The sequence below is a fragment of the Falco punctatus genome, assembly GCF_963210335.1.
Source record: "Falco punctatus genome assembly, contig: scaffold_99, whole genome shotgun sequence".
Classification (NCBI taxonomy): Eukaryota; Metazoa; Chordata; class Aves; order Falconiformes; family Falconidae; genus Falco; species Falco punctatus.
This window is the reverse complement of record NW_027660322.1, coordinates 1-72,089: the sequence shown is the minus strand read 5'-3', so window position 1 is coordinate 72,089 and position 72,089 is coordinate 1. Positions and strand designations below refer to the sequence as shown.

The window sequence follows — 72,089 nt, the reverse complement described above, 5'->3', positions numbered from 1 at the left end:
CAGAGGGTTCACTCCCCCGGCCCAATACGCTGCCCTCTGCGTTAATGACCATGGGGCCTGATGGTTGCCAGCAGTTAAAAACACACCTGGGCCCCAGGATCCTTCTGCTTCCTTCTCTGACAACAAAATCCCATCCCCTCCTGACAAGGACACTTCCCAAACATATTCTGTTTCAGATTCTTTTGGAGTCTTTGCAAAATCCTTCCTTAATTTTACTAACTCAGTTGCTGTAAACGGAGCCTCTTTAATAACCATTTGGGCACAATTTGGGCACAAGTGTCGTTGTCTGTCTCATATAAACACTCAGTCTTAACTAGGGGATACATGTGAGGAGGGTTTTCTGCTGCCTCTTTTTCCCCCTGGGCATGTATTTGTCTAATCCCTTTCTCTGTTAACTTCAACTCCACCTCCCTAAACGAGTCACTTTGTTTCCACAATTCTTCTCTTAATGTGTCTTTTAACAAAGCATTCTGGTTTCTCTCCTGCTCTAATAGCTGTTTGGTCTTTTCTAACTGCTCTGGCAGTGTTTTAACTGCCATTTTCAAGGAATCTACCGCGGCATCATCTTGACACAATCTTTGGCTCCTATCTTCTATGGCTGCTGCAAACTTGCCCCTAAAACTGCACAAATTATGGATTTTTCCCTTGCCAGGCCTAACTTTAGCTTCCTTCTGCAATATCGTGATCCTATCCACTATACTCTGCGGTTGGAACCACTGATTTTTTGCCCATTCTCGCCCTCAGGCAGCTGGGCGAGCATGATAGCTTCCCAAAAGTCATCCAGTTTATAGAAATCTTTGCCCCATACTTCAGTGGGGGAAACATCATGAATGTTATAAATTGAGACCGCAACGGATCATAATCCGATTAAAATTTTATTAATTATAGCAAGTAGAATATGAGCAAAACAGCGCTGGACGACAGGGGAGTCTGCGCTCCGCCAACTGCCGCCCTGAGCAGTTCAAACAGTCCCTTTTTATACATCTTTACTTCCGTGTTCATGAGGTAGTGGAGTCATGCTTCAGTTGTTGTTAGGGGGTCGTTTTCTGCCTCCTGGTGGTCGTTGAGGCCGAAGTAAGAAGTCTTCCTCCTTCATCCCATAGTTGACCCCTCACTCATATGTCCTTATATGGGGTTGTTTGCCCTGTTTCTGTCGGTTCCTGGACACCTGGTGGTTATCTTATCTTGCATCAGCGGTGTCTGGTTTAGTTTGTGTATTGCGGTTATCTTATCTTACACAAGCGCTGTCTGGTAGCTGTTTGCATAAGCGTTTTCATATCTTTTGTTGCCTAACCTTTACATTGAGCTTAACATAAATCTTAATAAACGATACCCTAGTCCATAGTTTCTCACAATCCCCCCTTTTTCTTTTTATCCTATTATTGTTTATTAGACGCTACTTTCATTCTCAGCACTGCAAGCAAACCTTTTTCCACAATCCCAACATTTATCATAACACTCACAAGGTAATACCTCACAATTACAATAGGCATAGTTCTCACGTGGCATAACGCATTCACAACAATCTTCATCCTCATTAATAGATACACTCTTATATTTTGCCCCAGACCTCGTAGTTAAAATAAGCAATTTAGCTATGTCAAACCGTTCTTTAATAAAATGTAAAATATAGCGTAATATACAAGGCCCAAATATAAGTCCCCAAATCAACATGATAAGCGGTCCTGCTAAAGCGGATAACAAAGTGGTTAGCCAAGGTGAAACATTAAACCAGTTTTCATACCATGACCTGCCCGCCTCACGATCCTTCTTACGTTCATCTAACCCTTTTCCGGAGTTCAGACATGGTGTCCTGGACTAATCCCGTATGGTCAGCAAAAGAACAACATTCTTCATTAAGAGCTACACATAACCCTCCTTCCTTTAAAAACAATAGATCTAATCCTCTTCTATTTTGCAGCACTACTTCTGATAAAGACTTTACTGAAGTGGCTAAATTTTGGATAGATTGTTCTATTTTTGCTAAATCCTCATCTACAGCCATCTGCAAACTTTGTAATTCCTGACCTTTTACTAGGGAGGCTATGCCTGTACCTGCTCCAACTCCGCCCGCTATCAGCAGTGTAGCTAGGGTTACCACTGTAATTGGCTCTCGTTTTTGTCTATTCAGGACTCCTTCAAAGTGGCGTAACACCTCCTCAGAGGTGTGATAGATCAGACGAGGAACAATAATCACCTGTACACAAAACTGAGATTGATTAAACACGTTTAGGGATAGGCAAGGCGTTACTCCGATGTCTGAACAAACCCATTTAGCTCCTGGTGTTGGGATAGCCCATTTGTCATTTTGATTCTTATGTTTCTTTATGTTAACTTTAGTGATTGTTTGATTACACAAAGACTGATATTTTTCGGGCACTGTACCTATACATTTTCCTTGACCTGTTACTAATTGAATAGTAATTCCTTGCGTATGGTTCTTCTGGTCATCCCATGGACATTCTTGTGGGTTTGAACCACTAGACCATTGAATCCTATCTGGTATTCCGATTGCCTCAAAATATGGTGGTCTAACATTGTAACATAACCAGCATTCCTTAGTTAAATTTGGTTTGCTTTCATTAAGGGTACGATAAGAGGCTTGCATTAAATCCCATAAGGGGTCTTTGGATTCTGACACTCCTGAATCCCTAACTAAAGAGGACTCAGTCACTGTGTCATTAGTTGTTCTATCTGTTACTGATAGGGAATTTGGACGAGTGGTTGTAACACTTGTGGGGACAATCTTTTTCTTAGGAAAAGTGGGTGAATTCAATACTTTATTCGGCCCAACAGGGAGTGAATCATGTGGTATTTTAATTTTTCTTATGAGAAAATGCCCTCCCCAATCTTTAGGAATTCCTGCATAGACACGTATTCCCCATGTTCGTCCTACCAACCATTCGTCTTCTAGGGGATGCAATACTTGAAATTTGATGTGAGTACAGACTTTCTTGTTACGTGGAGCTACATAATCCACGTCACGCAGACCTGTAAGATCTACACCTGTTTGTTCAGGTACACATCCGTTAGGAGTCCAGGTTGCTTTTATATATTTATCAGGAGCCTTTACTGTCCAGCCCGAGGCTATTGTCTCACATCCCCAATAACCACAATAATAGTGTCCGGGATAATGACAGTAAGGCTGTCCAGAGGCCGGGCATAAATAAAATGGAGGTCCTTTTTCACAAGGTATTGGTACTAAATCACAAAGTTTCACTACGAATTCAGGTGGCCCTGGGTTGCTAAAAGTGGCTATTGTTTTCGTTCCTTCCCAAGATATTAGTTCCCACTTAAATGGTTCATGTGGGTTTCCCCCTTTTGCTTTGGTTATTATCAATAACAAAACTAACAGTATACCAGGAAAAAAGGTGTCTATCAATTTTGCCAATTTAAGTATATTTTTACCAGTCCTGGGGAAGTTCGGCCATTGTTGCTTTAGTGTCCCATTGTTCTGGTTCTTTTCTCCACAGTTTGTTCCTCCTCTGCCTTGCCCGTCGACTCGGTTGCTTCGAGCCACGGGGTGTATCATCTTCACGGCAGCAAGGGAATTCTTCAGGAGAACAGCTGCTTCAGGCTGTCTGCCTGTTTATATAGGCTTCCCACTTTGCAGCTTTTAACTAATGGGGCAAAGCAAAACACGGTTTGTACTTCCCTTCTGCATTTTATAGCCAAGATTTCAGCTATAAAGGGGAACTGGTTGGAGTGGTAACAATAATATTGAGGGTTTATTCCTTTAGCAAAAATTTCCCACCACTCTTGGGATTCCCGAATAATTTTTTTTTTTTTTTTTTTTTTTTTAGACTCTAATTGTTTTAGTCTCCACTTAGTGAGAGCTCTTTGAATTTTTTCCAACACTGTGTGCAAACTCCTGCCGGAGAGTATCCGAATTCACAGTGTGTCCACCATTTACCCTGGCATACCTTACATTTAAAATAAGCAAATGGATAACAATTGCAGTTCAAATTATTACACCTAATTCGTATATCCAAAATGCATATATCATGTGGCTCCATGAGCTTAGCAATTACACTTCTTACATTTCCATATATAATAGATAAAAAGCGAGATAACTATAGCAAATATAAACAACAATACACACTTTATACCAAAAGGTAATGCGTCAAAATAATCAAGTAAAATCTCTATCATAACTTTATCTTCTCAATGTTATCTTGGTGTCACCTGGTGTACTAATTACTTTCCAGTGGGGTCTCGTCACTGGGCCTTTAATGCGACTGGCATGAGTCCATCCACGCTCAGCAGTCCGGACAGCTGTTTCTGTTGTAAGTAAAACAAGATAAGGTCCCTCCCAATTGGGTTTTAGGGTTTCTTCTTTCCACGTTTTAACCAATACCCAGTCCCCAGGTTTAAGATTATGAATTTTTAAGTCCAACGGGGGTCGTTGCACAATCAGTCCATGTTCCCAAAGCTTGTTACGATGTTCTGCTAATTGTGAAACATATTCATTAATCACACGGTCTCGAATTAAAACATTTGTTTGTGGACTTTCAATTCTATACGACATTCCATACACCATTTCTAACGCTGATATTCCTACATCTGCTCGGGGTCTGGTTCTGAGAATTAATAGTGCCATGGGTAGGCACTTAATCCATGATAATTTGGTTTCTATCATTAATTTAGTCAAAATAGTTTTGATTTCTCCATTCATCCTTTCAACTTTTCCCGAACTTTGTGGATGCCATGGCGTATGGTATTCCCACTTAATACCCAAGCTTTCTGTTAGATCTCTAACAATTTTTGACACAAAGTGTGTTCCTCTGTCCGAGTCGATTACTTCAGGTACTCCATATCGAGGTATAATGTGTTCAAGTAACACTTTAGTAACTTGGTTAGCAGTTGCCTTGGAGGTAGGAAAAGCCTCAACATAATGTGTTAAAAGATCCACCATTACTAATAAATATTTGTAACGCCCTACCCTGGGTAGTTCAGTAAAATCCACTTGTATGTGTGAGAAAGGTCTGTATGCTGGGGAACGTCCTCCAAGAGGTTTTTGTCTCATGTTGTTTCGATTAACCTTTTGACAGGTCTTGCAGGCTGCCGTGACTGTCTTTGCTATGTTATATACGCCTATACAGGCAAACTGTTGATTGAAATGATCAACTAACGCCTGGGTTCCCCAGTGTGTTTTACTGTGTATTTTTGAAAATATTTCGAGTGCTATGCCCTTTGGCAAGACTTCTCTCCCATCTGGCAATATGTACTTACCATCCTGTTCCTTAGCTCCCATTTCTTCTAGTTTTTCCTTTTCTGCAGATTCTAAACTCAAATTTTTACTAACAGATATTTGTTGCATAGTCAAAATCGTACTATAATTGCCTGCCACTTGTTTTGCTTCTGTATCAGCTGCATTATTTCCCCTAACTTGATAACTTGTACCTCGCTGGTGTCCCTTTATATGTACAACTGCTATTTTATTCGGCATTTTCAATGCCCCCAGAACTCGCCGAATTAATTCCGGGTGTATCAGTTCTTTTCCCTGTGAGTTAACAAATCCTCTTTCCTCCCATATTTTTCCAAAGGTATGTACCACTCCGAACGCATAGCGTGAGTCTGTATATATAGTTCCATCCTTTCCCTTCAGTGACACTAATGCTTTCCACAATGCATACAGCTCACAGGCTTGAGCCGACCAGCTGGCACTTAGGGGGCCGGATTCTATTGTCTTAAATTCTCCTTTCTCTAACTTAACGATGGCATATCCAGACAATTGTTTACCTTCCACTATTCGTGATGACCCATCTATAAATAGTACTTCTCCACATTGTAGTTCTTCTTCTTCTAAGTCTGGTCTAATGCGTGTCTGTTGTTCAATTGTTTGAAGACAATCATGTACTAACTCAGTACTTTCCCCTGGGTATAAAAATTCTGCAGGGTTAACCACTCCAATAGTCCTTAGGGATAGTTTTGGAGATTCTATGAGTATTCCCTCATACTTTAGCAGTCGGCTATCTGTAAGCCATTTTTCTGCTTTTTGTTGAAGCACCCCCCTTATATTATGAGGTGCATATAGGACAACTTCTCCATTAAAGGTAATACGATTCGTTTCTTCAAGTAATAAGGCAGCAGCAACAATAATTTGTAAACAACTCGGCCAACCCCTGCTCACAGGGTCCAACAGCTTTGATAAGTATGCCACCGGTTTCTTTTGTCCGGCCCATTCCTGAGTTAATACTCCGAATGCCGTTCCTTCATGTATGTTAACGAATAAATGGAATGGCCGCTTTAAATCTGGGAGGCTTAAAACCGGTGCTTGACTTAGCTCCCTTTTGAGACTGGCAAACTGCTCTTGATCCTGAGGGGTCCACTTGGGTATTTTGTCTTTAGACAGTTGTTCATATAAGAATTTAACTTTAAAGCTGTAGTTCTCTATCCATTGCCTACAATACCCAAATAGCCCTAATGCCTGCCGAATTTGCCTCTTAGTGACAGGCATAGGTAATTCCAGAATTCCTTTAATGCGCTCTGGATCCAATATCTTCTTGCCGTTAAACAAATAATGCCCCAAATATTTCACTTTTTCCTCCACAAATTGTAACTTTTCTTGTGATACCCGTAGGCCCTTTTGTGCAAGAAAGTTTAGAAGTCAAATGCTTTCTTTTCTTACATCCTCATTATTCCCTGCTATGAGCAGATCATCTACATACTGTAACAGCACGTTTCCCGTTTGTACCTGGTATTCTTTTAAGAGCTCTTCCAGGGCCTGTCCAAACAGATTAGGGGACTCAGTGAACCCTTGGGGAAGCACGGTCCATCTCAATTGCTGTCTACGGCCTGTCTCTATGTCTTCCCATTCAAAGGCAAAATAATCACGGCATTCTTCTGCCAGTGGACAGGCCCAAAAGGCATCCTTTAAATCAGCCACACTATACCAGGAGTTATGGGGTCCTAGCTTGCTTAGCAGGGTGTATGGATTTGCTACTACAGGGAACTGGGTGATAGTTCTTTTGTTTATTTCCCTTAAATCATGTACGAGCCGATATTTCCCATTGGGTTTCTTTACAGGCAGAATGGGAGTGTTAAAGGGTGACATACAAGGCTCTAAGATTCCGTGTGCTAACAATCGATCAATTTCTGGTTTTAATCCCCTCCGTCCTTCTAGGGATATGGGATATTGCCTTACCCTCACAGGTATGTGGGGTTCGGAAATTTGGATTTTAATCGGTGGGATTTCCAGTCTACTAATTGTGTCCGGAGAGTACCAGACATCGGGGTTAATTTGTTTTTGATCATCCACGGTCAAAGGATAAGCAGACACTGTAAGCTCTTGATTTTTCACTTTAATTTCTAATTGCAATTCAACAATTAAATCTCGTCCTAACAGATTAAATTCTGCTTCAGGGACGAGCAAGAGTTCACCCATTCCAAATTTATTTTCAGTTTCGAATACCACATTTTTGATTTTGCTTACTTTAAAGAGTTCTCCTTTTGCCCCAATTACTTGTACTTTTTCAGGGGAAACTTTACATCCCTCAGGTATTTGCTTAATAGTTGATTTCTCAGCCCCAGTGTCTACTAAAAAGGTGAACTCTTGTTTATGGGGACCTATTTTTAATTTTATCAAGGGCTCATGATGACTCCGGTCCCCTAAAATATAAAGCCCCTGACTCTCCTATTCCGTTTTCAATATTTCCTCATCCCTGATCCTTTCTCTGCAATTCTTTTTTATATGTCCCTTCTTTCCACAGTAAAAACAACATCTCTGTTCCTTCTTTACTACTACGTTCCCTTGTTTCGTTCCAGCAGATCTGTGTTCACCAGTCCGCCCTTTGCGATCCTCTCTGACCGCTGCTACCATCATTTTTACTTGTCGCTTGCTGCTCTCTTCTTCCCGCCTTACGTAGACTTTCTGAGCTTCCCTCAATAATTCATCCAACCCTCTATTCTGCCAGTCTTCTAACTTTTCAATCTTCTTTCTGATATCTTCCCATGATTTTGCCACAAACTGAGTTTTGAGGAGCGCTTGCCCTAAAGGGTTGTCTGGATTTACCCCAGAGTACAGCTGAAGGGCTTTCCTCAGTCGTTCCAGCCACTCAGTGGGGCTCTCATCTTTCCTTTGCATTTCATTAAATGCTTTATTGATATTCTGGCCACAGGGTACTGCTTCTCTAATTCCCTGAATTACTATAGTTCTCAGGTCCTGCATATGAGTTCTATGCGCCGGATCCTGATTATCCCAATTAGGTCTTTGGAGTGGCCATTTAATATCTGCTTGGGGTCCCTGGGCATGTTGAGCATCCCACAGTCTCATTCCTGCTCGTCTAATCATATCTCTTTCCTCGGTAGTAAATAATTGACAAAGAATAGATTGCATCTCATCCCAAGTATAAAGGTTTGGTCCCAGAAATTGATCTAATCTTTCTGCCACTCCGAGTGGGTCCTCAATTAAGTTTCCCATCTCGGTCCTTTTAAAATCTCGTAGGTCAGCCGAATTTAGAGGCACAGAAAGATCACAGGTTGAGGTCCCCCCATGGGTATTTCCCTTAGGGGGTACATCTGAGCTGCCCCTTTTGACTTCTAGTTACGCGTCTAGGAAGAGGGGGAGACCCTTGTTCCGACTCTGGTGGGGGAGTGGGCGCTCTGGGGACCTCTGCGGGAGCAGGAGGAGGAATGTAAGGAGGGGGGGTTAGAAGGGTTTCGTCTAACTCTTCCTTCTTTTTCTTTTGTTTAGTTTTTATTTCATTCAGCAGGTAAAGTCTAGCTCCCGGTCTTTCTAGCCACACTTCCGCATATTGACTCTCCTCCAGGTTAAGGGGTTTTTTATTATTAACCCAGAGGTTTAATTGCTGTCTTACCCAATCTTCTTCTGACCCATAGACTGGCCAAAAGACATTTTTAGAAATCTTCTTCCCTCCTCATATCTTAGTACAATAGTCTATCATTTTCTGCTTATCTTTCCCTAGGGTTCCAGGGAAATATCTCCAATTGTCTAAGATATATGCCAGAGGGGTATTCTTAGGTACAGTGGGTACCCTTCCCATGGGAGTCGAAGGCTTGCTGCCCTTCGCCCCCATCTTCTGGAATATCCACAAACATACACTCACTCGCTCCCCTTGTTCCTGGCCCAGTCCCTCGCGGGAGATGGGAGACGCAGTACTTAAGAGTCCGCACTCGCTTGGTTCAGTATATCGAACCTCTCACTCGTTATATTCCAGGAAACCCAATCCCGCCCGAACGGCAAACCCGCGAACAAATTCGCAATATACTTACGCGTCCTGCGTCTTCGTCCGGACTCCCGTGCACAGAACTTTATGGGATTTTACCGGTCCTTTTTTGCTCAATATCCTAGATTTTAGGTTCGTTGGTAAGGTTGGAGTAAGCTGTTGGTCGCGGGGCCGTGAAATGTCGCGGGGCGCCTCCCCGGAGGACCAAAGCCCACCGTTCCTTATCCGAGTCACGGCACCAGAAATTGTTATAAATTGAGACCGCAACGGATCATAATCCGATTAAAATTTTATTAATTATAGCAAGTAGAATATGAGCAAAAACAGCGCTGGACGGCAGGGGAGTCTGCGCTCCACCAACTGCCGCCCTGAGCAGTTCAAACAGTCCCTTTTTATACATCTTTACTTCCGTGCTCATGAGGTAGTGGAGTCATGCTTCAGTTGTTGTTAGGGGGTCGTTTTCTGCCTCCTGGTGGTCGTTGAGGCCGAAGTAAGAAGTCTTCCTCCTTCATCCCATAGTTGACCCCTCACTCATATGTCCTTATATGGGGTTGTTTGCCCTGTTTCTGTCGGTTCCTGGACATCTGGTGGTTATCTTATCTTGCATCAGCGGTGTCTGGTTTAGTTTGTGTATTGCGGTTATCTTATCTTACACAGGTGTCTGGTAGCTGTTTGCATAAGCGTTTTCATATCTTTTGTTGCCTAAACTTTACATTGAGCTTAACATAAATCTTAATAAACAATACCCTAGTCCATAGTTTCTCACATGAACATCTGTAGAATGTGGGCACACACTTCACTAAAGAGGGGTTATTTCATCCTGAGAGGGCCTCACTGTAAATTCTCTTACCACTTCCCACCCCTGCCGCCACCCTTCACTCTCAGGAGGTCACACTTGTAAACTTCTGTAGAGACTCATCTCTTGTTCAATTCTATCACTTTGTCCTTCGGCTGTTTTCCTCACAGACAAACAGAACCACGGATCCAGACTCCGCACTCACTTCGCACCAAGGCACATCTCAGGCGCGCACACACACACACACACACACACAGACACACACAGAGATACACAGACACAGACACACACACAGACACACACAGAGATACACAGACACAGACACACACACAGATACACAGACACACACACACACAGATACACACAGACACACACAGAGATACAGACACAGACACACACACACAGATACGCACACACAGACACACAGACACACACGCGTGCGCACACACACACAGACACACACAGAGATACACAGACACATACACACACACAGATACACACACACAGACACACACACACACAGACACACAGACACACACACAGATACGCACAGACACACAGAGACACAGACACACACACGCGTGCGCACGCACACGCACACACACACAGACACAGAGTCAGGGGCCAAGGAACTTTATTTGCCTAACAATAAATCTGCAAATGCAAAGGGAGAGAGCGCGAGAGCTAAAGTGAGAGAAAGGAAGGAAAGAAATAAGGGAAGAAAAAGAAAGAGTTCAAGGCAATAGCCACCACCCCGGAGCTGCAGCGTCCCAACGGTCTGATTCGTTCCCCAGTCCGGTGGGGGAACGTTCTGTCCCATGTTAGCTGGTTCCATTTTTTATGGAGTTGCTACAAGCTGTTCTGCTACACCACACCTTCCACCCGGCAATGGTGTACGTGCCCAACACTCCTCAGAGGCCTCTGGGCACCCTGACCCCCTGACCCCAAGTCTGGGCACGTGCACAGGGGTTTGGTTGGGTTGTGCAGGATCAGCCTCCCCCGTTGCTCCATGGCGTCCGTCGGTTTCCTCCTTTAACAATGTATAGACCGATCTCTGCGGTGGCAGCGGTGTTACCCTCCTGCCTTAAATCCCTTCTGTGCCGGTGGTGTTATCTTCCTGCCTTAACAATGTACAGATCGTTCCCCGTGGGGATGGCATGAGTCTCCTGCCATAGCAATGCTGAGACAACACATCTGCTGTGGTGATGGCGGGTCTCAGCAGCACAGTCTCTTACACCCAGTCAGAAGGGGTATCTTGAAATTTAATCTACGGCCCAATATGCTTTTAAAAATTATGAAATTAAATTATAGTCTTGTGAATTTACAGTAACTTTTAATCCATAGTGGATAGCTAGATCCCTGTATGTATGTGGTGGAAAGAAAGCACTCAGGAAAAGTATTTGATGCATTATTGAATTATAACCACCCTGAAACTATTTTCATTGAATCAAACCTGTAGTGCAGTCCAGCTAAAAAATAGGTCATCCCTGAAAGTTTATATTTTTTATGTCATTAATTTACTTTGATTCATTTCAATAAAGCAGGAAAAATAAATGGGATTGAAACCAGAATGTGGACATAGAGTGATGGCCTTGTATTAGTGATACTAAAACAGAAAGCTAGAGGATGTCAGTCCCCGGAGGAGGAAGAGCCTAGGGTGGAAGCTCAGCAGGTGTGAAGGCTGCGGATGTATCTTGACTCCAGGTGAACCCACACTGCAGCCAGCGTAGCAAAAGTGTTGAAAGTGGTGAAAAGGTAAAACAGAGAGGAAATGAAGTAGAGCTGAATTTTGGGGAGGAAAAGTTATTTCTGATGCTGAGGAGGTACGAAAGAGGACTGGAATGGAAAAAGAGCACCACAGATTACCGTTGTGTGCTGAGCGGGGGAATGCCAGTCAGTGGGTGTCAGCTGGCTGGGGCAAAGGATCTCTGCCGATTCCCACTGGTTGTAGAGACGTAGCAAAGCAAATGTCTCCTGGGAGATGAGGAGTAGTATTGTCTACAAAAAGCCTGTGCTTTACTCTTTCTGACGGAAAAGTACCCTCAACAAAAAAAAAAAGTAACTCCCTTTTCAGACTTGAAGGCATTTACAGTGGTTCTGCCCACTGTGGCTGGATGGCTGAGCTGGTTCCTTGCGGCACGTGAAGAGCCCTGCTGAGATAGGAAAAGGGTCATCATAGTCCATAGTGCTCTTGGAAACTGTCTTTTCCTGCAAAAAGCCTAGATTAAAGATTCAATAAATAACAGGCGATGTTCCCTAAAATCCAGTGAGTCCTTGCAGAGTAATAAACCAATTTTCCCAAAATGAGTAGGGCAGAGAAAGGTGATGCTAAGGACAAGAAGAAGTAATGCTGAATTGGAGGTAATTGTCATATTCCATTAAGTTTCCTGCATTGCCCTAGGTTGGTCACTTCCTCCTTTTGTTTGTTTAATAGAGATCATGGAGTGAAAGGACAAGTCTTGATGAGTACTGGAAAAGGATGCCTCCAGTGAAATGACTGACTTGTCTTATAAAAAGATGAGTTACATTCATTTGTTGTGCATGAAGCGATGCAGGAGCCATCTTCTGTGGTCCAAGGGCAACGTCCCTAGTTGCAGTCCATGTGAAGTGCCTCCATGTCCACGTATTTGCAACCAAAGTTCTTCAAATACTGCATGGCCTATTGGATTGAAAGAACATGGATTCTGTTCTGAGGACTTACTCCAACAGTGGAGAATTTCTGTATGACTCAACCTTTGCTATCAACTATAGCCTGTCATCCCATCCTTAGTTCCTGGAGCATTTATTCTTCAATCCGTTTTATAAGTAAAGCAGCTGAGAGACACATTAAACACACTGTGCTAGAGCTGAAGGTACAGTACAGGTGGTTCGTATGATTTCTCATGGCCACTGCTGTACTACTTTCATAGCAAATGTGGTAACATAATTCCACCTCTCAGTCTCTCCTGCAGGAATCTGCGCTCTGCTAAGAATTTTATTCTGCAGATTCATACAGAAATGATCCTAAATGCCAGGGTTGAGTTCTCTGTGCATTGTTAAGAAAGAATTTAATTAATTCCACAGTTAATATGACAAATACCAAGCCATGAGCTGTTGTTCCTTTAGGAATTAAATGGCAACAACGATGAAGGCACTTCTGAAGAAGGTAGAAGCCTTGATTGAAGAGACTTGGAAACTACGAATGTGAGTCACGCCAGTGAAACGTCAGGACGGTTTGTGCTCGCCAGTTATATTTGGTCTGTGGTGCATTTTGGCACCTGTGCATGCAACTCTACTAATTTTTACTAATTGTGTCCTTATTTCTGCTTTCTAGCTGGGGAAACGGCAGTTCCTTGATTAGAATCACAAAAGTAAATCTGTGGATTGTTCTTATTTTAAGTGGAAGAGAGTTCTTCAGTCACGGTAAAGATCCAGTAAAGCTGTGTCACGTAAATCAGTCTTTGCTTCCCTGTTGCTTAAATAATAAGACATACTTCATATATCGGGTGTGCACAGACAAACCGCAAAACCTAGATGTGCCAGAAGGTGCTATCTGTGTGGGCCAAGCCTTGAGGGAGGGAGGGAAAACTTGTACCAGACTTAGGTTAAAAACAGATGACAGAAGAGAGCAAAGAGCCGGGCATTTGTCCTGGAAGTCCTGTTCTAACAGCCTCTTCCAGTGTGCTATATTCTGTCTTGGGGACCTTTTCTGGGGCCTTTTTTTTTAGTAGTGTTTAGTTATGGCAGAAATGCTGACATTTCTTCCGGTAGCAATGTTGTCCCTGAAGAAAATAAAAGCTTCACTGACAAAGGTGGAAATCAAAGCTGAAAACACAATAGCATTCAGACTTTTGCCAAGAATTACTTGCCAGCACTAAGGGCCTGACCTCACCCAGGCGGTAATACCTTCCTTCCTGGAGCCTTGCAGAACGTTCCAGAAACTCTGGAACTTGAGTGGAACAACGTGCTGCTGCCGTTCAGCTTTACATCAGGCACGGTGCTGCTGAACGCCGAGAAATTTCACTCAGTGCTGAACTCCTTGTCTGCTACTTGCACTCTTTGATAAAAGGTGTTCATTACTCAAGGGAGCACAAGGGCACGTGCATACGCTGGGTTTGTCCACCAAAACAGCTTTACTGGTTGTCCCACCATCATCTTTTTGTTTTGTACTTTAGTTTTATCTTTAGTGCCAGTTTTCTCAGCAGTGATTACAGTGCTTTGCATAGAAACAAGCAGAGATTATACAGGCGGAGAAATGAAAGAAGCTGGATTTGAAGTAGTGAAATCCACAAAAAGCAGAAGCAAGCAGAACACAAACCTGTTGAATGTGGACAAAGTCAGGTTTTAGAGCAGTGCCCATTATAGGGAAGTTTTCTCTAACACAGATACAATTCTTGTGCATGTCATTCATATTACAAGAAATACTGAGTAATTGGGAGAAAACATTCCCTACCAAGAAATATTTTAGGGCACTAGAATTTCATATGGAAGCTTTCTATCATAAAATGTTATTTTAAAATGTTGGTTCTTGCTTTGGATTTTTGCGCTTAAGTCTTTCGGAACTCTCACTTGTATAATTTTAGACTTCAGCTCTGCTTATGATGCAGATGGAAACCTACCTGTGTGCAGATGAATGCTGTGACGTTTCTGTGAAGCGGCCAGAGTTGCAGGTGGCATATGGCAAGAATCTGCAGTATTTGCACTGATGGAACATGCAGGTGACGTAGTGCCCTCAGATACAGGGGACAGATTGTCAAAATTGCATTTAAAGCAACGTGCATGCAGAAGACCAGGAAAAAACATGCAACAGTGAAAACCTATTTACAACCATTTCAAACCCATTCACAGCATTTCCAATGAATATCACCGGTTCTTGCCAAGTGCCACTTAAATACCACTTCATCTATACCATTTCATGCACACAGACCAGGTCTGGGGGGGTTCTGTTCTGCAGCAAGTTGCAGTGCCGAGCAGAAGCCAGGGCAGGAAGCGATTATGGCTAAAGAGCTGATGCTGATTGAAAGTGTGTGATGCTGCAGAGGAAATGTAACACCTAGAACCTCAGCTAGTCTGGACATCGATTTCAAAACCAGGGCACATTAAGATGTAAACAGTCAATAGGACTGGGGCCCACCTTTCTCCTAACAATCAGGTCATTAGCAGTAGGAGTGTGCAGAATGATTTCCATGATTAAACTGCAAGTGCAAAATGCATGGAAGTGCGTGCTCATCAACGCTGAGCGGAAACGGCCTTGCTTTTTGCCATGTTTCTTCTCCTGCTTGTTCTAATTCATCCTGGATACAAGAGTCAGGCGTAAGGGCAGCTTACGTCTAACAAGTGCAAAGAGGCCTTTGAAAAGGCTTAAGATTCTTCCGTGTAACTATACTGGGGAAGCATTGTGAAGAATTGTGCTTCTGATTTTCAAGGTCGCTTCCCCGAAAAGTCATCAGCTCGCATTCAATTAAAATTGCCAGGATCTGAGTGGAAAGTGTCTCTGATGAGAAATGGAAGAGAATTCAAATATTTGGTAGAGTTAGCTATTGTTATAATGTAAGTGATGATTGTTATATGGGTGAAGGGGACAGCTTCCTTTTTATCTAGAGGTTAACATCTGGCGTAGTTTATAGTATCCATTCAGTAATTTTGAGTGTTATCTAACTTCTGATTCCACCATTTTTTAGAAGTCTGGTCAGTGTAGAAAGCAGTAAGAAAGACAAACTTCAACCTGGGAGCCCTTACTTTTTTTTTTTTTTTTTTGTAAGATGTGTATGATGCTCTACAATCACATTGTGTATGTCAGCAGTTTTGCTTTTCTGCAAAGTGCACGTGCCAGCAGAATTACTCATAGCTGAAAGGGAATCGCCAGGCTACCCTACTGCTAATGCCATGCTTCAACACACAGATGTACCCAGGGCAATGCCCTTCATCACCCTGGGCCTTTAAGCAGCTGAGCGTTATTTATGAAAGCACTGAAGTTTCCCTGCACTCTTCCATGTACCATCTGAGCCATAGTAACTTATTAAAGTGAAAAACTTCTAGAATGACAAAGGTTCTACTACAGCACCAAGAAAGGCTTAATCAGTGAAGATAATCTAGACATAAGGACGTTTAGGTAAATTGCAAAAGCCAGTGATCCATCATTTTCCCCCTGCACTTCTGGTACATAGTTTTCTCTTGTTTGCTCCTGTCTGTGTGCCCGTAACATCGACACATCTTGTCTTCCATGTCCAAAATGAAAGCTGGTCTTTCTCACAGTGGCTCGGGCCCCTCATAGGACAGATGGCAAAATACAGGTGCAGGATTTTGTTGCAGGGATGAAGCTGGAATGTAAAACAGCCAGTCATTTATAAGGCGAAGATTAAATTCAGCCCATGTTCAAAGTAATTTTTTCCTTGCCCCCAAATAGATCAGTCAAAAAGTCCCCCAAGTATGTCCTTTTCTTGATGGGAGAAAGCTCAGCGCCATTGTGGATGCCAAGAAACAAACCAGGTTTTAAATCCCAGCTTCTCTGAGATATTGATGTATTTCTGGGAAGCAGCCCTGCAACTCCTGAAAATTAGAGGGCAGCACAAAACAGAGTTTATGAACAGTAAATACAAAGACACATTGTTGATGAGATTGCTCTGAAGAATTATGTGGAAAAGGGAGCTGGAATGGGCCTGTGTGATTTAGGATTCCTTGGTAAATAATTTCTACTGTGGCTACCTGGTTGCTGTGAAAGGACTGTTAGCTTTGTACAGGGTTATTTTTGCCTTGATGCTCCAGAAATAGGTAAGCATGATGCTGTTTCATGAAGAGCCATTAAAGAGGAGCATTTGAGCTGGGTAAGAACTGTCTATTCATTCCTGCAACAGGGAACGCAGTTTTATGCACAGGATTTTGATAATACAGCCGGAGGTTAAAAGTGAACTTTCTCTAAGGCTATGGCCAATCGGCACTTCACCAGCAAGAAGGTGACTGGCAGTAGTATTTGTGTAGATGCCACGGGTGTTTATAGATGTGAAGGAAGCTTGCTTGTTTGTTTGTTTGTAAAGGTGCCTGGAGCTCCATTCTACATGAAGGTATTGCTGTAGACATCTGGGGGTGGGCCTGTGAGGTGGGAGCAGAACTTGTACTCAGTTTCTACAAATAGAACAGAATTTGCAAGGAAGATAAAAGTGAATATTGTCCTTGTTGTTTGTGATACACAGCTGTGCTCAAAAGGCCCAACTAGTGTGTGGTCCAGATTATCCTGAATAAAACATGGGCTGTGCTGCTTTCTTCCTAACAGTCACTGTCCTTGTTGTGCTTATAGCAGTGATTAATAGTAATAACTAATCATTAATAATTCATCATAGTTAATAGGTAGTACAATGATCAGCTATCACAGTAACCTCAGTTAAAGCAGCACTTATGCTTAGGGAGAGGCGGTACTACCAATGAAAAGCAATTTGCAAATTCAAGGTTGACTGTGTCAAGAAAGACAATTATAAAATCAACTTCATTTGCAGGTGCAAAGAGCCAACACCATCTGCTACTGGCAATATGTAACCGGCGGGTGAGAGGAGAGATAAATCAAACCGATGGTACAGTAAAAGCTGAAAAACTGGTTGTCCACCCCTTGTCCTAGGGGCCTTCTCTAGGTACCTCCCAGCACCTGCACCTTGTGCTGCCATGCTGCTGGCTGTCATGTAGAGGAGCTCTGTTCGATGGTGGTTTCCATAGTCTTCTCAAACTAGCTGTGCTAGGAAAAGGCATGCAAAGACGTTATAATTATAAGCAGATCAAGAAGTTGTCTTTCACACTGCTATTTCTTTAAGCATTCTGTGATGTTAACCTGTTTTAGAAGTGAAAAGAAATCAGTTAGCCAACAGCAATGTTAAGTTAACAGACACTGGTATGAGGAGAGATTGGGACAGCCAAAGGTTGTCTTGCCGATTTCTTGGGGGTTTATGGGTAAATAACGGGTACAAGTGACACAGTGTGAGAAATCTGACCCACATGCATGCTGGAAGGTGTTGAGGCACTGAGGAGTTAAGTCTTGTGTTACGTGAGAAAAGCTGTTCTGCTTGCCTTCACAAAAGAGACAGGGAGACCGTGGTGCAGGTGGGGTGGGACACGGAATAATACCCTGCTCCAGCTGACCCAGGCCCATCAGAGGAGCTGCCAGCTCTTCAGAAGCCCATCTGCACCAGCTCAGGGGAGCAGAGAGGCCCAAGGGTGGGCGGGAACCCAAACTAAGGACTCAGAGGAAGGGGCTTGCCAAATCCAGTAGGCTGCTAGAGAGATCCACGCTGTGTGTGCCTGTATCTAGCTAGGTATCTCCGTCTGCAGACACATCTGCATGCACGTATCTTTGTATATAGGGCTATACATGTTTCTGCACTGTCACATCCTCAACAGCCTGCTGGATTTAGCAATAGAATGCCTGACACTGTGGTCTGGAGCTGAAGGTGTGATGGATAGGAAAGAAACCAAAGCTCATGTTAGAGAAAAAGCTCCACTAATAGGCATAGTTGAAGAGATGTGGTTTGGTAGTGGGAAACATCTCTTGGCATGCTGGTTGTTCAAAGTCTCATACATTTCTGCCTTGCTTAAGAAAGGCATCCTTTGTCTGAACCCCTTGCTCTGGAGTGCAAGGAACACTGGCAGTGGGGTGCAGGAAGAAGCTGAAATTCCCTTGGTCACATGCGATTTGCCTGCACTGTTTGCATTGTACAGACAAAATGAAAAAAAAACCCAACCAACCCTCAGCATGCCCTCGCTGTGTGCGAATAGCGCGTGGTCGGGTACTACGACGCTAGGTAACTGGTCCAGACGCTTAGACAGAAATTGTGCAAGATAGACACCTGCACAGAAGATCAGTTTCCTGTTTTATGGAACAGGATACAGCTCTGCTTCAGCATAGTGAGCTCGGGTATCGCCAGATGTGTTAGCAGCACGTCCTGGTTTCAGCTGGGATGGCGTTAATTACCTTCTTAGGGGCTAGCGCAGTGCTGTCTTTTGGCTTTGGTGTGAGGCACTGCAGTTCCTCAGGCCTCGCTAGCAAAAAGGCTGGAGGGGCGCAAGGGCTGGGGAGGGGAGACTGCCAGGTCCGCTGACCCGAACCAACCGCAGAGGTGTTCCATGCCATGGGACGGCACGCCTGCTCTCTGTGTACCTGGGGGCTGGCTGGGCAGGGGGCTTGTTGCCTGGGGACTGGCTGGGCATCAGCCGGTGGGCGGCCAGCAGTTGCGTTGTGCACCACGTGCTCCTTTCTTCCTTTCCCTCTCCCTTTTCATTATAACTATTATTGTCATTGTTGTTGCTATTCTTCCATTTTTATTCTGTTTCAATTATTAAATTGTTCTTACCTCAGCCTTTGAGTTTTGCGTTCCTTTCCAGCTCTCCCCATCCCTCTGGCTGAGGGGGGAGCGAGCGAGCGGCTGCGTGGCACTGGGTTACCAGCCGGGGTTAAACCACGACACCGCACCACTTGCAGGGTAGTGGGGGCTGTTTCCAACAAGCAGCAAGGAGCAGCCACCCACATTTGAGAGCAGGTTTCTCACTGGCAACCAGAAAACAGACACGTCATCGCTGCAGTGAATGACTGGACTGGGCTTTCCCTCGCTGCTGTGCTCGATGTTAACGCTGCTTTGCCCAGCAGCCAGTAACCTCCGCTTCTCGCTGGGAGCCAGCAGTAAAGCAGCATTTACCACTGGCTTCTCTAGGCACACAGAACGTGCAGCTGCTTTGTTTTCAGTCACAAGTGCTTTATCTCTATACCCAGGGAAGTGTGGCGAGGGGTACCTCTGAGGTAAAGGCAGGATGAAAACAGGACACAGGCGGTCAGCGTGCTTATAGGGTACCAGAGTTATGTTCCCTCTGCAGAGCATCAGTGGAGCGGAGTGGCAGCGATCAGCAATGAATTATAAGCAAAAGCCTGGATGTTTCAGAGGTCAGGACTCACTGGGTAGACATACTAGTGCTGCAGCAACACTACTCAACCACTACTCTGCCAATGAGTAACTGAAAAACTAATGTTTTGTAGCAACAATTCAACATGGTATTTTGAAGACAGCAAAACCTGGGAAACTCCTGACACATTTGCTCATGAGGAAAAAGCAACTGGCATAATAAGATTTTCTGAAACAGAGTTGTTTATTCCATACTACTGATTGCAAAGATCTGCAACCTGCTTGTAGCTACTGACCCCAAAGGGTTTCTAATGTACCTGAGCAAAGAAATCAAGAAACACACTTGCTTTCTTCTTTGGAAAGAGATCAGGAAGTTCCTGAACCTGAACTTGACTGTTCGGGCACAAGCCAGAGAAAGCCTTGCTAAAGTCAAGGTAAGCAACACGCACTGCTCTTCCTCTGTCCACTCAGTTACTCACACATCGCTAGAAAGGTACCAGGTCAGTGCGGCATGATTTCACCCTTTGCAAACCCATGCTGACTCCTCCCTCCCAACTTCTTGTCCCCAGCATCTTTGGAAACGGCTCCCAGAGTACGTGCTCCGCCACCTTCCCAGGCAGCACGGTGAGGCTGCAGTTCCCAGCTCCTCGGTCTTGCCCTTCTTGAAGATGGGACAGACATTCCCTGTCTTCCAGGCCTCAGAGCCTCCCCCAAGTGCCATGCCCTCTCCTGCTTCATCAGGAGTGTCCCCACAGTGACACTGGGGATGGACTTTCGAGTGCAGGAATTGCCTGGACTTCTCTGTACCCCCTCACGCCTCATCATAACTGCTATCAATGCCGGTTATGGCAGATGCCAACACCGAATTTCTGTTCTGCTGCTCCACCAGCCAAGAGCTCTCCCCTCTCACTAAGAGCTGGCAGCAGAGAGCAGTGAGGAAACTTGAGCACAGGTCACGTCTGAGTTTATCACAGTGACTGACAACACAACGTGAATGTTCAAGATGTTCTGTCCCTGCTTCTTCTGTGGAGAGACACTAGAAAGTAGCAAAAGCTGAACTTCTCTTTGACCACTCCGGTGCAGGCTGGAGAAATTTCGTTACACCTTTTTCCTTTGCAGGGGATCAAAACCTGTGGGATTTCCCAGCGTTTCACGGCCACCAGAAGCTCACCTGCTACCTTCTGCCCAAACCACAAGGAGGATTGCTCTAAAATACAGGGAAAGTCTGGGAACTGATCATGAGTACCGCAACACCAGTCTGCGGTCTTAACACAATTGTGGAGAAGGACATACACACATGCTGGCCTTTTGCCTGGCCTCCAGGACAGGCTGAAGGTGCAGCGGTGAACAGAGCTGAAAGGAGCAGAGCGCTCTGGAGAGCTGTACGGTTAGGGAAAGGGGTAGAAAGCGATGTCAAGAAGGGAAACGATAAAACAAAGACATGTATTAGATGACAAAGTTTATTAAATTTCAAGCTGAAACAGAATATCTGGAATTAAATACAGTATATTAACTTCACAAATATGTATTCATATAAAAAGGAACAGCGTCACAGCAACATTCATTGCTTTCCTCACTGCCTGTTAACTCAAGTCCTTGAATTAGTGGGTAAACCCCCAGATTTTTCCAGTCTTAATTGATCTCGGGACAACCATTCTTCCTTTCCCAGAACTGGGACTTTGTTCTATCATCTCCTGACCACTACTGACTTCTGTGGACAGGAAATGACAATGTAGATCTTCAGTAACAGGTAACTCCCTGAAATAAATAAACCTGCTTCTTTTATTGACACAAATGTCCCAGAACACTGGCTACCATCTGGGCTACAGCCACCACATCATCAGCTGCTAGCAGCAACAAACAGATTGGCTGTCCTATCATACAAGGTTTGGAAAGTACTGAGGAGACTGGAAGTTAATATTTTAACATTCATTTTTCCCGCACATGAAGTGTTTCAGGTACAGCACAGCTGCTGATGTAGTAACTGGGAATGTCTACAGCTGCAGCGACCTTTAATACGAACCCCAAGATGAATACCGTGAGGGGCCATGGGCACAAACTGAAACACAGAGGGTCGGGGCTGAACATCAGGAAATGCTTCTTTCCGATCAGGGTGACTGGGCACTGGCACAGGCTGCCCATGGAGGCTCCATCCTGGGAGATACTCAAAAGCCAGCATGGTCCTGGGCAACCAGCTCTGGGTGGTCTTCCCTGAGCAGGGGAGCTAGAACGGATGACCTCCAGAGGTCCCTTCCAACCTCACCCATTCTGTGGTTCTGTGATCCAAAACAAACATACCAAACCCACCACATAACTCTCTTGGCACTGCTACACACTCACAGTAATGTTAAACCTAAGGCGCATAAGGTGACAGCAACGTAAAGTGCCCTGTCCTCCAGCATGACCACTGGTAAAGATTTCACTTTCTCGGCAGAAACAGTCACGGCATCTGGACTGAAGCAGCAGGCTCAAATCACATCAAACGATGTCCTAAGCATTAAAGTAACACTGGAAACATGAACAACACATAGGGTGAAAGGATTAAGCAGAACAAAGGGAATGCTTTTGTTAAAACACAGAACATCAGTGGAGAAAAAATAATGCTTCTACCTTAATAAGAATCATTCTGACAATTCCGTCACGCTCAAGAATCAAGGTGAATCATTCTGCTAGTCAGAAAAAAACAGGTGTGCTTCTTATGGTGAGTGCAAAATAAAACACCTATGCATCAATAAACCAACAGGCAAGTGCAATGTGCTTGACATCCATTTAATAGAATTCACATTCGGACTGCAATAAACACATTTTCACATCTGAACTGTGGGATGAGAAACTATAGACGCGCTATGTAAACAAAGTCCTTTCCGGAGCTTTTTTCCCAGCATTTTGTTCAAATCAGGTAATTTTTGGTTAAAACATCACGGTACTCCTGTACTGCCCTGCAAAGGGGATCCTGGTCAACGTGGATACTTCTTGAAGATCCATCGGAAAATACCATGGGAAAAGCTCCAGCAGATCCAGCCTCAAGTTCAGCAGTGGCTAGGGAGAAGAGAAACAAGATTCCAGTGTTGCTTTTACACTAGACAGGGCCAAATCAGTCACTATGAAAACATCATGGATAACTGGAGAGACTATAATCCAGAAACAGATTTGAAAACTTCCAAGGGATCGTAACAATCAAAGGGCTAGGCACAAAGGAAGAAACAATCTTTTTCCACATTTGCTTACCAGTCAACAGTATTTCTAAAGCCAGTGAAAGAAATTCTATAGGCTACACAGCGAACATCTTCAGGGAATCCACAAATGACTCCTGCTTACATCAGTGCTAAACTGAGCCCCCCTGCAGATCTCTCGAACCTCCAGTATCTGTTTTCCTTGAATGTTCAAAGCAGTGATTTATTGGAACTCTACTCCTAAAAACCAGCTTCTGCCTTCTCTGTGACAAACTTAAAAAGAATCCGCCGGTGAAAACGCAAACACCTTTGCAGTGCAGTCAGGCCAGCAAAAGTCTCATAGCCTGGCACTTTCTTTGAGGGGCGTCTTTGTAACTCACCCTGGCAAAACCCTCTTTCCTCCACAAAAACACATACTCAGTGACAGCAAGCCCACCTTTCCTGTTCTTCTCCAGCCACATTTTTCAGACAAGGTCCTGAAAACAAACACACTCTATGACACCTAGCAGATGCACAATCAGGTTCAAAATGCACACGGATGAAATGCAACGGCTTTGTGTCCATTCAGACATATGGAACGAGCTGTGAAGCTACAGCTGAACACTCTCTGTATTACCAAAAGCATGCAGGAACAGAAGGAAATTCTCGCAGGGGCCACCTGCTTTGAAATAGCACCAGTCACTGCAAAGCAAAGCAGTGACTCTGGAGGAACGACTACCCTGAAACAGGTGGAATTCCTCTTTCGACACCTGGCCTCATATTATAGAGCATGTTTCATGCTATGTGTTAAAAGCATTCAACTCATCTTATGTTTGCCTAAGTGCTTTTCCTAAAGAAAGGGTATCTTTCATCACTGATTATATTTTTCTTGCTTATTCAAAAAAGACTGCAACATAAGCTACATATACAAGCAATGAATAAGAAACAGCAAAAAACCAAGGTCCAACAGCAGAGAATGTGCAGGGTATGATTTAGTGCGGAATGCAACTGATGCACATGGAAGAAGCAGTGATGGCTGAAGTCTATAAACATCTTCTCTCAGGGCTTCTTTTACGTTTGACGTTTGTGCTCAAGGATTCACTCTAGAAAAACGTGACTTCAGCTTACGCCAAGTGCACCCGTGTAGAGGAAGTGGGTTAGTTTTCTCTGCACTTGTCTTTTTCAGGCAACTGCATAACATTCTACACAATCTTTTGGTAAGCTGGAAGTTTTCACATTCAAGTCTAAACTGGAAAGCTAGCAGAAAAACCTCCCTGTGCTTAGCACAGGAACTTCACAGCTTTCAAGCCATTATGTTCAAGAGTAGGAACACTCCTCTTTTTCCTTAAAAATGCCCCTAACATAGTGACACATTACCTTGTTTAAGTTCTTTAGCGATTTTTTCATCTAGTTCCTGCCGTACCTAGAATTATACAGAAAATACAGTTAATATTTTAACAGTTACGTTTTTCTAATATTAAACTTCTAAAACATTCTTAAAATCCACACATAATGAGAGAAAACCTAAAAATATAATTCCAAATAGACACATCTTGGTTTGGGGTTTGATTTCTACTGAAGAGAAACTTTTGGTCAGTCGGGCTGCAGCTGCCTCATTGCTCAGCAACGTTAACAAAACAATTTGTAACTCACCAGCTGGATTATTACTGGGCGTTTAACAAAATACACAGGAAGAAAGCAAGAAAGCCTAGCGCAGTTATTGCAGTGAAGGTATGGCTGAAGTTTATCATCAAACACACGAACAGAATGTCAGCTACATGCCGAGATATGTACAAAAGCCACCCACAGGGACAAATCAGCCAGTTGAGGCTGGCTTCTGCAACTTCACAGAGAGAAGAGCTGCACCAGCAGCTGCTGCAGGATTGACATACACCATTTGTATAGAAAAAAGCGTGTGCCAATATTCTTCTTTTCTCCACCTTAAGATGGGAAATTGAAAGAGCTCCTACAGATGATGCCAAAACTTCTTTATTGTTATTGCAAATACCACGACACACATTTATAAAAACATAAAAGCACACACAATTTTTTCTTGCAAACTGTGTACTAAGAAAAGATAACCACAGCTACAGCTTCTATGCAGCGAGTGCTGTGGGGTTTATTATGTAGCTGGAATCAGCCTGGATCACTACAAAGGAGCACTTACGCCTCTTCTCCCCTAGAAAGTGGGTATTGTTACCAATTAAGTTATTCTCACTTATGATTCTGCCTTCAGAAGCCTTCACAAGAAGGAATCACATCTCTTAATTTAAGAGTCACAGTCCAAGCGCTATATGCTGCTGTTTACATTTGATGATACCTGCTACTCCTACATTTTTTCCATCAAATTTGTGACACACAGAAGTGAATTTCAAAACACGTATCATACAGCTTCCAGGGCTACGATGGCCATGAAGATGCTGCAGGGCTTGGACCTCGTGAGCTATATGGAGAGGCTGAGAGCTGCAACTGTTTCTTTACTGGAGAACAGGAAAACTCAGAGGGATCTTATCTATGTGTATAAATACCTGGTGGGGGGAGTACAGAAGATGGAGCCAGACTCTTCTCAGCGGTGCCAAGCAAAAGAACAAGAGGAATAGGCACAAATCCAGATAGAGGAAATTTTAACACAAGGATTTTTACAATTATTATTTTTAAAAAAATTGTAAGCATGGACAGACACTGGAACGAGTTGCCAGAAAAGGTTGTGGAGTGTCCATCCTTGGAGATGTATAACACCTGGCTGACAGAACAGTGAGAAACCTGCTACGGCTGACCCTGCTTTGAGCAGGGGTGACGTTGGACTAGATCATCTCTAGAGGCCCCTTCCCCTCACTCATTCTGCGACTCTCTTGATTTTAGTACTGAATTCCTGGGGGAAGGAGCATTTATTTTATGAAATGAGCAGACCCAGCTAGCAGCATAACAACAACAAGAAGAACGGAAACACTGCACAGGGTACTCAACAGGACAGAGAGAGCAAGAGCCTCAGGAAGGAAACCAATCCGCTTACCCTCACAAGAGGAGCAGTAACAGGCAGTAACTGCAAGGGTCAAAGGAGCGGGGCTGTAAACCAGCGAAGTGGAGGGAAGGGCTCTCTCTCCAGGAACACAGGGATAGCTGGGACCACATTCACTAGATCCTGCAGGAGAAGCACCACTCTGTGATACTTCATTGAAATACTCTGTGCCAACAGAGCTGCATGAACAATGGAAAAGGACCCCCCAAATCTCTAATTGTTTTCAAGCAGGTACAAGCAGAAGCAAAATTCTGGGGAGAAAGGACCCCCTAACTCCTGAGACGAGACACAGGTAACAGAAAAAAGCAGGAAAACTAATGCCTAGACCAAAATACGGCCCAAACCCAGGACCAAGCCCAAGCAAAGTCGTAGTAGTTAGTGGTGTTAGAAGAAACCACCTTCCCTGGTTTCCTGAGTCTTCACAATGACTAGAAGGTCCACAGGACCCTCCGCAACATGTACAAATCAATCAAGAGAAGAAAAAGGTCTTCTTTTCCTCTTATTCATTCCATCAATGTCTTTGTGATTCTCATCCATGTCTGAGGGAAGAGAAATAGGTGGAAATAAAGCCAACACACTGATTTCTGAAAAGGGAATGAATGAAGAGCCAGGCAAAATACACCTCCGAGGACCTTAACTTGCCTCCACTTTTCTCCTTCCCCCCAAACCCCTAGGAAAGGCATCACAGCTGAGTGTCCCAAACCTCCTGAGCAGGTACTTCTCACCTCACTGCACATCTCTTCAGGCGGTAACACACCAGGTGTTCATTTGCAGCAGGCACCTTCTCAACAGTTCTTTTTCACAAAGTGGTGTTGACTTACTACTTATCCACACAGGCTGCTTTAGCACAGAGTAAGCTGGATCCTGTAAGACTCCGTGAAATGATGCTCCGAGTCTGGAGTACCAGTACTGTTCTGAAGTTGAGTTCCTAGACACAACTGCTGCGACCACCAAGAACTTTTTGTATATCAGAAGTGGCAAGGAGGGTAAACCAGCCTACTCCTAGAGCTCAAAGTTCCATTATAACAGATTAAATCCATAGACTATCATCTCACAGATGGTTAACTACCACAGAAGCCATTGCATTACATCTCACAGATGGTTAACTACCACAGAAGCCATTGCATTACAAATACATAAAGCAGAGAAGTCCCCTGCAGCAGTCATTCTTTCACTTGGACAAACTAAAGTTCAAAATATGCGCAGTGTTAGGAAAATGTGAATACATCAGTAAGTTTTAATCAAAACCTAACAGCATAAACAAGACAACATTTCCAGTATAAAATACCATCCCAACATTAAACAATGCTGGCTGCAAACCTTGCCATGTATCTGGCTGCAGAGAAGAGAGACGGACAGATTTTTGATTAAGGAGCTGAAGAAGAAAGAAAAACGGCCTTAAGTTCACAGGTCTTCAGTGAGAAACAAGAACGTGGCCTACATGTAAATGAAGCAAGTAAAAAAGCTAACAACAAAGACTGCTACAAGAGTGCAGAAAGCCAAATCAGAAATGGAACAGAAATTGGAAGATGAAGTAGGAAGCAGACATTTCCCTTCCCACATTAAACTGGTTTCATTTATCCACTGATTCACCCTGGTTGCAGAGTTCACTGTTCTTGCCTGTCAAGACACCCATGTTCATTTTCACCAGCCTTTGGCACAGCTGTTAGGATTTAAGCTTGACATTTGTTAAACCTAACAACAGGACTCCAGTCCCAAAACCTCCTTGCAGCACTTGCAGGAGACATTCCTTGCCTTAGTCTATGGACTAAGGGAGCAGGTCTGAAATACTGAATTGCTAGTTGCTACGGTCACTGTCTAATTACATGCACAGAATTTGTCAAGTACTTGTAATTTATTCCACATTACTGAAGCTCTAATACAAATAAAAACCACCAAAAAAACCCGAAGACATTGCATGTGATCGGGATTCTACTGGTTAATAAGCTTGTGCCAATATGAACTTTTTTTTGTATTTTTAAAGATCCTTTTGCACTTCAAGGTTATTCATTTCTGTAGCGTATATATTTGATAAAGGGGAAGGGGCTATACTGTAATGGAACACATTTCTTTATGCTTTTTTAAGAATAACACGCTCATTTTTTGCTGAACTTGTGATATGACCATCTTCAACATGTACGGCTCTATGTGTAATCACTGATAGTCATGCTTGATGTTTAGGAAAACGGTGCAATCTTTCAAGCCTTTAAACACCAAATTCCTTAGTTAAGTCTAAAGGAGAAACTGTGTCCACTTGCTAGTGGAGCACTTCTTCCTCTTGTCAGCATCATTTACCAGGGTTTTTTCCAACAGCTGCAGGACCAATGAATACCATCATTTTGAATAATAGCAGTGTGAACTATTTTCACCTCTTTGCCCCTGAAGCTATTTCAAAGCTTCTGCACAAACGAAATTCACACAAACATCTTCCCCTTCAGAATGGCTGGCATGTTCTCTACTTCCAATAGCCTTTCTCACCTTGAGGAAGCTACTACAAGGAACACCAAATCTGCAGAGAGCTTTGACTAAAAAAAGAAGCCTCAAAGGACTGCCTGAGGCACACTGCAATTTCAGCTTCTTAACTCCCTGTCGTTTAGAGCTTCAGTGGCAGAAACATGTGTCATCTCCAGCCAAGGCAGCACTGCGCATCCTGAATTTAAAGGCAAGGCAAATTCTGTAGAAGGGAACCAGGTTAATGGGAAAACAAAGCTGAGGCATAACTGAAGTAAACAGTGAAGTGAAGAAAAGGCTTAGAGTCAGAGAAATTCTTCTGTTTTGAAACAGTCTGGTGAACAGACAGAATACTAGGCAGCACAACCAGCAAAGCATTTCAAAATAGACTAAAACTATAATCTCTGATTTCTTCCCTCATGCTCCAACTTGCCTCCTGAATGGCACGGGACTCCTGCGGAAATGACAGCACAGACTGTGCATCTGGTGATTTTGCATTTGGAAACTGATTGAGATTTGCCACCCATTATTGTATGCAGAGGGATACGTGCAGTTTTTCCCTTTTGTTACTTCCTGACTTCAAAGTCTTACGTTCCAATTCAGTCCTCTTTTCTCAGATGCATGTTATGCACATGACATACTGCACCTGACTGAGAACAATTAAGCCCGCAGTTCTAAGTGAAATACTCACCTAGTCCTCTAGCAACTACTGCACCTCTGAGAACTCAGTTCCTTTCTTCTGAAGGACTCCAGAGAAGATCAGGTTTTAAGACTTCCCTGAATACACTGAACGTCAGGTGACTTGAGGCTACAAGCAGTGCCACTACAATTAGTCTCAGTTGTTCCCTAACTGGTGATTACAGGAAGAAATATCATAAAGAGATGTGCAGCTGGATTTAGTAACAGGGAGGTTATTCTTTTTTTCCTGTTTCTTCTTCAAAAAAAGAAACCACAACTGTTAAACCCTTTTCTTTTAAACTAGGACAGCTTTGTTCCTAGAAGTGGGATGGTTTCCTCCTTTGCCTTTTTCTTCTTGTAACATCTCACTCCCATCTCTCTCTCTTTTTTCCCTGCCCTCACTTGCTCCCTGCTCCCTGTCCCTCTTGTTCCCTTGTCCTGGCTTTCTCCTTACTTCAGTTTTGTAGTGGATCCCTGAATTTCACCTCCTTTCTGCTGCTTGCGTGCAGAATAATCCCTGCAGGTGGTACAGTACTAATTGCCTCCCATGTTCTTTATGCAGCGTTATGTCCACCCCTCTGACACAAAAAACACATTCGCAACGATACAGAAAAGTTCATCTCTTAACTGCCGCTGCTACGCACTACCTACACACCGCTTTGTCCATTTTTGTTTTGTTGTTTGGTTTGTTTTTTTTTTTCTTAAGCCAGGCACAGTATGCAGACACGTTATTTAAATGGATTCTTTCCAGTGTAGGTGGGACCACCGAACCGAGATAGACTTAAAAGTGAGCGAATGCCTCTCACATCCATTCAACAATAGAATATGCGAGGGACAGACACTGACTGAACAGGCAAGCTTGCCCATGCCTCAGTCCTATGCTAGGTGGGAAACGGATTACAACGACTGACATCTGGTTTCCAAGTCTCATGATATCACGTTTACCATTCTGTGAGGGATGTGCTATCATGCTGACTGCTAATTACAGGGCATACTTTGACCAGAGGTACGCAGAGGCTGCAGCTTTTGTACAAAATCAGAAAGCTCTGTAGACTTCCTGAGGAGCAGTTACATATAACACCACATAGCAGGACCCACAAAATCAAATGCCTCCTATGCACAGCATGCGTCCCGCACTCAAGTGAGAAGTTACGTGTCCTGTTCATACCATCCTAGTTTTGAAGCATCCCTTTGTTTTGGTATTGTACTAAAACAAGTTCCGGTGAAGAAACTGCTAGCATGAACATCAGTGAAGGAGGAAAAGGAGTCTCAAACAAAGATGTCTGATGGGATTTTGCACTCATCATAAAGTTAGCTGTTTTAAAAAAGGTCATCCACAGAATGGCTTGGGTTGGAAGGGACCTTAAAGATCATCCAGTTCCAACCCCCCTGCCATGGGCAAGGACACCTTCCACTAGACCGGGTTGCTCCAAGCCCCACCCAGCCTGGCCTTGAGCACCGCCAGGGATGGGGCATCAGCACTAAATTTTACTGAAGAGCTTCTTTGGCAGCTTCCTATGCCACAGTATTCTTCATCACAGTTTCTCTTGCAAAAGAGAACTTGCAAAAAAAAAACCTGTTACGCAGTTCATCATTTAGAACTCAGTATTTTTTGGTCTTTGAGCACTTCTGGAAATTTGTATAACCCTGATGACCAAAAGTCTTCGTTTCTACTACCTAGTTGTGTACTGTTTTGATGAGCAATTTGGTTTAGCATATTAGAGCATATGGTTTGGAACTAGAAATGGATTCTAACTTTAGACTGAAAAGCACAACCTTGCTTACAGATACTCTTCAACACTAGTTGAGAACAGTATTTAAAAACGCTTACCTTAGCCACATAGGCTTCAACTCTGTTTCTTGATGGTAACGTATTCACGGGTGGGGTTAGGAAGCTTCCTCCTAGATTTAGACTTCTATTCAGTGCCAGATTGTTGCTAATATGTCCCAGTTCAGTTGAATACAGAACTGGACCACTGACACCGCTGCTTGCAATTAAAGGTTTGCTTCTATGGCACTCCTGAAGGAGCTTAGCGTTGGCTTCTGCTAGTCTCTCATTAGCTCTGAAACATTCAGAAGCATACAAAGAATTATCTTTGGTAATAACACTTCCGCAAAGTTACCCTCCAGGTCTTTGATTATTATCTGACTTCTGAAAGTGGAAGGGATTAAGAGAGTCCAAAAAAATCTCCATAACTGGATCTGGGGTTTTTTTGGAGAGCCTATTTCTAAGTAGTCACTCTACCTGCAAGAAGCAGCAAGAGTTAACCAATACTTTGGACTTCTCAGCATTAAGGCCCCAAAGCAGTCTGTGCACACCGTGTGTTTACATAGCTCTTCCTGAAAGGTACATCACCTGCATAAGAACTCTGGGCTACCCTTCCTTTCCCAAAGAAAGCTGAAACCTATGACATGCGGCTAAAATGGAAGCCAAAAGATTTGTTGTTCTTCTTCTTCATAGCATCAAATGTCGTTCTCTGAAGGGCCTATCCCTATTCAAGCAGTAAAGGACATGACATTATCTTTTCTGCCATACTTAGAATAAGAAGAGGAGATTAGAGACTGGCAAAAAGGCTGCCTGTTAAAACAAACTCAACTTCAAAAATATCCTATTAACGCCCATGATTGGTGGTGTTACTGCTGGAACACTGAAGAGAAATGAAGATAGTTCCAATGAACAGGGGGGAGCCTTAAGGTACTTTCATCACAAATATGCTATCCTATGCATAATGCTGACCAGATGTAGAAAAGGTATTTAATGAAGAAAACTGCTTGAGGAAAAAGTAGTATCTTATTATCACCCCAAAAGAGCAGGGACTTACCTTTCCAGTTTTTTTGCTAGGCATCTTCCATTTTTAACTTCCTCCAGATACAGGTCTTTGTACTTTTCCGCTTCTGCCTGTGCGGATTCTTTTTGAAAAATACTGTCTCGTTGGGTATTTTTTATCCTGTCCAATTCACGTTCGAGGTCTCCAATTCTGTGTTCTAGCTGGTTTGTCAGCAAAGCATGATGACTGGCTCTGATTTGTTCTAATCTGTCCTGGGAGGCTGCCTGCATCTGAAGTAGATACACACTTTCAACCACCACAAAGAAAAAGAGAACTCTCCTCGCCAGTCAATTGCGTGTACCCAATTTCAAGGGCCCAGCTCTATTCAGCGAGGCAACTGTGCCTCCTCACTGCCATCAGCGACCAGGGCACAACCCTGGAACTACCACACTAAATGATTCTTTTCATTCAGAAAGAACCCCCATCTTAGCACTATTACTCATCAAAGCTACTGATGGAAGAACACTATCTCTGTAGGACAGGGCATAGCATTCCTCAAAGAAATTATGGAGATGCCGCACCCCTAGCCCCCACCCTGCAGCTTTGGTGAGTTCTTTTCTGAGCGTTGCCCCTTGTGCAATGACTAAGGAAGATGTGTATGGCTGGCTGTGACAACTCTAAGTTGCAATACCCATTCAAGGATAAACAATGAGAACAAGACCTAAACAATGAGAACAAGACCAGTGGACAGTGATACCCCTCCAAGAACTGCAAAATGGAAACCTACCTTGGGCAAGTTTTTGATTCAGGGCCTGCAGGCACACTGCACACACATGAAAGCATCTTGCCCAACCATATTCCCTTCTCCCACTGCCCTTCAGGAAAAACAGTACAGCGTAACACATGGAATCAGGCACCACCACCACCCCTAAAAATGACAACCAAAACAGAAGTCTGTAACAGACACACATAAGAAACTAACTTACCTGCAAAAACAGATTGACTTCTTGCAGTTTTTGTCTTATTTCTTGTGCAGCTCGTTCTTCCACCTCTCTTTTGTATTGTTCTATTTGGCTGCGATCCACCATGTTAGTCTCCATATGGTGTTTGAGATTAGCCACCTCTTCTTTCAGCTGGCTTTTGCTCTTTTCCAGTTTTTCATGGCTCCCACGCATGGTGGACAACTCCTCTCGCAAATCATGATTTTGTGCTTCTAGCTGCATGCCTTTTTTAGACTCTATCTCCAGCTGCTGGGAAAGTTCATCAACCTGTAGACAGGAAAGGGGAAAAAAACAGGGAACTCAGAGGGATCTAAAATTAGTCAAATCTGTGAAAATTGGTAAAGGAGTTGGCCATCAACACTGTATTTACCATCTGCTGATTCAGTGTTAAAACAAAAGCGAAACCAGGCTCTTCTTTTAAAACAAGAACAGCTTTCACATCATTTCTGACAGCATTCCTCAGGTTCCCATCCTTCCTCAGTTCTGCAGTGGGTCACAGACCAAGAGGTACCAAACCAGCGGCATTACACCCGCAGGGCTAGGCTGAAAAGCACTAGGGCTATTCTGCTGCGAGATGTTCATACGATCATAGGAAATCAAACACACCCATACCCAGTTACATCACAGCCACATTCTGGTTTCATCAGAAAAAAACCCCATGTATCATGCTTCAGAGGAACTGTCACATGCTGTCACACGGTCAAAGCTTCGTCACAGAACTGACAAGACAAGAAACGGATACCCTTTCCTTCCATTACGCTAATAGATCTGGAAGTAGTGGTTCAGAACACCGCTTTTGCAGCAGTGGTGGCAGAAGACAGTCTCTTTAGGCCAAAGCTACGGTTTGTTTTCAAAAGATTTCCAGGAAATATCAGACTTCCCATAGGTCCCAATGGTCAACTACAGCTCTATCCCCTTCTTTCCCCCTCCAGAAACATCCATCGTCAATACCTATTAACCATAAAACATGATATCCCACCATCTTTTATTTTTAAAAAAGTGGGGGAAACCAGCAGAGTCAACACTTGAAAGAGTCTCTAAAATAAGTAGAAACTTTACACTTATTTAAAATTGCCCAAACGCAATTCCATTCCCTGTCATTCAAAATAGCTCTTCCAACAGGAACACAAATATGCTGCTAACCTGTGAACTAAAAATGAGCCACTCTCAAGGCAGTTGATTCATTCTACAATAATATCTTCTAAAAAGGAGCATAACTTTGAAACACAGCTACTTTAGCAACAAATGAGCGGAGAAGCAGATAAAAGGTTACATGCTACCGAACAGCCAGAGCAACCTCAAAAGCATTTGTGGGTCTCCAAGACCAGGAAAGACGGACTGAGTCAGCTACTAGTAAGCAATAAGTTACTGCATTCATTTTTTCTGCATCACCTCACACTGCATTGTGCCCTGGGAAGCAAAGACACCATTCCGAAAAGCAAACCCCCAACTGCCTCCTGCTCAACTCGTGCCCGAGACAGGCTTCAGGGGGTGACCTTGGGCAAGGCCAACTGCACAGAGTTGTTCCGAGTGACGGTGGCGTTACTCCCCTCTCTTCCGAGAGGGAATGCATCCGTCGGAGCCCGACGATGCTGCCACGGCCTCAAGCTGCAGCCAGGCCTGTGCTGGGCCTTCACTGCTCTCAGCCCTGGCCCTCACCCATGGACATGACGTCCCAGTAGGACTGCAGACCTGCCCATCCCTATGGACCGGCCTGGTGATCTGCACTCTTGGAGGACTCTGCTTACTGTCCCCAGAACTCTTCTGCTCTTCTTGGTGAGGGCCTGTGGGGCTGATCCCTGGCCTGTGTGGTCACAGACCCTGCCAGCCTTGCTGTGGCTCTTGCTTTGCCCTTCCTCTGCAGGACAGCCTACCCCTGATATGCCCTCGCAGATACTGCTGTGTACGTAACACTTCCATCTTTACCCCTAAGAGCTACATCACTATTACAGTCGCCTACTACTGTGACCATAGAAGGAACATCAAAAACCAGCCAAATAATTTCAGAAATACAGCCAAGAAAACAAAAGTCAAAGTCAACAACATGAAAAGTAGTACGAAGAAAGAACAGAGGTTCCAAAAGAAAAACCACCACCACCAAAATAACCCAAACAAAGCAAAGCTCACCTTTGCTCTTAATCTGCCAATTTCATTGACCATTTCAGAATACCTGTTCTTCATTTCTCCCTGCAAATTCAGCTGGGACAGTCCCCCTCTCGCCTCATACACCCTTAGTTTCTTCGTAGCTCTGCTCAGCAGCCTCTTCAACCTGCACAGCAAATTAGTCACAAAAACAATGAAGTAAAGAAACAAAACTGGACTTTTTCACATACTCTCATGTAAACAGCACAGACACGGCTTGCTTCATCTTTAACATGCTTGACACACCAGGAATTACCAGGAAAAACCAGTATTCCTGTGCCACATACGCTTGGAGAGTCCAGATTTCACCTGAAAAGAGGAATGAAAGACTCCCTTTTTCCCAGGAGAACTGCAGGGCAACCTGCATCTGCAGTTGTTTTGGCAGCTATTGAAAACTAGGGGCTGGTGTACAGAAGTACCTTGCAAGAACTAACACGAGGCTGGCATCTGCTCACAGTTAGGTACACCTATTTTTATACTAAAGTTTAATAAAACATGACTTCTACGCAGGGATACCTCTTCACCACGCTAAAAAGCCGTACCTCTTACAGTCTTTCTGCAGATCGAGGTTTCTTTTCATTTCTTGGTCCAGACGTAGTTCAACTGCGTGTTTCAACTCTACCAGCTTCTTCACTTCCTTTCTTTCACTCTCACACTTTCAAAAGAGAAAAGAAAGATGTATCACACACACAGAGCACAGGAAAAATACCGACGTACAGTCTGTGCATCTAGCGCTCTCCACAGAGAAGCTGCCGGACGTCTCTATCCGTTAGCCACGTTCCACAGAATGCCATGGGACGGAATTCCTGAGGCTATTCCATCCCTTCAGGTTTCACATCAAACAGACCAATACGTAACTACAGAAACAGATGCCCTCGCTGAAGCAAAGGCCATCCTCTTCTAGACAAAAAGGTGGAAAAGATGCTGGAGAACACTTTTGGCAGTGCCTCTGCTCACAGTAGGGATTACGTAGGTATGCACTTCATGGGACAACACTGACCCATCTAAAGCTTTCATGGGATCTTCCACCAGCCAGCAGGCAGGGGCTTCTAGAGGAATCTGATCTTTTGGAGTTCTTCAACATTTTAGGAACTAAATAAGAAGAATCACCTTTCTTGATCAAAGCTTAGACTTGGATACCTTTTTTCTGCTCTCTGCTTAGATCTGAGGACTAACATCCCGTTTGCCAAAACCTTCCGCAATTCCGAGAGAAACATAACAAACCAGAACAAATCAGTATTCTTTGGTCCCATGCACATAACATACCAGGTACACTGTAGAAACAAAATAATTTCAAGAACGGACAAACTTTAAATTGTTCTTTCTAAGCATATCCTTTACCTCTCTTTCTACTTTGTCAGTCTCATATTCGAAGACTTGTTCCCTTAAATCAGTACACTTGGCATTTAAATCCTTGTTTTGCTCTTCTATGAGATAAATTTGCTTTTCCCTATCAGCTCTGAGTTTGTTCAGAGTATCATTAAACCGGTCCTGCACATCATTCACTACTTCTTCTTTCATGATCCTCTTGCTCTGTGTATCTTCCAGCTGCTGACGCAGTAAAAGGTTTTCACTCTGGAGCTGGGCCAATCGCTCCTGCAAGGACTCCTGTTTTATTACAAGTTCGCTTACTGGATCTTTCTCAAGTTGTTGAGCACGATCACATTCCTTTGCCTGACGCTGGGCTTGACTTAATTCTTTTTGTGCCATTTCTACAAGCAAAGTTTTTTCTCTGAGGGTTTGCTCCAACTGGTGAAGCTCATTTTCTAGCCTATTAGCTTTGCTTTCAGCTTTACACAGCTGTTGAGACAAGCTCTTGTTGGTTTCTTGTGTGTCGGAGAGGTCATGATGGAGCTTGTCTTGCAAGCGATGCCATTCATCACGTTCTCTGTGAAATCTTTGTTCAGCATCCTTTTCTGATGACCGATGACGTTCAAGTTCTTGAACAGCAGCATTCAGGCGGGAATGAAATGATTTGATTTCTGTCTCTAGTCTGTCTTTACTTTCGTTTGTCTGCTCAAGTTTGGAAGTCAGCACTGCAGATTCTGTCTTTAGTAAGTCCAGCTGTGCATTGTACTGAAGAACCGTTTGTGTTAATGCTTCCTTGTTCAGTTTAAGTTCCTTTTTGAGAGCTTCATTTTTTTCTTTCAAGGTCTTATTTTCCTCTAAAGATTTTCCTTCTTCCTCCTGGTGCCTAAGTCTTACTTGATTGATTTCTAGCCTTAGCACAGCAATCTCATCTTGTAGTAACTGATTCTTGTACAACAGATCCTTTTCTCTCTCAGTGTTGGATTCCTGAATGACAGGGAACATGAATAAAGAGCCAATTGGGAAATGAATCTACAAAAAAACCTGCAGCAATAAACTGCATTTTAACATGTCTAGTACTAAAGCATGACTTCAAAGATGAAGTTTCAGGCAATAAGCTACTCTGTGAACCCACGCACATGTACAATGTACGTACACAACGGAAGTGTAACATCCTTAAAACCTAAGTGAACATCCCAAATACACAATACCCCCTTAAACCTACAACCAAATAATAAAATTATTTAAAACATCTCAAGTGTAAAGCTTTTAAAATGACAGTGCTTTCTTGTATGTGCATGCCTCTATAATACTGCCTTTAAGGTTGAATTAGTTGTGCTACAGATCTGGTAAAATTACAGTTGATGTATGCAATTTCTGTTGCAAACTCATCCTATAATAGAAATAAGGCATTTTGAAAGCCATTTTTATAAGAAAAATCAAGGGATACTAAATGAAAGGTTCACTGCATCACCATCTTCTTAACAAGAGAAGGACTCAGAGACAGCAGTTTCCTGGGTTCGGTTTGCCTAGGCATTAGGGTTGCTTTTACCTTTTAGCCTGCTTGCTTGCTGTAACTGCCGGTGCTTGTCACAGAGCATGTTTATTTTTCATGTTTTATTGCTTTAATACCATTTTTCATTAAAACTGTCAACATTTTCCTCACCTACCCTCCTCCCTCCATCGCGCTCCACTGTCTGGCATTGTACAGTCCCCGGCCACCTAAGCTAACCCAACGGGAATGAACATGACAAGCTTCTTACCGTTCACCACACAGAGAACTGGCTAAGGGAGGATTATTTCTTCACCCAAGCTTCAGAAATAATAAATTCCACTCCAAGGTGCAAAGGAAAGGATTTATTAGGGGAACCTGCCTGCTCCTGCCCTCATCCCAGGAATCAGGAACCCAAGCTCGCAGGAAAACCGCACCATGCCTTAACCCTACCCAGCCCCCTCAAGTCCCTGTCCCCACGCTCTGTTTCTCAACAGCTCCCACTGCTTCTGCCCCGTGTCACAGTCCTGCCCACACGCCCCTTCCCCTCGTGGTGCCTTCTGAACAGGGCCTGCAGCCTTGGTGTCCCAGCGGGCTGAGACCGTCACGCTCCTCGCGCTCCTCTCGTCAGCCAGGCCCTGTTCTCCCGCGGCAAAGACCCCTCCGCTCACAAGAGGGAAGGAGCACCTCAGCCAGACACCACCTGTCTCACCCTCCCCCTTCCCAAGCTCACTGGCCAACTACTACCACCTTGCAACAGGCTTAAGTCCTGCGCTTTGCCTGCTAGAATTAGGCACGTCCCTCTCTCGTGATGCCCGGCTGTGGGGTGGAAATCATTTGCTACGCTGTCCCTTCGGGTGTTCCAGAGGACGCCAGACCCCGCTGTGCAGCCCTGCCCCGCACGCCCGCCACAAGCAGGACGCCTGCCTTATTCCCCTCTAGGATACCCTCCGAGAAAACCCTTTTCAAACACTTCACGTGGCCAAACAAGAGCACATTTTGCAGAGGCTGGGGAAGCATCAGAAAGGTCACCACATTTCAAGGTGTTCTCTTTGACCTTTGTCTTACAAAGAGGAAGACCGGCATGTTTCAAACAGATCAGCATATTATAGACAAATCTCCCTCTTCACTTGAATGTGCATTTTGCACAGGCAAAAAAAAACCCACATGTGGCCGCACTGTTTCTTAGCAGTGCACAAGAGGAAAAACACCCCTCAAAATGTAAGCAAACCAACTGAAAACAAATCAGTGTAACAGCAAGCATCCGACATAGTGACAGGGATTTTACCCCACCGTAAGATGACTGTATCCAACTCTCCTTCAGACTGTAACGCAGCCTTCACCTACAGGACTCTCTCTTCAGCATTATTCACTGACTGGTAAGTTTTCTTTACCTTAGTGTATAATACAACTTACTGAATCAGATTGTAATCCAAAATATTTGGGCTTACATACCTGCACCCCATAATATTCAATGGCATCCTTCACGTCGTCTTTTTCAGCTGATGATGACATATGAAAGGTAGATCCCGAGTTCTCACCTGCAGTGAAAAACCACACATTTTTATAACCAGCATGACTTAATACTACTTATTTACACCTAGCGTGCATCTTGAATCATCCTACTTGTGACAAAAATCTTAACATAAAATAAATCCCCTCAAATTTGTGCACTCCGAGAGAAAATTATCATAATACAGATTTAAGATGCATCTGGGTGAATTCCTTTCTTCCAAGGCATTCTACTTTTTAATGTATAAGGGAAATTTGCTGAAAATCACTACATATGGTCACAAAGAGGCCATTCCTGTTTCTTAAACATGCATAACGTCTCTCTCTCATACGTAGATATACACCTCTGTATCTCTGACACACTGTGTGCCACACAGTATTCCTCCAGCAATTTCAGTTTCCCTATGTGTTGTGCACAGAAAATCATGAACAACAAAGTCACAGGCTTGAAATCTTGAAGACCCCAGCTTTATTCCTTGCACGACACAAATGTGTCTCTAGACATGGATCTAGACAGAGTATTTCAGTCAAACTGCTGCCCCATCTGTTCCAGAAGACATGGACAGGCCACTGAATGAAAGACAGGCTTGTGAAATGTGGAGAAATAACCCATGATCCGGATGTTTTTACTGTTGAAAACTGGATTCCATCCTTTCCTCTCTCAGAATTTCTACGTAATACTGGACAGGTCACAAACTCCTCGGAAGCAGGCACTCACTCAGTCTGGGCTCCCCATTATGGGGTGCCTACCTTGAATCTCTGTTATATCTGAGAACTGGACTCCAGATAGTTCCAGACACAACTGAGAAGCAGCAACTCATTGTATTGTTTGTGTGGAAGGCACACTGAACATTTTGAAGGAACAAGTATTCAGAAAGAAACAAGTCCCAGCAGGTCAAGTGTGGCATCTAAAAACAGAGATGGATTCTTTTCACCTCAATCACTTAATCTCCTTTCCTGCTCCATAATCCTATGGCTTCTACCTAATAGCCTTTTAATACACAAAGCTTCGCTGCTGGAGAGGGACACAACATTCTTCCCACAAGAAAAGCGAGCAAGACAGGAAGAACATAGATAAAATCATAAAACTATAAAAGGGTTCACTATTTATGAGTCACAGGGCCAACCTCACTCTTGGCATTTTCTCCTGTAGGTGACTCCTATTACAAACTTTCATTGTCTACGTGCTACTCCTAGAAGCCTCTCCACCCACGTACAGCAGCGGGTGGTCAGTCGGTCAGACAGACGGGGCTGCTCCTACTCTCCTTCCACGAAGGTACGCTTACCAGACTTCTTCTGTCACTTCACCAATGTTCACTCGGGTCACAAACAGAAAAATGCAGGCAGCTTCCTACCATACAATTTGATATGCGCCATCACTCCCATCATGTAACATGGACACCACAATTTTGCTTAGAAGACAGACTTCAATATTTTGTGGATGCAGGACAGCTGTGACACCTCTCCTGTCTGCACAACACAGACTGAATAAGCTTTTCTGGTCAACTGTATCTGCCTGAAAGCTGGATAAAAGCAGACCTGCGAGCACCCTGGGTTTTGTTTTGTACGGGCCTTCTAAGGATGCAAGTCACATTCTCTGTTCAGAGTACGTAGGTGTCTTCGTCTTCTGGATTCTGTTTCAGAGTGCAGTCACTTCAAAATTAGGCGCCATGCTGCTAGAATGAAAAGCAACCCTTAACTCCTCTTCAGCCTTGCCCGTCACGGTCAACAGGAAAGTTTTCAGCAGCAGCTATTTGAGCCTGAAGTCTCCCTTTTTAGGTAAGATTTTAACAACATTGGAGCCCCTAAGAATCCTTTTCCATAGGGTTTAATCAGCCTTGACATTTCTGTATGATGGGTACAGAACAAGGAAGAAGCAGGAAAGGTGAAAGGCTACAGTGTTCTTCTGTCTGCAAAATTCCAGTTCTCATCGTGTCGGTAGCTCTAGTCAGTAATTATTTTTCCAACCACTGGAAAAATAACTCAAAAAACATCAACCAAAAAGCTAAGGACTTCTCCCATTAGCTGTTGCAAGTAAAATTTCTTCTTTTCTTGGAGCAGTAATTCATGAGTCTATTTTCTGTATTACTGGCTTCTGTCAACACTGTGAAAGAGGATGACTCCTCATTGTCAAGAGTTCTTCACTTTTAGCACAGGGAGAAATTCTTAGTTAAAACACTGACAGAACCCTACTCCAAGGCTTCTGAAGAGCCCGTCATTCAAAAAAACGTATATAAAAAATTCACAGGGTAAACCAGATTCCAGTATTTTTGCCTGTCATTCCCCCACCTTTTACTCTGTCTGCTCTCTAGCTAGCATTGAAAGATGACTTCTAGTCATCATAGTTCTTTCCACTTAGTCTTTACCTCTCCACTCTATTCTGAGACTTCCCTCTTCATAAATTGTACATAATGTACATAACGACTTTTTGCAGATTACAGTGGACAGCAGCTACTTTGCTATACAGAAAACATGAGAACACCCCTATTTTATTTTGACTCAAAAATAATTTTAAGAATGTATTACTATGAGTCAGTAACAAAGTAAATAGAATGGGAAATTCCACCTCTCATTGGATATTTAATTATGCAAGATACCGTACCTGTTCTCCAGATTTATGAAATCAAGTTGTCAAGGATGGCATTCAACCCCTTTAGAGTCAGAAATATTTGTGCTGCGGGAATCATGATGCTTTGCTGAAGCAATCTAAATTCCTTAAACCCAAATCCAAACATAAAATGTTTGAAAGAAAGAAATTTTTACATCTACTTCTTAGCACCTGACCTTCAAGGTAACATATGGCTAAAAACCAGCATGACGCAAATGAATAAAGCCACAGAGGAAAAACAGCCGACATGAAACAAGCCATGAAAAGGCAACCTTTCCTTTCTGTGTTTGTAAAATTGTAACGTACTGGTCCATTCGGGGGCTACACTCCACATTACTGTGGAATACAGACATAACCAAAACTCAAGTTTTAACCGAACAACCTCTAACAAGTATTTGTGTGTCTTACCAGAACACTGTCACTGCAAAATAAAGGGCAAGAGAGGACCTGTTGCTTACCCATTGCAAATACAGGAGAGGGAGAAGAGCGAGAGGAGAAGGAGGAAGATACATCTCCTAGAGAGAAGTTTCATCTCTATTATTGTCAAAAGAACAACAATACTTTTTTTTTTTCTTCCCCTAAAGCGAAGATGCCAAAGAACTTGGAACTATTTGTATTCTATACTTAGAAGTTACAAGTCCACTTACTTGTCTACATATCTGTTCACCTCTCTCTGGTTTATATTGTCAATAGCCAATTGTAGAAACTCTAAAACCTGAGTGGCAAATTGTTTCTCATCATTAACAAGAGCGATTAATACAAAATACAACACAAATTATCAACTATACAAATCAATAAACCTCAGAACAAAGAAACAAAAAAACCCCATTAAGGTTACATATCCTCTCTCCAATACATAGCCGACCAGCTAGCCGCCTCAACTTTAGCCTTGTTTCCAAAGAAAAGAGAATTCCTGAAACAGGCTGACACTAATTTCCTCCCATCTTGTCTCTCTTCCTCACCTCCCTCCCCTGCCTCTGAGCCTGCTGGTCATTTTCCATGAAACAAGAGAGGGAAGCCTCAGAGGAACGTGTTTGTACATGTTTCAAAACAACTGCCAGGCAGGTAGAGATAAAGCCAGGCAAGTAATATTTCCTGAAAACTACAGCTACGGCACGAGCCCAAGAATTACCCTTTGTGGCTCACCTGCAGCTCCTGGACAGCCTAGCCTACAGATCCCTAGCCTGGAATCAGCCACAGCACATGCTCAAAGGACCAAGACAATCAGGAAGGTGGGGGGGGGGGGGGGGGGGGGGGGGGTTGAGCCACGGAAAGAAAAGCAGACTTCAGGACTGCCTGAAAAGGGGAGATGACAGCAAGTACGGTGTAGGAAGCATACATCGTGGAAGGGTATGGACAGTGCTGAACAGCAGACTAGAGGAGGGAGCAAACACATACACCAAGGATTATTTCAGTAGACCTTCTGCTCCCGGGATGCCTTGCTAGAGCCATTAATTTAATATTAGAAAGAAAATTGCAAGTACAAAGTGTCTGTCCATAAAAGAACACTACAAAGAGATTGTTATGAATACCTTCAACATCTTCTGCATCTCCTAAGCCGAGTTCCTCCAAAAGATCTGCAAAACAAATCAGATGCTTTAATATATACTCCTATCTAGAAAGATTATGAAGCTAAACCCAGAACCACATGAAGTGAACGTTACCTGATTTCTGTTGCTTTTTGTTAGGAGAGGTTTCATTCATTTCCAAAACAGATTCAGGGGCCTTCAGCTATGAAAGACAATCCAATGACAAAAAAAAAAAAACCACACTTAAGGTAACTCTGTAACATTTAATAAGCAGGACAAGTAGTCAGTCTGACATGAACAAATACTTACCTGGGAATTGTTGGGTTTCTCCAAAAAGCCTGGAAGTGAAAAATGTTTAAGAAAGTGTTATTTTATTCAAATTTATTTGATTTATAAAATTTTTACTCCATTCAACATCAGTAGTTTCTACAACTAAGTATTACTTGCAAGCTTTATTCCATCGAGACTGCGATACTTAACATTCAATTTACCTCATCATCCAGCATTTGTATCAGCATACAAGAAATGGACAATGCACGCTTCCCATCGTGCGCCTTGGATTTAAGAAATAATACTCACAGAACTAGGACAATCCATAGGAAGCAGTAAGGACATGCTTGTTAACGCAACAAGATCAAAATACTTATTTTGAGGAGCTGAATCCTGCCTTCTACAAAGATTATTTCAAAAGCCAAAGCTGGTCTGCTGTAACGAATTACCGTAAAACAGTCCAGCAGCACTACGACTGCCATTATCCTACAAGTGTTTAATGTTGAGGAGTATTTGCCTTTCCATCGATGGGACAGAGGAAACGTGAGTGCAGACACAGACACCTCATACACATCATTCAATGAGGTAGAAGCAAACTAGTTCTTATCAGGTTGTTCGGGTCTAGCTTGTGTGGAAAGGAAAAAACCCAACACATTACAATTGGTTGTAATCTGCATTTATAGCACAGTTCCAAATATGTAAGTTTTTAAAAATTTTTGTCCAACATGGAAATCGTTTACAAACCCACACAATCTACTGGCCCACCTATATTTCTCAAGTCCTCTGCTTTAGTCATCTTACAGTTTGAGTCCTCTCATGAAAGAAGTGCATGAAATGTTACTAAGAATGGCTCCACAGCGTTATTTTCATGTTTACAAAAACGGTTAAAAAGCAAACAGCGTTTGATTTCAGTAAACTTGGTGGTCTAGCAGTATAGAAAAACCTTAGAAAGATTAGCGTAATCACCTTTTACCTCCTTTTTACACTGATTTTAAACTTCTCTTAGTAGAATCATACAAAGCACGACAACTACTCAGCAAGGGGATTTACAAGCTCCCAGGAGCTTTTAAAGTTTTGCTTCCAGCTTACTAAACTAAAACTGGATTCGCTTCTTCAGCTGTTCTATTGTACTTACACTACAAGCACGACTGACCGTTTAGTAAAGGAGAAATCCTTCAGATGAGAGTTCTACGCCAACAGCAAAGCTTCCCTGCCATTCTACACTCCAGATGCTCAAGAGACAGCGTCGCAAACTACAGGCAGAAGCCCTTCACAACAAACCCTGAACTTTCAGTCACATTTTAGCTCCTAGGCAAAGCGTCACAGTAAGGTATCAAAAATTAAGACGGGGGGGAAAAGTGCTCGGCCAGATCATAGCTTTCTTCTGCTACGTTATCATCCAAGAATGTCCAGGTGTTCAGACAGGTCAGCCCTAAACCACATACACTTTCAGCACTATGCCACAAGAACCCGAACCCAAAGAGATACAAACACATCCAAAGGACACGCGTAACGCAAACAAGGTAACTTCCTTTACAACTTGCCAGCAAGCGCCGTGACAGCTGGTGTTAATTAACAAATACTAAGCACTTCATTGCTATAGCGCGCACCCACACTGTAAGTGCATGCCTAAGACAGACATCGATAAAAGCTCACTTCAGCCTATACGTGTTTACAGACAAACATTTAGTCCACCAGGAAGTTACCAGTGTGGTGCTCCCCTGAAACAATCCGTGAGCGTGCTCCGTGTCTGTCTGCAGCTGGAAGCAACACACCAGGTGATCCTTCTTCCGGACTTTCAGAATCCGTCTGTAGAGCATAAAACACGGGCGTGAGCATCGGTACAAATTCTCAACTCATTTCTACGCAAAATGTTCCTGCTAAGCCAACTTGCACAGCATGGAATCACAAAAGCCTTTGATCAGCCCCTTGGAAAGGGCACGTCAAGACACAGTATATTGGAAAATCACAGCAGACTTGTGTGTTTTCAGATCTTAGGCAAAAACCTCACAACTCATCTAAACTAGTCTGTCACGCTGGCAAACTGCACAGCCGCAAGGGAGAATTAACACGGTAACTCGAGCTGTGGGTTGCGAACCCGTAACTGCAGGTCTGGGGGGGACCCAACTGGTACCCGATACTCAAATTTGTGCTGACGTTCCCCAGGCACACGTCCTGCAGTGGGGAGCGAACACATTGCTACTCCCAGTTGCAAGGGTTGAACAAAGACTATTTGGGCTGAACAAAGACGAGCAAGACAAAGCTTACAGAAACCAAGGCTACAAAAAAAAACCCAAAAACAACCCAGCAGCATTTTAGCCTTGTATTTTTAAGAAGCGGGTCGGGAAGAGTTCCTTCTTCCTCACAAGAAAAGTCAGAGGGCGTAAGCTACAGACTCTGCCCGCTTTCTTCTAACCCATTCCCACAGACAGGAAGAACTAAAAGGGCAAACACAGCCAGCACGTGTGGTATTTCTGTTGAACGCTACTCTCAAAAAGGGCCAAAAAGGTAGAAAGGCTCTTTCCCAAAGCAGCTCATCATCTAGGCTGCAGACCCTAAGGGCAACCACTGAACACGTCCGCGGAATAGAGTTGTGTGGTGAAAAAGCAACAATCTCGCCAGCCCCGCTGAGGAGCTCAGACTATTTTAAGCAGCAAGAAACTTCACTGCCGCAATACTGTACCAGAAACCCAACTCCAAGGGCCAGTTGCCACGAGACCCAAATCATTAGCTCGACCTACCTTCATCCCAAGCCTCGCTGAACAGCTAGCACACAGCACAAGTATTTCAAGGGCCCCCAGTTACAAACATACAGCAGAACCAGGAGAAGGGGAAATAAGCCTCAGCCGCGGCAGGGCCCAAGCTCCGAGTGCTTCTGGATCTCGCTCCCCACCCCCGCCCCACTGGGAACCCCGGTGTCCTTCACGGGAAATACCTCAGAATCCCAGGGAGATTCAGCATCTTCCTCTTCCTCTGCTCCCACCGCAGTCAGGGCACCTACAAAGGCAGTAAGAGGTGAGACACTGAGCCCTTCTATTTCACTCTGCTTTTCCCCAGCACCCCTGCGCCCAAAAGATGCACAGCAGTTCTGTTGCTGAGGACAAACTAAGGAGTGAGTGTTGAATTCAAGGGTTTCTTCACACCCAGCACACAACATCATGGTCCTTCCTTTGGATCGCCACCTCTCCAGCAGAAGATGGCTATGCACAACAGCTGACACAGCTACAAGCAGCACTGAAGACGTGTTTGGGTCACACTCAGGAAAAGGCTCCAGCACGCTGCAGCCCTGTGGCATACAGAGTTTAGGTCACCTGCTCTCCAGTCCACAGCTCCAGAAATTGCCACTCCAGAAGACTACCACCATCCACTGTACAAGAAGTACCATAGAAACACCACCCGACACATCTTCACGCTAAAATCACCAAGAAACAATGCTCCTTTTGTAGCACTACCAGAAAAGATCTTCCTTGACCAGCAGTTTTTACCCTGCACCTTCCCAGAAGGTAGACACCTAAGCATTGCCATTGAAAAAGAGGAGAGGCTCACCGCCCAAAATCTCACCCCAAACACACAACTTGTCTCTATCTCAGGGGGCTAACATCCGAATCTCTTCTCTACTAGGCACACACAAGGCTCAGTCTCAGTAGGTTCCTGGCCAGATTAAACTATCTTCATCTCTCTGTTTTAAGCTAGTCCGTTAGGTAAAACTGATTCAGGATTCGCTCTTGTGGAGACATGCACACAAAAAACGGGAAAGGAGCTAGAGACCAGCGAGGGCACCCGTCCTAGCAGAGGGGAACTGCTGGTTCCAGCCTCAGCTAGGACTACTTTACTCACACTGTGCCAAATGCAGGCTTATGGTAAAATGCACAGACAGAAGAGCATGTATAGGCACAACACCTGGAATACAGCAGGTTCTGCCAGGCCCGCTCTGTAGCATTTGATCAGCAGCTACACACGCTCTGGTAACATCTACCACAACACTCTACTCTCTGGAGACAGACAGTGGAAAGTGTGCCTTCTCCTCCTGCTCCAAGACCTGAGGTGAGTACCAGAGTGCTCAGCCCTGACTGACGGGGCAATGCTTTCGAGCACACACAAGCGTGGCACTGGAGAGACTTTCTACGTTTTAAAACTGGACAAGGTGAGGCACTGGAACAGAACAGCTTTCTCTCAGATTGACTCAAATCTTTCCCAGGCTTCAGCCAAAAGCAATCACAACTTTTCAGTCTGACAGTACGGGCCAGAAAGGGGAATACTACTGTCACACCCAAGACTCTCTAATCCTCCTCTTTTTCAACCGTGCGTTTTGTTCTGATCGCTTCAGGGAGAACACAGCAAAAAAACCAAGAATGACACCTGCTCCATGTAGCATCGTTTGGAATCCAAGGCCACAATTTGTTCTTCAGGAATGAATGAAAAGGAACAAAAGCTACTTTCCTCCTTGCCAATGCCCACTAGGGTTCACAGGCAAGGGAAAAACTTACTGTTTCAGAAGTCAATCACCATTTCAGTTCATTTTCTGTGCATTAATATTTATAGAGGAAGAACTGGGATCAGTATTCACTAACTCACTTCTCTTACCAGTGTCGTCTTTGGAAGCACTGTGGATTTGATGGCTATCATTGCAAATAGAGTTTTTCACACCCTCAACAACTGCAGTTTGTAGCTCTTCACCAGTGTTTTCCTTTTCCTGCTCCTTCTCCTCTTCTTCCCGTTCAGGTGATTTTTCCTAGAAGAGATTGACCAAACAGCTGGAAATAGCAGAAACAAGCACCTTCTTAGCCATCCGTCGACAACTTTAAAAATGCTTTTCCTGTGTAAGACAACAGGGAAACTTTGTTGAGCTTTGTTTTACAAGGCCTTCAGTTTTTCCATGGGACTCTATCAGAAGACAGCAATGACATTAGCCCTAAGTCTCACCCCTGGTTCTGCAAAGCTCCCGAGAAGCAATTCTTCACGTCAGCCTAACTCTAGCTTTCATTTCAGTACATCGTTCCGGAACACGCTCCTTTTCCTCTACTTTGCTCCAGGAAAATCACTAACTTCCTGCTCTCAATCTTACTCAAACTTTTTGGTTCCTCACTTTCAGCCATCACACCAGGTATTTTACTAAATGGCAATAAATCTTGACAGATAAAAACTGTACATACAACTGAGAAAAACTGAATTTATGTCAGAAAAATTATACTGCCTATTTGTTTTCCTGCAAAACCACTGCAACCAATAAAATAATATTGAAAATACTGCCCAATATTATTCTTATACCTAAGAAACTGCTTTGGTTAGGAGTAAAGGCATTTTCTAATATAAAAAAAGGAAGATCAAAAGATGGATATACGCGAAATATTAACAGAAATCCAGTTTACCTTTTGGTTCTTACCTTTATCACCCTTAGAAAATACCTTTGTGATTGAATCATCCTTATATAACTTACTTTGGTGCCCGAGTGAAATGCTGCTCTTACGTTTTCTTCATGCCTATTCAAGCACAAGCGTTCCCTTTCTTGTTTCAGGGCTTCACAGACTTTGTTATCTACTTCACATTGCTCTTCTTCTGTATCTTCATCATCCACGTGTTCAAGAAAGACAGAGTTTGGTCTTTGACTTTCAAGCCTTGGGTTTTTTCCTGCTGACAAAGAACTATTATCACTTTCAAAGCCATTACTGAAGCTTGACTTTTTCTCCTTAAGACCACAACTATCTGAGAGAAGCTGAGGTGTCTCTTTTTTTCCAGTTTGTCATCTTAGATTCTGCAAAAAGGGAGTCATCATTTCTGTGAAACTTCACCCCAATCATGCTTTTCTTGTTCCAACTTTCTTGTTGATCTTGCAGATTATTTAGATTTTGAAAGACAGTTTGCTTTGGTACCGACTTGCAAGATACTTCATTATTCACCGTCTTTGGAGACATGGCAGTTATGTCAAAACAACAAAAGGAGTTATGGAAATGGCAACAGGCATGTTACCAGATTAATGGAGTAATCTGGGAACGTCTGGAAAAGGAACCAAGTCAAGGATGGGCAGGATGGAGAAAGGACTTGGCCAGGGACAAAGGCTTAGGAGGGGATTAATACCTTCATTTTAACAACATGACTTATGTTTTCTGAAATGCCTAAGCGCTGTGTTTTCAAAATGCTACTTTTCTCATTTACTATAGGAAAAGAGTTATATAAAAGTAGATTTGCTAAGTAGTTTTTTAAACATTAGTATACTATGCAATCTGTTCCAAATAGCTTACTGTTTTTCCTGAACTGCTGGGAAACATTCATTAACAATGTCAAATTTGGCTTCTGCAGCTTCTGTAAATAAATGATTATTTTCTTTTAGAACACTAACGACAACAACAAATCCTTTGGTCACAACAAACCTTGAACACTAAATGTAATCAGGCTGTCCTTTTGATAGTGGTCAGGTGCTGGCTCCATCCTATACTTCTAACTACAAAAACACTCCTCACATATGCAATTCAGTGAGTATTTCACCCCCAAAATACCATGCAGGCACCCTTCTGAAAATTGTTTCCAAAACTATGGTTACATGCATAGCAGTTTTAAAAATCTGGGTTTAATATTTGTAGTACTTCAGTAAAATTCAGTTATATTTAAGATCGCAGCTTCTGGGTGCTTACTTGCAATTGTGCACAAGGGAAGTAACTGTTAAGAACCCTAGGTTTAATGCATTGATTAGTCCCTGCAAGTACACTTACCAGAATATCCTTACATTTCAAAAACATGTCAAAAAATGCATAATTTATATTTAAATCAGTGCAAGAAAATGAAATCATGTTAAAACTAAACATGCTTGCACCTCCAGTATTACAGAGTAGGCTGAACTAGAACACTGGTTCCTCATTGCTGCAGAATCCCAGAGCAACAGAACAGATGTTCCAGACATCACTGCAGAAGTTAATAATTCTTCAGAACACTAGCAAAAAAAGCAGGCCTGAGAGCTTGTAGCTGACAAAAAGAATACTACCTAAGCATTCAAAAAAAAAGAAGAGGGAAAACATGCAGTGTGAGATTACGTGCAAGCACAGAATGCCATCTCAATAGAAGAAAAAACATGACCCATTTGAGTTACTCATCCACTGAGCACTCTTGAGTAACCTGATGAGGAGGAAAGGAGAACTAAGTGATGAAGGATTTCAGTACATCTTCGCTAAAAAGTGCCCTTTATCGGTTAGGATTCTATCTAAAAATTTACAGGAAACATTAACAGTGTTTGGGGAAGAACAGAACAGGTTATATTAGTAACTTATAAACTTAAAATCTGACTCAAATGACCAAGAACAAATAAAACTGTGGTGGTTTATCTCATCGCCTATTGCTCTTTTGCCTCAAACCACAAATCTGCTGCATGATCTGCCACAGCTACAAGGTCTTTTAGGAAAAACTCACAGCAGAAGAAAGGCTGGCAGGTCAGAGAGTGCTTCTAAGGAGAAAACAATATTGGCTAGAACTGTAGTTTCTTTCAATCCCCCAGAAAACTTGCCTTCAGATCACTTATTTCTATAGGACATTTACTGTAAATACACCATACCTTGGGAGTAAAATCGAGTTCTTCCTCAGAAGTATGCCAACTGACATCACTCCCCTCTTTCTCCAAGCTTCTTAAAAAGTAAAGCAAAATGAGTACTGTGTCTCTCCAGTCATTCCTCAGGTATGTGCTGGGTATGTTTAAAGTCTTACCTGATTGAGTCTCCTTGCGACAAGTCATCTATTGCTGTGCAAACATGAATTGACAGGTTGAAATTAGATTTGGCATGCTAAAAATTAACCAGCACATACAAACATTTAACCTGGACAACTCTACATGTCATAACAGAATGAAACTTTGGGGAGTCAACTTAACGTAAGACAGCATGAATGAATGCATGCATTTCCAAACAACTGCTTTTTCAAGTCACACTGAATTGACAAAACAAAAAAGACCAGAGTTTTATCTCCTTTGAACTTTTATACCCAAAAGTTTAAGAACTACCTCTAAACTAAAAAAAGCCAGCATAGCATGAATATGCTGTGTTAATAAACAGTTAACAAAATACTGGTGCTTTAGCAAGACAGTAAATAAATGAACTGCTGAAGTACTCCTACTGCACACACAAGCACACACTGTTGACAGAGATTTTACTGGTTTATATACTATACTAGCTGGTGCTCTACCCACTTACAGGTTATCCTGAAAAGGTAAAAAACATCAAAAAGCATAACCAAGATCTAAAGCTTATCCTCACATAGAAGAATCCCCAGCAGTTCTCTACACTGCACCAAAAAGGGTATTCAACAGGCAAAACAGGCGTAACCAGGGCACTCTATACTACGCTCCAAGCTTTCATCCATGTTAAGACAGCAACTTGCACACAGGATCACAGGATAAATCAGGTCACAAGGGACCTCGGCAAGTCTCTCAGCCAACCGCCTCCTCAAAGCAGACTCAGCTCTGAGGTCAGATGAGGCTGCACAGGGCTTTATCCAGTCTGATCTTGAACCATTCAAGGAGGGAGACTGCACAACCTCTCTGTTTTACTGTTCTCACCATGGTGAAGCTGCCCACATTCCGTTAGAAATTCTCTTGTTTCCATTTATGCCTCTTGTACCTTTGCTTCATGTGACACACCACTGGGAGGCACCTGTCTCTGTCTTCTCCATACACGTACTGGAAGCTGCTGCTGCTGGGTCCCCTTCAAAGTCATCTCTTCTCTACACTGAACAAGCCCAGTTCCCCCAGTCTCTCCCCAAAAGGCAAGTAGTCCTGCTCCTGGCAAAGTTTGATGGCCCTCCACTGAACTCGCTCACGGATGAAAGACCACTCTCTCTTGCACTGGGGCCTCAAAATTATACCCAGGGAGCTGGACACAACCCAGGGACTGCCAGGTAGCAGCGTACAATCCCCTTCCTCAGTCCCCTGGCTATGCTGCTCTTCATACAGCCCAGGACACCGTTAACCTTCTCAGCCGGCAGGGCACCCTGCTGGCTCATTCTCAGCTCACTTTCTGCCAAGACCCTCTGGCTATTCCCAGCAAAGCAGCTCTCCAGCCAGGCAGCTCCAGCACGTGCTGTAGCAAATGGTTGTTCCTTTCCATGTGCAGGACTTGGCATCTGCCCTTGCTGAATTCTGTTAAGACAGGCCTGACAGTCCATTTACCCAGCTTGTCAAGATCCCTCCGAATGGCAGCGTGGCCCAGATGCACATGTTGCAAACTCAACGATAGCGCACTCTAGCACACCACTGATGTACTAAAGAAACCTGAACTCTAGGAATCCAGCCTGAAGAGTGCGAAAACCTCTCAATTACCAACAACTAAGATGAAATAAAAGGCCTCTTCAATTCCCAGGACAGAAAGGAAAAAAACAAATAGAGCCTCCACATCGTATCTATTTCAGCATTCCTCAAGTCCTCGATAATTAGTTCTCGTTAACTATCATCACAAAATGAAGTTGCTTATAAATAGGAGATTGGTGGCCTTCCATAAAGTTGTATGATGACAGCCAAACCTTAGACAAAATGTCTTAGACAAAATCATTAGAAGGAAAAGAAAACAAAGGGCATATCATGTTGAGTAAGTTATCTGAACTTTTGCTTTCCATGGATAGTAACTTTAAGCAATGATCAAAACCAGTTCCCATTCTCCTTTAAAAAGCAAGAGAGAAAGTTTATGAGCTAGTTTTCAGACAGATCTTGATGCCCTACTGTAGAAATGGGATCTAGAAAAGTAGTATCTAGGGATCACTTGTTTCTACTTTAATTGAAGTCCATTTTCATTGTGGAGTAACAGAAGAGCATATATATTTTTTTTAATATTATTTACTATCACTAATGACACAAAGCAATCACTCAATTCAGTAATAAAGGACCCGTGCAAAACACGCAAACAAGAAGTGCCCAAACCCTGCTCTCAAACCTGATTTATAAAACCAAAACCATCAGAATAGAGACCTCTAAGATAATAAACATCACAGGTGTGTTATTATTTGTACATCACACAACATGTTCCATAGTTGAAATGCTACTGTATAGAATACCTTTCTTTGTTTTTCCTGTTCTTGATGTCTGGCTAGGAGATTGTGGCATTCCTATATCCATTTAGGGAAAGGCGTGTCAAGGACAGACCAAACAAGGGCACCAGAATAAATGTGAATTCCCAGAAATTTGGAAAACCTAACCAGTACATTAACAAAGCTATAGCAATGGGAGAATGTACTGTGACCATCAGCCTACTCTACAGTTACAAGAAGTAGAAGCCAAACCTATCACAACCTACAGAACTCTACTCTTAAGGGACAGTGTCAAACAGTGTAACTTAATTTACTTGCTCCATTGTAGAATACCTATATTCCAATATTTTGAAACACTGAAACAGATTCTTGGCAGTTTACTGTACTGCCAACTTTGAACTTCTCTCAGCTTGAATAGTCCTTGCCCAGCACTGACTGCCGATGCAATTCCTTCATATTTGTAGAGTGTTTTATACGTACGGCACACTTAAAATCCCTCCGTCTAAGCATCCCAAAAATCTGTAGGTGCCAACAAACTTTGGAGATACACTAGCCAGTTGTGTCAGATGGTGCCTGATGCAAACACAGCCCCCTCCTACCTCAGTTTGAAGGTAAAAGCCCTGCATATATTGATTTGACCATGCTGAACTGTTCACATAGAGAAGCTACGCCACCAGCCAGAACGCAGGCTTGACAAGCAGTCAGAGTGAATACCCTGTTCCCCCAGGGCTATAGGGCAGGCCACAACTGGACCAAAACGGGTGCACTGACTGGTGTGAGTGTCATGCATGTGTGCTTGTGTGTGTACGCGTGTCTATGTGTTGTGGAACAGAAGCTTTAGAATATAAATCACCATCCACCTGCTCTACCCATCCTACTTAGTAAAATTTTATTTTTTATATCAATGAATGGTGTGGTTCTGTTATTGCAGCTACCCAACACCAAATGTCTGTGTGACAAGGCCATAACATTTGCCTCAGAGCAACAGGGAGTCCCGCTTATATTGATGTTACCACAAATACATGGAATGGATGTGGCAAGAGGACTCCTATCAAAAATACACATGTAAGAGTTAAAAAAAGGACCTCAAGATTGTTTCTCATTCCTTCTCCATTTCTCAGTTTTCTTAAAAGGCGATACAGCAGATATAAAGCACACTGAAGCACTCGTTTCTTTTCCAAGAGCTCTATGATGAAAAACCAATGGTTTCTGTAGGAACAATACACCAATATGCAGTGCAGCAGCTAAAAAAAGCTGCCACTGAAGACATACTAGAAATCTGAACCCTTGCTTTTAGAAAAAATACATAATTACTTTTTGCCAAAGAAATTCCAACTTCAAATCTGAGAAGTCTGTCATTCGATATGCTAGAGGTGGAAGCCATTCATTTGGAGGTTTTTGCAAGTCTGTCTGTAATCAACAAAAAGGTTCATGTTCTGACAAAAAGTAAACACGCAAATAAGCATGAGCCAACTTCTTAAATATACTGACTTGCTCACTAGAGGCGAATATTTTGAACAATGTTCAACAAGTGCAAAAGTAGCAGCAAAAGGAGGAAGGACTACATTGAAAATCCCAGAAAAACAGGAATGAAGAGCAAGATTAAAACAAAGAATTCAAAGTGGGTATTCCTGCGTTGTCTCACGATCAGTTGAGCTTCTCCTCTAACAGGGGCTTCAAAGCTTTTACTGCAGCCTGTCAAAGGGACTCATGATGCAGGACCTGCGCTTTGTGTGTGCAAGCAAGAGACTGCAGAATCAATGCCACCAAGTGTTCCTTGCATGCTACTAATCCCTCTCACTCAACAGGCCAGGGTCATTTTCCAGGAGACTCAGCACAAGGAGAAAAAGATTCGTACTACTCAAGAAAAACAAGCCCTACTATAAACAGTTTGAGACCACAGCGCACTCTTTCTCCTCCCAAGTCCTTAACCCACATAAATATTCTCTTCACACTTACTATGCCTCTTCAAGTGAGGATTTCCCGTAACATTGTGGACTTATGCTAGTAGTATTACTGTCTTCAAGGAACTGAGAAAATTACTTGGTTCAAGAACCCATATTTCCCTGAGGGCATATTAATTTTGGAATCACACAACAGTATTATTCTGCAAGCCACATATTTTAAAATAACCCAGGCCTGTCAGTCATCACAATGTGGTACCACAGCAATGATCTATGTGCACAGGAGGCAGCCACAGAGTGCTGTTTGGGTAAAAGCAACATTTTGTTGATTAAACTACCTGTACCAAGCCCTTTCCAAAAATAAAATAAAATATAAAAACCTCCGCATCTTCCTTCAGTCTATCAAGAAACTTTACACATCACTGACTAGATCAAAATAACTAGTCCTAAGTCAAAGGAACAAAGTTTGGCTCTAAATTAAATTCCCCTATCTGGGAAAAGTGAACTCGGAAAAATATCTCATGTTTTGCTCATATTTCACAACATATTTAAAAAAGGAGTAATAAACTGTGTTTGAACACTGTCTGCTGCCCATTTGCCACAAAGTTCTGATGTAACACCCTTAAAAAAACCAGAAAGGATAGAACTTCCCACTGTAGGGCCTGAGTAAAGTACAAGAAGTTCGATCTATATTAAAAGATTAGTTTTCTAAGATTCCTCTAGGGCTATATGAGCTCATAAGCATAGACTGGATCTTAAAAATTAAGGAGTTGGGGTTTTTTTTTATTTTAAAATGAACTCACTGAAGGAGCTAATTTTTTGATAACAAGGCAATTCAATTGTTTTTCTGGATCTTCAATCGTTTTTCTGGATCACAAGTTAATATTTTTAACTTTTTAACGTTTATTTCATAAAATTACTGGAAGTAGAAGTGTTATTTATTTTTACTGGAATCAAACTATGTCCATGAAGATACAGTACACACAGAAGTTGCATTATTGTTTCTAACAAAGTGACTTTTCCAAGACGATTTTTCCTAAGTATGTCTCTACAGCACCTACACAGAAACAATCGTAACTGATGCTGAGAAATAAGACAACTCACTAAAGGCAGCTTAGTGCAGGTGAAACTATTAATATTAAAACACCACTGCACAAACTCAGTGGATATCAACAAGACATGTACAGTCCTGCTAACTCATCTGTTGCTTCCCAACTACAGGAAGATGAACAACTACTCAGGATGAACCTACTGCTTTTGCAATTCATTTTCACAATCTGAATGGCCATCTACAGGTACAAGTACACACCCCAAAACCAAAACCACTCTCACCTAGTTCCTTCCCTGTCCCCCTTCTCTCTCTGTATGAAAACCTATACAGATGGGCAATCTGGCAGGCAGAACGCAACAACCCGGTAAGTGGCCCCGTAGCACACAAACCGCAGCTGCCTTCACCCCTGACAAGAAGCACCTCCAACCAGCAACAAATCAGCATATTCACAAAGCTTCTTGCGCTACCCCACCTGATGCCTCCACTAAAGTCAACGGCAAACACAGTGAGCGCTGACAACACAAACCCCCTAAAGAAAAGGCCACAGTGATTTTCCTCGTGAGCTCCTGCGTGATTAAAGATCCTACCTCCTCTGTCCACAGCAGGTGCACCCAACGTCAAGCCAGCAGCTCTGGCCCGGTGAGGAATGCCAGGTACTGTGTCGCCTTGTGCACCACCTTCGTCTCTGCCTCCCCGGAATGCGTATGCCACCAGTTGTTTACAAAGACTATATAGGGAAAGAGAAGAAACGTATTTGGTAAAAACAACGACATACTTGCTTATACAGTTTAATAGAACAGTTAACAGCCACTTATCCACCCTACACGTATTCATAACCATATGAATTCATATACTTGTATGCATTCACTGAGAGTAATACACACAGAACTTACTGCATGACTACTACCTACTTCAATATTCACTACAGTCATGTTCACTCTAGAGGTGCATATCCACACCTATGAAGCTCCAGCTCGGCACAGTATTTTCAGCCGAGCTGTTAAGCACACATAACCACCTTAGAGAAGGGATACGCACAGGTACAAAGCTATCCATAAGAGGGGTGAAACTGCTTAAGACTTTAACAAAAGGGATTTGTTAGATCTCTGAAACAAAAGGCTGGTAGTTCCTGCTCATTGTAGTGGAAGTCAGTAAGGACAATGGTGCTGGTCTGAGGAGAGGACTGACATGCATTTCAGTTTGCCACGTTCTACCTCTGGGTAACTGTAGGATACAGACATGTTTTAGAGCTTGTACTGGGCAGGTGCAAGTTTAGCATCAAAACTTGAAATCTAACAGACAATTCGGGGCGGAAATTTTCTTCAACATCCAGATTAATACTAGACACAGGGAACGATACGTATCAGAAGACGTCACTGAGCACAGCTTCAGGACAGCTTTCAACACACCATTAAACCTTGCTGCTGATACCAAAAACATTCAAAAGCCACACTGACAACTGACAACCTATTCTAACAATAAAGTCAAAAATTTACCTAGAATATCCATGAGTAACAGCATAATCCTCAGCTGTCCATCCGTTAGTGTCTTTATGGAAAAGATCAGCACCATATCGAAGAAGAACTTTTATTAAATTGTCCACCAGATTAAAAAAAATTAAAAAGCTGTCCACCAGATGCTGCAGTCATAAGTGGGGTTCTGAAACACCAAAAATATGTTATGGTGTAGATCATTTGACACAGACAGTGTAATTATTTTTATTCCTATTTGCTCTCAAAAACTACTTTCCTCATTACTGAATGAGCAAAAGAAAAAGCAGTTTTCATTAAATATTAAGAGCAACCATAAAATGCAAGAGGGAGTCAAAACAACCAAACCTTCAATCTTCAGACAAAGCTTCCACATAGACAACACTCACATACAAACTATGCCACTATGCAGGAGATGTTTTTTCAAATTGAGGCAGTGCTGCTGAGCTACCAGCATGTTTCCTGCCAGAAGGGCCACCACAGACAATGCCTTCTTGTAATCCTCAACGAGGAAAGCACCCACTGAGGTATGACAACAGCCAAGCGCAGATGGGCTTTCACAAGTCACACAGAAATAGCTGCTATGTGGCTCCCCAGGTTTTTTTCGGAGCTCACTCTCATGCCTCTGATTAATCCAACCTAAACAATACTAAAGAGACCCATGAAGAGTTTTGACAAACCACTCACCTTTCACAGTGATCTCGAGCATGCACATCAGCTCCTTTCTGCAGAAGAAACTCTGCTATATCTTCATGATGTTCAGAGATAGCAAGAATAAGTGGAGTGTTTCCCTCCTGAAAGGGCAGATAAATAAATTTAAAAATAAAAGTAAAAAAAAAACCCTACAAGAGAAATACTAATACAACTTTTTGAAAGAACTTCTTCAACAAATACAAAAATTTACCTTATTCCGAGCATCAATATTGGCATTATGCTCAAGTAACAGCCCCGCTACGGTTGTATTAGGAGATCGGACAGCAAGGTGAAGGGCAGTGTTGCCATCAGCATCTGCCAGGTGTGGGTTGGCACCGTGCTCCAGCAGAATAGCTACACATTCTTCTTGCTGGCACTGTACTGCCTGGGAACAACACGCAAAAAAGGAAGAACTGCCAGCACTCTGTTACAATTGCCGCAGCTTCCCAATGCTGGAAAATAAGAGCACCTTCAAAGCTGAGCTAACATATGCCTATTCCACGCTGATTACCAGATGCATGCTTCTATGCAGAGCTGTGTAAAGAATCCTACCAGCCACCTCTCATTTAATGCACAGTTGACAAGCCCCACTTGAAAGAGCATAACATATTCCACATACCTTCATCAGTGGCGATCTGTTATCACTGTCAGTAAGATTTAGTTTACACTTGTTTTCTACGAGATATGTAACAACATTCACATGGCCATTCGCAGAAGCGAGATGCAGAGGTGTCCTAAAAATTAAACATATTAAATTAGCACAAATAGACAACTAGAGAAATAATTTCAGGCTCTGATAAATTGATATGACCACAAGTTTCACTTTGCACAAAGCAAGCTTAAGAAATGATTTCTCATTCTGTTACCAGTAACAGCAGTTGTGCACCACGTACCCGAGACTGGCCAGCAAAACCCCTCCGCAGCATCTGCTTAGTAAGGTGCCATTTCCTTCACTCTAGAACTTAATCTGCACAGATTCCTGTGCCCAGGTGGTGGTCACTGCCTCCAGCAGGACTACACCTGTGGCACAGCAAAAAAGACCAAAGCTTGGGAATCTGAGAACTATGGCAAGCAACCCTCTAAGTTCTATAATTATTCATGTGCCAGAAGTGTATCAGAGATGTAGATGGGCTTTATATAAAGAGTATTAGCGTTTCCCTGCACTTTGGGGATTTCTGCTTTTTCTCTAGCTTGCTTACTACTGCAACAAAACCAAGTACTCACTTGCACCAAAGTGCCCCCCATCACATGCAGCAAACCAGACAGCAGAACACTGTAATCCTGAGTACAGGAAAGTAATACCTGATCCTTCAGATATGTATAACTACGATAGTCATAATAAGCCTACTACAGAGGAAGTCCTCTCCAGGGAGGGAATACTGTGTTTCCATAATACATGACCAGCATAAGAAAATAAAATTCTTTTCTTCAAGTTAAAGCCTTGCCAGAGGGAAAAAAAAAACACACAAAAAAACACCCAAAAAAACCCCTCCTTCAAACCACAGAACATCTTAGGTCTGATGTCAATTAACCAGCCTACTTATACTGAAAGAAATTGCCCAGAAAGTCCTTGCATGTGTTTCCCCCTAAATCAGAGGCACAAATCAGCACAAGCTTCACTCTGCGCAAAAGCAAAGCACCTCCTGCTCTGCAGGACACCTGTCCCAACAGAGCAGAAGACAAGCTAGAAAACAGCTGGGACCTTCCTCCCTTGAAGGTGATGTAGTAACAATCCCACAGTTCCTCAAGAACCGAGGGGAACACCAGCACTGGTTCTGAACCACATCACTGCAGGTAGGTCCTTCTCTGTATTTAGGAAAGCTCAACTAGCCTTGCAATTGTTTTGGTACCTTGCTGAGACAGGAGCACAACAGCTCCCTGGCTGAGGGGGAATGGAAAGGGAGAGGTACACAAATGCAGTGGCAGGTGATGCAGAAACACAGTAATCTGTAACGCAGATACTTGTTACAGGGCAGCTGACATCCTCCTCCACTGCAACAAAGATGAGGATGAGAGAAATACAGAAAACTTCAAAGAATTTGTAATGTCTTGCTACAGACAGGGAACAGACTGGAGCACTGACAGAGGAGTAGCTCAAGAGCAACTACCACCACTTTTTGAGAAATTTCCATGGAAACATGCAGGATTCTTCATCTCTGAAGAAATGACTGACTGAGATTATCTGAAAGCTAACCAGGACCGGTTATGAAGGAGTCCACAATCATCTGAAAGCTGCTACTACCAACCACTAGGAAGCATGACAGACGTGAAGTAGTCACTATCAGCTCTGCAAACAGAAAAGCCTTCAGAAAACTTGTGGACTTGTTGCTGTCCTCCTCAACCAAGCCTCTCAGTCTGTCAACAGGAGACGGCTCTGCTTGGAGCAAGGCCTGCTGTGCTCCACAGAAGATCCACTTCAGGGAACAGGCTGGCAGAGAACACCAGTGTTCAGGGTTGCCTGTCCCTGCAAGAGGCCTCCAGTAACACCAAAGTTCTTACGCCACCCAGCCCTGGGGACACTGCCCAGATTCTGTTCCTGCTCCTGCTGCTGCTGCTGATCACCTACAGAGTAGAAGAGAACTGCTGATGCCTGAGCAGCCACGAAACAACCCCACTGGGAAACAGCAGGTTGGCAGTACACACTTTGAATGGCCCTTGAGCCGACAACCCAGCAGCTACAAGCCAAGCAATGAAAAGCGCTGGAGTTCAGTCTGACAGGCAGCTGACACGGTAAATCTCCCTTAGCAATGAGCTCTGACCCAAGATCCATGACTAGCTGGCATTGTGCCTGCAGTGCTTCCAACTCTGTGCTGACTTCTGCCCGTCTCTGTCAGTGAGGCTGAAGGTTTTGCTATACCACCTCTGAAAGCTGCCTGCTCCTAACTGATGCTGTATCAAGCACACTTTCGGGAGGTCTTATGGGCTACAGGACCCACTTTATGGAAGGAACCTGTTGGTGTGATCCTTGCCATGCTCCTGGTGCAGGATTTTGCTTTTGGAAATCCTGAGCAGCAAAACTGAGATATTCATACAACCAATGCACACATTTTTGCCATTACTTTGCATTATTTCCTATTCTTCACCTCTATTTCCAATGATACCAAGTCTTCCAACACGAAGCCCTGAAACGCAACTGCATCTGGTGGTCACTCACAACACATATCACACCCACAAGCACTAAGAGGGCACAGGTGGCCTTGCAACCCCCATGGCTGGTACAGAGTGCAGTGGCTGCAGCAAGTAGGCAGGCTCTGTCCACTGAATTGCTCTCAGCCTCGCTTTTCAGCACTGGGCATTATCATGGCAAAACCACCACAGTGCTCATCATAGTATGCTGCCTTTTCTTTCTTCCCTCCCTCTCCCCCCCCCCCCCCCCCGGTTTGGTTTTTTTACAGTTTGTGACTGTATTTGTCCTGTTATAACACTGATAATTGCCTGGCACACAGAAGGAAACCCTTCAGAGGAAAAAAAGCTTTCTAGACAAGATGAACTTGAAACACAAAAACTAGCGAAATTTCATACCAGGGTCTGCTAAGAGCTAGTGACTGACTGCTGACTGAATCAGTAAGCAGTAAGAAGAAAAAGAGAAAAACGTTCCAAACTATTTCCATAAATGCCATCGGGCACCGTGACTCTGGCAGCTGAATTATGCACAAAAGTGCACTCAAGCCACCTTAAATGGCATCCCCCACCTCCAGCTGCATAAACAAATACTGGCTGGCAACACTCAGGCACACAGCCCACATGCTGACTGACTGCATTCTTCATTGCCTTCCTACAAATCTAGACAGTTTCAGGTGTTTTCAGGGCAATAAGCTAGCTGGCTGGCAAAAGTCCAGTCTTCAGAAAAGACAGCCCAGGATGCTGAAGTACTCTGATTAAACCAGCATCTCCTCTGAATGTCATGGATGTTTTGACTCAGTCTTTTCAGAAAAGGCATTAACAGCTCGACACATCCAAGACCCAAAAACTTCAGCTGATTCCCTTAGGCTTACAGCGGACCATGAGGAGCTGTGCTGCAGCCCAGGGCTTCTCCCTAAGATATAACTGCCAAGTACTTGCTGTGCTTGACTCAAAAGCACACATCATAACACCTGCCAGAAGCAGCAGCTTCCTCTGCATGGCACTGCCCAGATCTTCCAAACCAAGGCACTAATTAGCTCTACCAAGGCCACAGAGCAAACAGCAAAGTAACTGCCACCTAAAATCAGACTGATGTTGCTTTGGCTGCAACATCACAGTCACAAAAGGCACATCAGGCAACCGTCCACACAGCACCAATACACAGCAAATCTACCCTATCCTAAACGCAGTGCTTACCCCTCTTTTACTCCCAGCTGAGGCAGTGCAGCTTGCTCAGCTCAACTACTAACCCCACACGCTGAGGCCTCCGAGGTGCATGCACTCTGCCTTCCAAGCATGCCTGGAGAATGGCCCTGAGGCTCCTTCTGCAACCCGCTCTGGCCAGGCTGCTGCCGGCCCCCTGCCGCTCCTGTGCCCCCAGGCAAGGCAACACCCCCGGGAATGAGGGCACGGAGGGGGCCGGGGCAAGATGGGGGATGCTCGGCCGACTCCAAGGGCTCCTGGCAGCACAGGCCTGGCTCCCCGCCCAGGCTGAGGCTCCCCGCAGCGACGCTGCCGTTGGCTCCCAGCGCCCTTGAGCTGCCGGTGGCTGCAGCTGCACCTGCGGGTGCCGGCGCTGCCCGCAACCCCCCCACACCCCGCCCCAGCACCGCCCGGCGCTGCTGCCCCCCGCCGCTTACCGCTCCGCCGTGTCCCGCTCGTCGATGCCGTATTTCTTCAGTCTCTGCCGCACCTGACCCAGGTCGCCACGGGCGGCCGCACGGTGCAGCTTGCCCAGGTCCTTCAGCCGGAGCTCGTAGGCACCGGTGGGGAAGGGCTTGGCGGAGCTGCCGGACGCTGCCGGCCGCCCCTTCTTCTTCCTCCCGAACCCGAAAAACCTCTTCATCCCGCGGCACGGTCCCGCCTCAGGGAAGAGATGGCGGGAGGCACGCGGCGGGCTGCGGCAGGCCCCGGGCAGGGCCGGGGGATGGGGGGTCCCGGGCAGGGCATCGGGGGTCTCGGGGGTCCCAGGGGTCCCGGGCAGGGCCGGGGGATGGGGGGTTCCGGGGCTGGGCATTGGGGGATCGGGGGGCCCCCGGGGCAGGGGGATCGGGGGGTCGGGGGGCCCCCGAGGCAGGGGGATCGGGGGGGCCCCCAGGGCAGGGGGATCGGGGGGTCGGGGGGGCCCCGGGGCAGGGGGATCGGGGGGTGGGGGAGGCCCGGGGGATCGGGGGGTCGGGGGGGCCCCGGGGCAGGGGGATCGGGGGGTCGGGGGGCCCCCGGGACAGGGGGATCGGGGATCGGGGGGCCCCCGGGGCAGGGGGATCGGGGGATCGGGGGGCCCCGGGGCAGGGACGGAGGATCGGGGCCCCGGGCAGCGGCCCGGTACGGCTGTCTACGGAGCGAACCACCAGAGGGCGGGAAGCCGAGCGCACAGGCTGCTCCTCAGCGCGGCAGCGGCGGACAGCACCTCCCTCAGCGCGGGCTCTGCTGGCGGGGGCGGGGTCTGCTCCGGCGCGTGTCGCAGCGCGAGTGACGTCACTTCCTGCCCCGCTGTGCCCGGCGGCTCCTGCGCGGTGCCCGGCCGCGGCGCTGCCGAGCGGGGCCGGGGGCAGCGAGAGGCCCGGCGGGTGGCGGCGGCGCTGCGCCCCCCGCAGAGCACTCGGGCAGCTGTCGGGAAGCTCGGGGGGGTGCTGGCGTACCGGGCAGCAGCAGCTCCCCGCTGGCCCCCGGCGGGGCCCGCGCTGCGAGCACGCTGGGGGGCTCGGTCTAGTTGGTTTTAAAAGAAAATGGCTCAAACTGGGAAAGCGCTTGTCGTTCAGGGCAAGGGCATCTCGTCAGGGAGTTATGGCCAAAACAGCTCTGCGAGCAATTCGCCTCCAAGTTTGTTGAGCAGTCCTGCTTGTGTGCCATCGTTAGCCCTGGGCAAATGGATGCCAAAGGAACAAACAGCAAGGGTTAATATAGCGGGAGGGGGGCTGGGGGGGGGCTGTAGGCATCATCTAGTTACCTGCCTTGCCAGGACAGGGTCAGAAAGTTACTTTCCAGTAAATGTGGCTGAGCTGGCACTGCCACAAAACACAAGCGGCCACTGAGTGTATGGAAACATGGTCCAGAAATCAGAAGACAGGTTGTGCCTTTGGTATAGAAAAGTTGGGAACCATCCTCCGTATTGTACTGCTGCGGTGATGGCACTAAGTAGTTCAGCGTGGTGAAACCTTACTATAAGTACCATATGGTTTTGGGGTGATGTCACAGGCCAGTATACCCTAGATGGTTTGACTCATGGAACACCTTGCCAGCACACTACTTCCTATTAGAAACTGCCTCTTGCCAATGAGTTTGTGAAACATGGGAGAGATGGCAAAGAAAACCTCAATCAGAGAGAGGGACACACTTCACTGTGATTAGCGCTGAAAATATTGATTACAACAGGACAGGAATCTAGTACCACTTTTTAGGGAGGAGATTCAGCCCTTTGAAACACCTTCTTTTCCTTCATCGCTAATAATGGTACAGCTCCTAAAACCTTCCTTTTCCTTTCTGGAATGAGTCTTCACAGCTTTATCAAGCCTGTTCGCTCTGGCAGTGTTCTCGCTGACCAAAGTGGCTGATGTACAGTCACTTTCCTTAGTTGATGCTCAGTGTATTAGCAGCATTCCGTTATTGCAGACGTGATCTCTAGAAGGAAGAGCTATAATAATTATAATAATAATAATTTTAAAAAGACAGAAAAAAGACTTTTGCTGAAAACACAGCCAAGTAAATTCAGGTTGCAAAACTCGAATTCTATGAGTTTTGGGAAATGGCTATGAGCAGCAGCCATTTCAAGAGTACCTCTGTAATCAGTCGGACCATTTAATGGGGGAATGGAGAGCAAAATGCATTTTTTAATTGAGTGTATTTGTTTTCTTCCAGACATTAGAAGAAAGGCAGGATTTTATTTACAAGGTGGCAATACACAGTAAACACAATCCATCTCTGCTCTTTCCAGGAGGAAGTATTTCTTCTCCAGTGTTTTTTCAAGTGCACGCATGCTCAGCCACAAAAACTTGTGTTTTGTACAGGTCACTCCCCAGCCAAGACCAGGAGACTCTACAGTTCCTGTGAAATATTAAATGTTTCAGAATATTATTAAACCCCCCCCGCCCCGATTACCCAGTTTTAGTTGGCAGGGACTTGGTAGCTGGCTGGGCTGAAATTCAGTTTCAGGCTTTGAAGATAAGAGGGTGCTGATGGGTCCTGTGGATATAGTATTATGGGCACAACGGGCACTATTTGTTTATTATTAGCCAGAAAGGATGCAAAACTAAAAACTAGAATCTATCACCCAGAGCAACCTCAAAAGCACTTCTGGGAACTCTGCTTCTGGGTCTCCATGACAAGAGAAAGACGGACTGAGTCAGCTACTAGTAAGCAATAAGTTCCTGCATTCATTTTTTCTGCATCACCTCACACTGCATTGTGCCTTGGGAAGCAAAGACACCATTCCGAAAAGCAAACCTCCAACTGCCTCCTGCTCAACTTGTGCCTAAGACAGGCTTCAGGGGGTGACCTTGGGCAAGGCCAACTTCATAGAGTTGTTCCGAGTGTGGTGGCGTTACTCCCCTCTCTTCCGAGAGGGAGTAACTGGGAACTCTTCCCAACAGAGCCACTCCAGAACTTACACAAAGATACCCATCTAGCTTTTATTTGCATCCTCCATGACCCCCAAATGATAAGGTACTCGCAGCCTGAATGGCAGGGATAACAGAAAACAATGAGTATGTAAGAACCTGACCAGAAGGTGCATGTGGTTCTCCTGGGTATTGGCTCGGTGCCCAGAGAATTTTCTGGGCTCACCTGTTCCAACAGTTCAGCCTTTTCCTCGTCAAGATGAGCAACGCGCTCTTCCAAGGTGGGATCGTGACTTCAAGTGCTCCTCCCACGTGCTGTGCAAGTCCTTGGATGTCAGAGCCAGCATGTTCTGCTTCTGCATCTCTGAAAGCAACAGTAGCAGAAGAAAAAGTAAGGTGGCCGGAAAAGACAAGAGCGCAGGAGAATGCAGTAACTTACACAGAAACAGGCCTAAGCTCTCCTCTCCCCATCCAAGACCTATGGCCAAGGTTGATGTGGAGTGTAAAACACACCTTAGGAACCATAACCAAGAACAGCAGCTGGAGCTGGTGGGAAGAAGGAATACTCTAGAAGTGACAGGATGAGGTTGCAACTTTGGGGAACAAGATGACATGTCCACGCACACACAAAATCACCCTACAGCTTTCCTGCAAATCTCCTCTGGTTCCCTCTATACTTCAGTTTTCATAAGAACACTGCAAAAGGTGGTGCAAAAGTACAACATTTGCTCCTACTTTCAACAGCTACAGTCAGATTTCTTCATATAGTTACAGACATTAAGGACATTAGTTTTCAACTTTTTTTCCAACTCCTTTTGCAAGCGCAGCTTATCTCTCTCCAGGTCACTGCGGTAGCATGTAGTAACTTCAAGTGAAGCTTCTGGCATAGATTGCTTTTTAAGTGCATCAGCAAGCTCCTGCTGCAGTTGTCCAACAAAACAGTTAAATGAGCATGAAGAAAGTTCTAAGAACATGAAATACGCCTTTAACTTATCTTATTATACAATTATACAATTAGACCTGTCTTTAGATTGAACCCAAAGGTATGAAATTTTGCCTGCCACCAGCAGGCATCTGCACAGATGATGAACCTCTCATCATCTTTCTCAGCTGAGCACCTTCAACTATCAGCAGCTGTTCATGCGGATTTCTGTTTCCTAACACATAAAAAAGGCTCAAGTATTGTTCTTCCTTGAACAATAAACAAGCACACACTGCAATCAGGTATTTTTTTCTAACAAAACCCAAAGAAATCTGTTGTGATCTAAGAGCCATAGTTTGACTGCAAATATTACTCTGGTGACTGAAGGCAGGACTTTGTATTAGATTGTTCTTTGTTCTGTTTCTTCACTATACAAGTACAATTAAATGAATACAAATATCTGAAAGCTCTTTTGAGATACACTTTAAGAGTATGTTGAATCACATCCTCTTGTAGTCTTCTTACTCAGCTCGTTTTAGAATAACAACTGCCTTTATACTGATAGATTAGGTTTACAAAATTCTGGATAGCTTATATATATATATACATATATATATATACACACACAGTCTTCAAAAGGAGCCTGTTATTTTGGTAGTAAGAATACAAAGCAAGTCACAGATTAAAATGATTGACAGTACTGCTGGAGTGTGGCTACATATCATAAAAGAGAAGGGAAAGCTTAAGGTCACTTGTTGCCTTTTCAGGCACGCGGTGACCTGGTTCAGGAACGGCACGGCGGCCGACCCCTGGCCGCGCGGTCCATCAGCTCACAGACACCAATGTGGTGGATGGCAAATGGTGTTTATTGCTGAACGACGTGACACTATATAGCCTAGGTTTACAATGTCACTTCCGTCTGCTTACATCATAAATTAAAAGCTGTTTGCTATCTGGAGGGGGGCCCTGTGTTTCCGTACAGCGCGAGATCTTCCGGCCGCCAGGCCCTACCTAGCAACATTTCCCCCCCCCCCATGCTTAACTAAACAGGCTAAAATAGTAAAAATATTTCTAAAAAAGAGTATTAAGATAAGGCACACTGAGCAATTGGCACTTAGGAAGCGACTGGGGGTAATGGAGTGTAGCTTGGGATACTTGGGGAGAGCCAGGGAAAATCGGGGGAAATACTGATCAAGTACATTTTTAAAGCAGTTGTTGGTGTTCTACAAACATGATGTTGACCCTTTCTAGCCGGCTCTGGACAAAGGACACTAGCTTGTTTAATATACAGGGTCCGAAGATCAGTATCAGCAGGATTATTGCAATCGGACCTACCAAGGTGGATATCAGGGTGGCTAGCCACGGAGATTGGTTAAACCATGATTCAAACCACCCTTGTTGGGCTTCCCTGTCTCTTTTTCTTTGAGCCAATCTCTCTCTCAATTTGGCCACCGAGTCCCTAACTACTCCGGTGTGGTCCGCATAGAAGCAACATTCCTCTTTCAAGGCGGCACAAAGGCCTCCTTGTTGCATAAACAGGAGGTCTAATCCCCGCCTATTCTGCAAAACAACCTCTGATAGCGAGGAGAGGGATTGTTCCAAAAAGGTAATGGATTTCTCGATTCTTTGTAGGTCTTCATCGATGGCAGCTTGTAGTTGAGACAGGCCTCATCGTTGGGTCACTAGGGAGGTCACTCCCGTGGCCGTGCCGGCTGCTCCTAAACCAAGCAGCGTTGCTATTGTTACAGCTGTCAGTACTTCTCTTTTTTGAAGCCTGCTATTGGCTTCTCCCCAGTAGCGGTACATTTCTTCTTCTGGATGGTATAGGATCCTAGGAACAACCAGAATTTGTACACAAAAATCAGCAGAATCATCAAAGATTTTGAGGGACACACAGGGGGTTACTCCTGATCGATGGCAGATCCACATTCCGGGTGCGGATGGGATCGCCCATTTATGGGTCTTGTCAACCGCAACGGTTCTTGCGCAGACAGCACTATCCCAGCTTGCTAGGGCAACATTACCAATACATACGCCCAGGCCCCTGACTTGGTTCAAGGTAACTCCTTTCCATGGTGTATCCCACCTACACTGGGTTGGATTGCTGTCTGATGAATGGTCAAAGGAAACATCAAGGGCAATGCCCTCGTAAAAAGGGGGATATACGTCATAACATAACCAACAGGAATTCATGAGATCTGGGTTTGACTGATTTAGCGACCAAAAGGTGGCATCTAACACGCTAAAAAATGACTTGTCGGGTAACTGGTGAGAGTTCATGTTAGGTTGGCTTGAGGGAACTATCTGCTTGGTTAGTAAGGGATCGGCTGAGGTGAGCATGGCAGTCTGCAAGTTTTCTTTTCTTTGCTGTCTATCGCTTTTGATCACGACGTTGGGGCCAATTGCTGTTCCGCTTTTTACTTCCTGTTTTTTAATAAAAAACAGTCCCCCCCTATCTGTGCCGGGTTGCCAGTATCTAACGCCCCAAGTTTTGCCGATGGTCCATCCTAGGTCGTTTTCATTGGTTACGTTTAAGAAAATATATTGGCAGTCACATTTCCCTCGGCATACTGTCCTTCCCATCCCACTTGGTCTCCTAGGGGTGCAGCCTATTGGTCCCCAACTGGCCTTAAGAAACGGGTCTGGTTTCGCTACCTTCCAGCCAGATGCAATGGTTTCACAGCCCCAGCGAGAACAGTAATACTGATAAGGGACGTTACAGTAAGATTTGCCGGGGTTAGAGCTGGGACACATATAGTACATCATAGTGTTCGAACAGGGGGTTGAGAGGATTAGATCACAGAGATACACTTGAAAACTAGGGGATCCCGCGGTAACTATCCTTTGCAGTATCTTTTGGTCTTCCCATCTTGCCAGTACCCATTCCCACGGCTGATGTTCATACAAGCCGCTAGGCGGCATTATGAACCCCAAAATTGAGATCACACAAAAACATCTCAGCCCCGCCTTGCGGGAGCTGTTTCGCCGTTGTCTGGACTCCGCCGGTGCAGAGCTCTCAGATGCGGACAGGCCGCTTGTCGACTCGTCGTCTTCTCTTGACACCAGGGTATACTGGTTACGGGGGTGTCCGATGATCCGGTCCTGCAGATAAAAACTCACAGTTTTCATTAGTTTTATTCTGGAGGTCTGGCTTGATAGATTTAAGTGGACACCATTTGATTCTGCTGTCTTTTCTGACTGCAGCATACCCTCGCCCTGTCAGAACTAATTTCCACCCTTGTTCCCACTCTCCTAGCTCATTTCTGATCATGACGTACGGGCCTTCTTCTAGCGCTCGAGTGGCCCAGTGCTTCTGGGCAGGGCTATTCACCTCGTCTCCCCTGGAGAACTGGTTTAAAGCTAACAGGGCTGTTGCTAATAAGCGTGCCTGGTCCCTTGAGGGAATGACGTTGGTAAAACCTTCTGGTTTTGCTAATACCTCTAATTTAGATTTCAGAGTTTGATTTGCCCGTTCGACTATGGCTTGTCCTGTACTATTATACGGGATACCGTGTATCAGAGTAATACCCCATTTCAGAGCGAATGCCTGGACTGATTTAGACACAAAATTCGGGCCGTTGTCCGTTTTGATTTGATTAGGGATGCCAAGCCACGCCATGGCTGTTAGCCAATGTTGGATGATTGCCTTAGCGTCGGTCTTAAGGTGTTGGGTCACTACGATCACCCCGCTATATGTGTCTACAGTTACTGCTAGCCATGCTCGAGGTTTTAGCAATTGGCAGAGCGTAAAATCTGTCTGCCACACCTCGGAGGCTTTAAGACCTCTGGGGTTGACTCCGCTAGACCACAATGGTGCTTTTTGACAGTGGGGACATGTAGCTACTATATGTTTCGCGTCAGTGGCCGAGATCCCACATCTCTTTGCTAACGCTTTAGCTCCAATGTGGAGGGACTCATGTAATTGGCGGGCATCTTTCAGTGTCCACACCCCTTTTGCAGCGGCATCTGCTTTGTCGTTGCCGATTTGGAAGAACCCTTTGATTGGGTTATGGCTATTGACATGGATAACCGATACAGTGCCCTTTCGGGAAAAAAGTGCTTCTTCTAGCATCAGAGCTATTGTGGATGTTGACACGCCGGACCCTGACATGGCTAAGCAAAGCTTGGCCACAAACATTGGATCAGTTACTATGTTGAGATGTTCTGTTGGGAACAGACCGCACGCCAGCACTACAGCTGCTGCTTCCAGCTGTTGGACGGAGATCGCACGATCGGTCATTTTGACACAGTGCCATTCTCCTCCCAACTGCCATACTGCTGCCGTGGTTGAGGTCGCTGAGGATGCGTCTGTGAAGACCGTTGGTCCCTGTTGGGGCCGGTCCGTGATTTTCCGCGGGAGGTCGACGTCGACAATAGCTAGCATTTGAGTCTAGGGGAGCTTTGTGGCATACCGGACTTCCCCCCCAAATCCGGTGAGGGTTATAGCTAGATATTCTGACATTGCCACTGATTGTGTTGGGAGCTGTTTGCGAAAGGGTAGGTATATTCTGGCTGGCTCAATGCCCAGATGTCTTAGGGCAAGTTTCCTGCCTTTCATGATGAGGTTACCAAGGCACTCGACTCCT

The 72,089-nt window shown here is 44.3% G+C and overlaps 1 pseudogene across 1 annotated transcript; it reads right to left on the bottom strand.

Moving 5' to 3' along the window:
- Window positions 1-20,895: 20,895 nt before the first annotated feature.
- Window positions 20,896-64,007, bottom strand: LOC308057149 (ankyrin repeat domain-containing protein 26-like; annotated as a pseudogene). Its single transcript, XR_013931964.1, has 20 exons — window positions 63,666-64,007; window positions 59,522-59,636; window positions 59,098-59,287; window positions 49,206-49,724; window positions 48,353-48,500; window positions 46,704-46,765; window positions 45,475-45,577; window positions 43,808-43,836; window positions 43,634-43,700; window positions 43,502-43,546; window positions 39,305-39,390; window positions 36,391-37,344; window positions 35,592-35,704; window positions 35,035-35,176; window positions 32,893-33,174; window positions 31,961-32,196; window positions 30,970-31,201; window positions 24,368-24,413; window positions 21,132-22,877; window positions 20,896-21,096 (listed from the first exon to the last, which is right to left on the bottom strand). The product of XR_013931964.1 is annotated as an ankyrin repeat domain-containing protein 26-like (transcript).
- Window positions 64,008-72,089: the final 8,082 nt, after the last annotated feature.